Source organism: Pezoporus wallicus, unplaced genomic scaffold (genome assembly GCF_028554395.1).
Source record: "Pezoporus wallicus isolate ANWC-B61680 ecotype Strahan unplaced genomic scaffold, APGP_CSIRO_Pwel_v1 contig_8824, whole genome shotgun sequence".
In the NCBI taxonomy this organism is placed as follows: Eukaryota; Metazoa; Chordata; class Aves; order Psittaciformes; family Psittacidae; genus Pezoporus; species Pezoporus wallicus.
The window spans coordinates 819,606-889,026 of NW_026642442.1; the positions used below are offsets into that span (position 1 = coordinate 819,606).

Sequence of the window (69,421 nt, forward strand, 5' to 3'; positions counted from 1 at the left end):
GCTGGAGGAGCTTTAAGGTCCCTTCCAAACCATTCTATGACTCTATGGCCCTACTCCTATAAAGCTTTCCCTGTGCCCACCTGGAGCCCTTTCCTCCTCTCCTGCCCCACAGCAATTGCTTCACCTCAGTTCCTCCCCAGGGTGGGTTTAGCAATCACCCCTTCTCCCTTTGTAACCCCAGCACAGCTCTGCCAAAGCCATGTTCTACCTTTGCCCACTGCCAGGGGCCAAAGTGTGGGGCTGAGCCGTGGGGCACAGCTGGGCCCCACTACCCCCTGCCAGCTCCTGGACAAGAGGCTTTACGGCCGTGTAACCCTAAGGAGCACAGTGCCACGGCGTGCGGTACCCCGAAGGGTCTCTGCTCCGCACCCCAACCGCTTTGGGGACCCGAAGAGTGAGGTTATTTTGCCCTCCCTGCGCCCCACGGCACCTTTCCCTCCTGCGGACGGCAGGCAGGAGCAGAGCTGGAGGAAAACAAGCCGTGAGTCAGCGCGGGGCAGCGGAGGAGAGCACCGGGCTGCACAAAGGGTGCCTTGTTCCCCCCCGCAAGCAGCCTGGCAGCGCATCCCCTCCCTCCCCGGCGATGGAAACCCAAGCCCCGCGCCCTCCTTTGCCAGCCGTGGCTGCCTCCCGGCTCCCCGTTGTACACAATGAGCTCAGGGTGGGAGACACCTCGAGTTCCACACGTCCCTCCCGAGCTCTCCGTGCCCTTGCATGGGGAAGGGGCGGCCGGCTCCTGGTTATTCAGTAACCTGTTGCTCCGGCTGCCAGCTCCACCTCTCGCTGCCTGCACATCCCTCCCCTCCTCTGCTCTGCCAGGAAGCCTCTGTCACCTGCTCGCAGACAGGCTGCGAGCGGCGCCGGCACCCAAAGGGCAGCGGGGAGGCGGCAGCGAGGGGACCCGCACCAGGCTGGGGCACCGGGTGGGCTCTGCGCTCCATCGCTGGCCCTTGCGCTCGCAGGCAAAGCCCCCGGGCAGGAGGCAAAGGGAGTTGGGCTGCTGGAGAATGGCAGCAGGATTGGAGTAGGAAGTCACGGATAACTGCGGGAGAGGACACACGGGAGCAGAGGGGGGGGACACGAGCGGCTTCTCAGCACCGGTGAGTCCCTCCCTGCACACCCGAAACCTTCGCATCCCCCCTGCCCAACGGCCCTCTGCTTCCCAAGCGCGGTGGGCGCAGCTGCGGAGGGAGCGTGGCCGGAGGGGCTGTGCTTGGGATGTGTCCCGGGGGGGGGGGTATGGGGGAAAAGTGGGAAAACGGCGTTTTCCAGCGCTCTTGTGTGGGGTTGTTCCCGTTCCTGCGCTTCCCAGCGGGACGGCCCCGGGAGGTGGCATTGTCCCGGCACCGAGCAGCAGCTTTCGCTCTGCTGAGGTCTGGAGAGGGCAGCTGGGAGCTGCTGCTTGTCTGCAAACCTCGGGGGTTCCTCCTCGGGGACGTGCGTGGAGGGGAGGAATTCGGCCATTCCCGGTGGGCACCGCCGGAGCTGCTGCGCTGGGTGCGTGTCCTCGCCATCACCGCGTTCCCAACCGGGGCTCGGAGCTGCCCCGTTCCCTCGGCTCTGCCGGCCCGTGAGCCGTGGGCTGCATTCAGGGGCTGGAGCGCAGCTTTCCCTGTCCCCTTTCCCTTAGTTGCCTGGAAAATGCCAGAGCAAACTCCACCGGGACAAGGCTCAGGGACGACTCATTTCCCTGACGTTACGTTTAAAGGCTGGGAATAATTGTGAGACAACACAGTAGTAAAATCCAGCGATTGCCCTGTTGTAATTAGGGCAACAGGGAGTAACGCTTGAGTTGCTGGGCTGCTCCCAAACGCTGCACGGAGCGAGGGCTGGGACAGGGATCAGATCCCTCGGCGGCTGCTTTGGTGGGATCTGCTCCTGAAAGGGCTCTCCTGGAGCTCGAGGGTGACACTCAGCAGCCCGGCTGCCTGAAGCCCAGACCCACTTTCACCTCGGGAGCACGTTCCTGGCTCCGTTTAGTGCAGTGATGAAGCTTTCAGGTGGTTCGGAGCAAAAATGAGCCCTTCATGCCCAGGAAGGGCAGGCAAGGAGCTGAATCAGGGAGTCCCACCACAGGACTATAAGGAGGGGCTCGGGATCCACTGCAGGAATACCTGGGAGTGGAAAGGTTATTGTTTTGTGCTGTTTAAAAGCAAGGCTTAAACTGGTGATTGAGGTGATACCAAGAGTTTGATCCTTGCTGTGGTCGGGCCTGGCTCCTACCTGGTGCTGGTTCCACTGCTGAAGCTGGGCTGGTTGAGCCCCCCAGATGATCGGAGCAGGATGCACTCTGCAGGGCAGGGGGGGTTTGTCATACAGTGATAGAGCTTGGAGGGACCTGGGGGTGCTTTGGGGCACCGGAGAACAAGCTGAGTGCTGGCATCATTGAGCTGGATGCTGGTGAAGGTGAAGTCCCCGTTTGCTTGGTGTCGTGAAGCAGCTTTACAAGACAAGCTTTGGTTTCTGCCCCTCTGCCGGTGCCTGTCAAGATCAGGGTGGGCAAAGGCAGCCTGGGGGCCGCACAGCAGGAGGAGGAAACGTCCTCTGGCACGATCTCTGTGCCACAGACAGACAGAGACAGACTCTGGCCTCCAGTGCCCAGCTTGGTTGACTGCAGACAAGCTCCCATCAGTTGGAGTGGCAAAACCCAGCCCCAAGGCTGCTGAAATAGGTCCTGAGCATCGCTTCTGGGGCTCCGTCTGCTCGACTCCCATGGGTGCAGCACTCGACCTGCACGAACCAGCTTGGGCAGCAGCTGGTTTGCAGGTGGATCAGAGAGAGAAGACGACACTGTCTGCTGTAACATGAACAGCAGGCACCATTTTGTTGGGCTGTCCCGCTGTGGCTTCAGCCAAGGGCATAAAGAGCCAGGGAACGGTTGTGCAGGATGAACCCAGGCTCTGCTCTGCTGGAGACCCTGTTTGGAGGACCAAATCTGCCAGAGGCTGGTTAGGATCCAACCCTTGATGGGCTGGCTTTGTGCTGGAAAACTGAGTGCTTCTCATAGGGTCATGGATAACTCAGGTTAGAAGAGAGATTCCAAAGAGACCTGGGTGTGCAGAAGGTCTCAGGAGGTTTCAGTCCTTGTGGTAGGCAAAGGAAGGAGTGAAACAGGGTGAATATATGCATCGGCTTGTGTGGGCTTGAGAAACATCCATATGAAATAAGTCCGGGTGCAAAGCCTGAGTGCGTGGGGAGCCTCGGAGGGCTGGATCCACGGCCGGCTGCTGCTTTGGTGCTGTGTCTCTGTCACACTCCCTGCTTGCTTCCCTCTTCCATGCCGTGGTCTCCCTGGAAGTGCCAGGTCAGGGCAGTTGGTGGGTTCGGTGGTTTTCTCCTTGGCCTCACGTCTGCTTTACATTGCAGCAGTCAGCAGTGCTTCTCCTCACCCTAAGGCAGATGGTGGTGCATCACCTTCAGCCTGAGCTTGATGTGATGAGCAGTAAAACGATCGCCATCCAAAGCCACTCCAGCCTTGTGAGCCCTCCCAGAAGTGCCAGGGGATGTCCACAGACTTCCCAGAATGGCAGAGATAGTTTCCTGCACTGCAATAAAGCTTTATCAGCAGCAACGTATGTGCCCGGAACAGCAGCATTCCTGCAGCACTGGGCAGATCTAGGTGCACATGACTGTCAGCACGGCCTCCTGACCCTCCCTGCTTTGGCCAAGGTTCAGCAGGTACCCAGAACACTCACCTGCCTGCCCACGAGCTGCTGCAGCCTCCCACTGCAAGGGAGGGCACGGGTGGTACCTTCAGAATCCTCCCTGCTCATCCCACTGCGTTACAGGAGAGCCCTTGCGCCATCAGGAGCGGTGCCTGAGTGACGCAGGAGATGGCATCCAAGGAGACCCAAGATCAGTTTGGCTCCTGGATCTCCCCTTGCCACCAGACCACAGCTTCTCATGGCAGGGCCACAGCAGAGGAGAGCATTAAGGGGTGTCACGAAGGAGAGAGGCTGTGAACAGCAGCTCCGCCTGCTCGTGGTGGGTTTGAAGTGGAAAGCTCAGGAAGAAAGGATGCTCTCACCCATGCCTAAAGTATTTAGCTCCTCTGGATCAAATCACTGTCAAGAGGGAGTCAAAGGGGATCCCAGAGGGAGCCAACCCCATGCATTGGTGTTCTGCTCCCATTTGAACAAGGGGAAAGTTTGTCCTTCCCCAGTGCAGCCAGATGCTTCCTTCCTCCTGGCTGGGGATGGTGCCGCCTGCAAACCCGACGCTCGCGATGCCAGAGGGTAACCAAAAAGCCCTGGTGCTTTTACTTCCTGATAATCCAGATAAATCAGGAGGAACTGCACGGAAGGAGGGAGGGGAGGGTGTGGAGCCGAGTGCTGGACCGGTTTGGAGCTCTTCTCCCATTCACCTGCACTGCAGTTCCCCCGGAGAGCTGAGCCCTTGCTCCCATTCCCCAAGTGCTCCCAAGGGCGTTACTGCAACGTGCTCACTGCCACTGAGGGAAAAGCCCAGAAGCTTCCCAGCCCATGGGAAGGGGAAGCCTGGAGGTGGCTGTTCCTGCAGACACAGATGACTCAGGGGGACCTAGAGAGGAGGGTCACAAATCAACCCCACTCGCAAGCAGAGTCATGGGATTCCAGGCTGCTTTGGGTTGGAAGGGACCTTAAAGCTCCTCCAGTCCCAACCCCTGGCACAGGCAGGGACCCCTTCCACTGGAGCAGCTTGCTCCAAGCCCCTGTGTCCAACCTGGCCTTGAACACTGCCAGGGATGGGGCAGCCACACCACAAAGGTTTCCCTTACCCTATTGAGACGTCTCCTGAGCCAGAAATCCTCATCTCGGGGGCCACATCCAGACCATGGTTGGTTGATCGCCCGCTGAGGCTTAGCCCACCTCTTCCCTTCTCCTTTACCCACTCCCTGAAAGGCTCCCACAGCTTCTCCCAGGCATTCCAGCTGGGATGGAGGAGCTGAGCACCAGGACCCAGGAAGGGACAGCCAATGGGATTTTGGAACAGCCCTAGCTCTTGTGATGGGCAGATAAGGCACAACTGAGCCCTCAGCTCTCACAGGCCTCCAACCCAGCTTTGCCCCAGGTGAAGGCAGCTCTTTTAATGGCTGCTGGAGCAGCAGCACTCCACAGGTGGTGGGTTGGGGTCTTTCAACACCTGCTTGGAAAGGGCCAGCAAATGCTTTCCTTCTTTTGGTTTCCAGCTGTGTTCTGGCCCCCAGAAGCATTTTAGGAGGTGAACTTGAGTTTTGTGCTTCTTTTTTCTTCTTTTTTTCCACTCTCTGTCTTATCAGTCTCAACCTGGCCTGATTTATATCCTCCAGAGGTAAAGTGCAGCCCATGTGAGGGGCAATAAAGCAAAGTTCAGGCACCCAGCAGTAATGCCCAGCACTGCAGAGCAGTTCAGAAAGTGAAACTAAGCCCAAGCGAGCAGGCACAGTCCTGATGCTCAGCATCACCCTCCCAGAGCACCGACACGTACCCGGCCTCTTCCTGCAGGTGACCAGAAGTGGGAGCTGAGCTGCTTCCAGCCTCTTTACGTGTTAGAGGTGTTGGCTGCCAGGAGAACCAGAGCTGCCACCAGCAAGTGCAAAGCAAACCCCAAACCCTGACCCACCTCATGGCTGTGGACAGCACAAATGGGTTGTTCTATTCTGCCTCGTTGCCACCAACAGGACTGCTTTGGGGTCACTCATCCCACCACTGTGGCAGGAGATGGGTGGCAATGAGGAGGGTGCTGCCCTTGTTGCTCATAGGTGGCAACAGAGGGTTGGAGCTTAGACTGTGGCTTATGGACACAAAGCCCTCCAAGCGTGGTTTGAGGCCGTCAGTGGGAACTGCATGGAGGAAGAAGCTTTTGCTGCAGATAAACACAGAGGTCCCCATTTGCCTGAGCCTCAGACACTCCTCCACCAGTGAATTCTCTTGCAAAAACACTGGGGAGAGAAGAGAGGAAAGTAATTGCACCCACACCATCCCCTCATAAATCACAGGCTAGAGCCTGCTCTCATGCCTGACACCGCTGCCTCTTAATGACAGCTGTGCTCAGCAGAGCCAGGCTTTGTGCGGCAGGCAGCTCTCATTGAACCTCCCTGCTCCCTAGGAAGACATGCATGTTTTCCCCTGGGGAGGAAGGGGATGGACTCGTGTGTGGCCATTCCCCTGGGTTAATCTCAAACACTTTCACACAGGGAGGCACTCTGGCTTGTTTTCAGTACCTGATGCTCCTGGTGTTGTTTCTAGGTTGGGATATGGGGGCTCTGAAAACTCCTTGAAGAAGGAAAACCATGTATCCAGGTTTACTGGTCAGGTGTGGATGGTGCTTGTCTGCTCTAAGGTTGGGTAGCAAGAAATGGCTCCTCAGTTGATGTACATGACCACAGTGATACTGCAGATTGTTCCTTGCTGAGACTGCAGCCCTTAATATCTGTGTCCCAGGCTGCACCCAAGCAAATCCTCTGATTGGAATTAGATAGACTTCAAGAGGCTTGATCCATGCCCACATCCACATGAAAAGAGGGGCAGGTCCCTCAGGCTGGCAGGGGAAGGAGCCCTGTGGCACCAGGCACCTGCAGGCCAGCATCTCTAGATGATCTGCAGATGGGCTTGGTGCATTGCTGACTCACCTCCACCTTCCCACCACCTGAGAACACCTAAGCTGCAGGAGGCATCTGAGCTATGGGAATGGCAGTTTGCCCCACTGATGTCAAAGGGCTGATTCCCAAGCAGTGTGAGTCAGCATTCTCCAGCTGGGCCTGCTGAGTTGCAGTAGCTGAGAACCCAAGTCCAGCAGCCAGCACACACTCACTCCAATGAAGGCAGAGTAGGCTGTGAATAACATGGGGAAAACCATCAAATCCCAGAGGGGTTTGGGGGGGAAGGGACCTTAAAGCTCCTCCAGCTCCAACCCCTGCCGCGGGCAGGGACCCCTTCCACTGGAGCAGCTTGCTCCAAGCCCCTGTGTCCAACCTGGCCTTGAGCACTGCCAGGGATGGGGCAGCCACAGCTTCTCTGGGCACCCTGTGCCAGCGCCTCAGCACCCTCACAGGGGAGAGCTTCAGCCTCACATCTAACCTGAACTTCCCCTGTTCCAGTTTGAACCCATTCCCCCTTGTCCCATCACTACAGAAGGGACAGGCTGCGAGAGTCACCATGGCATGGCCAGCTCTCAGGGTGAACTGTAGATCCACGACTGTCCGCTTGGATGCTGTGAGTTGCTCCTCCTTGAAAACGAAGTGGATGAAGCTTCACCAGCTGAAAAAGTGACTGCCACAAGAGCTGCAGCTCAGTGGGACGAGCTGCTGCACTCAGCTGGGCAGGAGCAGGTTGAGCAGGATCAATGGAGAGCAGAGGTACCAGAGCTGGGCTGGCTGCTGGGCTCTGGCAGAATGGGCAGGTAACACCCTAGGTGTGGTCAGGCCACTGCCTCAGCAATCCCCTTGACATGGAAGCACCCTCTTCCCTCTGCTCCCAGCTTGGAAAGGAAGAAGGAAGGTCCCTCACGTATGTGACTGAAGTTATGGAACATCCAACACTCCAGCTTGGGAGGGAGACAGTTGAGGTGCTGCTCTCCTCGAGATCTGGGATACAGCCCGTGCTGTGGAGACAGTGAACAGGGAGCAGTTCATGACTAACGGAGCTGGGGGCATCCCATGATCCTGGCAGCTGGCAAGTGCCCCGTGGGCAACAAAAGCTCCTAAATCCCACTGCTGGAGGCTGGGAAACACTGCTGAGAGCTTCCCGTGAGCCTGCCCTGTTCTCCTCCTCTCCTGTGTGTGCTCCCACAGCACACTGAGCGCTGGCAGAGGGGATGGAGCACCCCACATCCAGGCAGTTCTGGAGCGCCGTGTTTCTGGCTCCTCGGAGCCCGGAGGGAGGATGAAGGGAGGAGAGGAGCTCCCGCCCCGGTGCCTGTCAGTGGAAGGAGGCGTGGTGCAAGTCTCATCGCAGCCTTGCAAGCGAGGGCTGAGGGAGGCTGGAAGAAAGAAGCCGCTCAAAGCCCGCCGGCCACCGGCACATGCAGGCGAGCCCAGGCGGGCCCCTCAACGTCTGCTCCATCCCTGGCACAAGCCCAGAGGCGCTCCTGCTCCCTGCTGCTGCTGCCAAGACCTTGCGAGCGAAGGGGAGAAGGTGAGGAGCATCTGAAGCAGTGCAGGAGAGTGGGAGAGCTCTGGGCTGTCAGCACCCCACAGCCCCTGGCGCCCTCCCTAGAGCTCGGTGGGTGATGCCAGCTCCAACACCGTTCGTCCTTGATAAGGCAAGTGCATGGCGCTGCCAGGTCACTGCTTGTAGGGGCCACGCTCTGCTCCAGCACCACACAGTGACAGACACACGTCTGACTCCTGTCCCAGGACCTGGTTGGCTCAGGACATGCAGCTCAGCAGTGCCCCCACTCCAGCCAACAGCAGGTACCGAGGGATCCCTTGGGATCACTCCTGGTTTCTCCCAGCCCAGGTCTGCTGCAGCGCCCGATCGTGCTCCTTCCTCCTGGCCCTTGCAGGAGATCAGGGGGAGTTTGTGCCAAGACGGTTAAAACATTCCTGCAGTGTAAGATTAGAAAGTGCCATTTCAAGCCTTTAGATAAAGCCAGCCTCCCACATCCTTCTATTCTACATGGAACAAAGAGCAAAGGGAACATTCCTCTTTTGGGTTTGCAATGACTCCTCATGGGACTCTCACCGTGGAACTGGCCGTTCACGGTGCAGAACCCGCTGGCATCATCCACAGGGGCTGGTGGCTTCCCTGAAAGCCCAGACACCAGAGATCAGCCCAGACTGGAGCTGAGCAGGCTGCACAAGCCCAGGGTTTAGTGCTCACACGCACGGGGAGGCTCCACAGCCAGCAGCGATGCTGCTTGAGCCATTTCCAGCTCTCACACTCCTGGGATGCTCCTTCCTTGTGCTGGGAGTCGCATTCTGGAGCTGATCTGGCTGGCAAATAAAGCAGTGAGTTCAGAAGTGTCCCTGTGGGAGAATGGGGATCCAACCCCATCAGTTCCTGCTCTGGGTTGGAGTGATCCTGCTGGCGGTGGCTGGGGACAGCAGGAGGCTGGAAGTGCTGAAGCTGCTCCTGGAGCCAACACTGACTTCTCACAGTGGCTAGGAGAGAATCAGGACCATTTGCTCATCCTCAGCCCCGGTTTCAGAGTGAAAATCAAGTGGGAATGTGGAAGCAGGAGGGAGGAACTGCCAGGATAAGGTTGCTGTATCCAGCAGCATCCCTAAGGGTTAATACAAGGAATGTCTCTAGCAGTTTGCTGACTGAAGGCTCCAAATGCTATGTGCAAGGACATCAAGAGGAGCTGTTTAAAGGTGTAGGCAATGCCTGAGCCCATGTGGATCAGCAGCACTTGTGGCCCTGCCCATAGGAATGCCAGGCACTGACTGCAGCTCTTCCCATTGCTTCTTCCAGCACCACGTAGCACATCCCAAGTGTATTCCTCTTGCTGAGGCTGTAAATGTCTCTGGTGGGAGCAGAGCCCTAAGGATGGGCTGAAGGAGGCCCAGGAGGCCTCTGTCAGCCCAATGAGCTCACATCCCAACTCTGATGGGCAGTTTGTGTCTCAGGAAAGGAGCACGGCTCCTGCACAGGGATTTGGGGAATAGCACCAGGTTCTCCTCCCCTCACTGCTGCCTGTCACTGTCCCTCTTGTCCTGGGCACCCAAAGCCAGAGCAGGGCTATCCCCGGCTGCGCAGGAAAGGCTGGTTAAACATTTCCCAACAAACCATGGTTTGTATCGGCAACAAGCATCGTGGTTCCGATGGGAGACGCTGTGGGAACCCAGGAATGTCAGCATGCTGCAGGCAGAACAAACAGAAAAGTGACAGCAAACACCCGCTTGGATGAAGTCCCATTTCTGCCTCTCAGAGGTGGCTGGGAACTGATAAATCACCGTTTTCCATATGGAATTGTATCTATCGGCATGTGCAGAGGGGCTGGTAAAGCATAGCTCAGAGCAGACATTCTGGGGACTGAAGAGGCCTGGAGCCAGGCTGAGAGAGCTGGGCTGGGGCAGCCTGGACAAGAGAAGGCTCCTGAAGGGGAGACCTGAGAGCAGCTCCAGTGCCTGAAGGGGCTGCAGGAAACCTGGAGAGGGGCTTGGGACAAGGGATGTAGGGACAGGCCAAGGGGAATGGCTTGAACCTGCCCGAGGGGAGACTGAGATGAGCTCTTAGGCAGAAGCTCTTCCCTGGGAGGGTGCTGAGGCGCTGGCACAGGGTGCCCAGAGAAGCTGTGGCTGCCCCATCCCTGGCAGTGCTCAAGGCCAGGTTGGACACAGGGGCTTGGAGCAAGCTGCTCCAGTGGAAGGGGTTGGGCTTGGAGCTGGAGGAGCTTTCAGGTCCCTTCCAACCCAAACTGTTGTGAAACCCCAGCAGAAAGAAGACAGCTGGATGATGTTACCACTAAAAGCACCCAGGTGCTGCTGCCTGGACTCTTTGTGCCCATTCCCCCCCTCAGCAGCTCTCCTGAGCCATGTGAATGATCCATCCCCGTGGATTCCAGCCCAGACATCTGTTTCTATTACAAGTGCCAGGCTCTTTGTGCTCCCACTCCACCTCTCAGCCATGTACCTGCATCTCAGGGCAGCCTGGGATGAGAGAGGGGCTGAGGAACCCAAGAGCAGCCGCTCCGCAATACCTTGCTCCCTCTGTGCAAGCCAAAGGAAGATGCGCCATGAGAGCCCTGAGTGCACGGTGAGGGGCTCAATGCACCCTCCAAGAAACCCTCCAGCAGCTGGCCTGGACCCTGCCCCGTCTCCAGAGTCCTGCAGTCACCATCGGAGCTCCCATGTGCCAGGGTGCAGGGCGAAGGAATTGTTAGCCAGGAGCCAAAAATACACCGGCAGGAAGCGAGGAGGAAGCAGGGAACGGGGTGGGGAAGGGCTGGCAGCCGCTGCTGCTGGGATTAGCCCAGGAAGGCTGGGGAAGCCTTCGGCATCAAATGGGATGTGAATCAAGGGATGAATCTCCTCCCTCGAGTCTTTGTCCCACCCGCCCTGAGCGAGTTTTACAGCGGGAAGTGAGAGTTCCCCATGCATTCCCTTCCCCAAGCCCCACCTGCTGTGGGCAGCTGTGTGGAAAGGGAGGAGGGAGCAGAGCGGAGTAGCTACTCACTGGTGCAGGCAGAGGGAGATGGGCTGCAGCCCTCTCCCTCGCTTTGGGGTAGATATGGCTTTACCTACCTATACAGGGGAGTGAGTAGCTCTTGGTTGAGGTTTAACAGTCATCTAACCCCCGAGACCTCAGGGTGACCATGCTGGAGACAGGCTGGAGCTAAACATGGTCCCAAAACAGCTCTCAGCCTAATAACAGGCACTTCTCTGATGGAGAAAAGCTCTTGGCACACTCAGTGCCCTGCTACATGCCTGAACTGCTGCCAAGGGAGTGAATCAATGCTTTAGGGAGTAACCAAAAATGCCCTTCCTTTAGGAGGAGGTGGTGGAAACATCCCATCCATCTCAGCATCTCTGTCTTGCTCATGAACCGGGCAGCATGGGGGAGTCCACTGGCAAGCAAAACTCCTTCTGACCTTCCCGAGGTAAGGGACCAGCACCCAGTTGTCATTCCCTAAAGGATTCCAGCCCTGTTTGGGCTGGCACCAGCCAGGCAAGTGATGCTCAGGTTTAAGTACCAAGATCCTCCTGGGATTAAAGGCTGTTGCTGGGAAGTAATGTGGAAAAGGCCAGGTTGGACAGGGCTTGGAGCAGCCTGCTGTAGTGGAAGGCATCCCTGCCCATGGCAGGGGGTTGGACCTGGATGATCTTATGGTCCTTTCCAATCCAAGCCATTCTGGGATTCTAAAATCATAGAACCATAGAATGATTTGGGTTGGAAAGGACCTTAAGATCATCCAGTTCCAACCCCCTGCCATGGGCAGGGACACCTCACACTAAACCATGGCACCCAAGGCTCTGTCCAACCTGGCCTTGAACACTGCCAGGGATGGAGCATTCACAACCTCCCTGGGCAACCCATTCCAGTGCCTCAGCACCCTCACAGGAAAGAATTTCCTCCTTAGATCCAATCTAAACTTCCCCTGTTTCAGTTTGAACCCGTTACCCCTTGTCCTGTCACTGCAGTCCCTAATGAAGAGTCCCTCCCCAGCATCCCTATAGCCCCCCTTCAGACACTGGAAGCTGCTCTGAGGTCTCCCCGCAGCCTGAGTCATGCTGCCAAATTAATCTGTCAGACTTCATGTACAAGCAGTACCACAGTGGGGGTGCTGAGGCCAGCTGAGGGGTGCACAGCAGGGACATGAGGTGGGCTCACAGTGAACCTGCACACTAAAACATCGGTTAATGACCAGTGAAGCACTTGAGCTCAAAGGAGCTGTGACTCCTCTGTCACTGACCTCTATGGCCACAGCTGGCAAGAGGTGACCGGTGGCCACCAGGGACTAACAAGGACCACCAGGGTATGGTGTCAGTGTAGCCCTGGCCGCTGATGGATGGACCAGAGCACTTTAAACCTTCTGGGAGAAGCAGCTTTGCTATGGGTGCTTTGCATGCACACCCCACCACCTTTCCAGGCACGGATGGGACAGCCCTGAGCAGCTCAGGGGCTTGCCTTGAAGTCCCACCACAGGGAAGACCAGGCAGAGCCTTCACATCACTGTGTGAAGCAGCAGGGACCCAGCAGGGACACCAGCATCTTCTCCATCCCCAGCCAGCCGCTCATCCTGCTCGGGCTGAGTCTCCCAACTGTTTCACAACAAGCCAGGAAAAGCCATAAGAGAAATGAGAGATCCCCTTGAGAGGTGCATGTGAGGAACAGCAGACACTAGCAGAGGGCTTTGGTTCCTGCCTGGACGCAGGGGTGATGCAGTGCCCTGCTTCAGGCTGGGCTGGAGCAGCACAGGGCAGTGCCCCGGGCCGTTATCCATCCCCTGCTCTGGAATATGACACATGCACACATGCAGAGTCACTCCCTGGTTTTACTGGCCTCAATGTCTCAGCCCTGAATTTTACACAGAGAAAACAAAAAGTCAGTGTCAAATCCCTCCCCCCTTTATAAAATCCCAGCTCTGACTCCCTTGCTGTGGTGATCCCGAGCCCACGGTCCAGCTCGAGGCCAGGAAAAGGGGATCATTTTGGGAGGGGAGGTGTTGAATAAGGACATAGAGAAACCTTCAGCCCTGCAACCACCAGTGCATTGCCTCAGCAAACCCTCTGGATGCCAGGCAAGCTGCAGCTATGGGTGCTGCCAGCCCTGGCACAGGATGGCTGCAGCCCTCCAGCCTTCCCCTTGTGTCCTTCTCCCCATGGCTCCCATCCACCAGTGACAGGACGAGGGCACAGGCTTTGCTCACAGGAGGTGTGGGCACAAATAGCAACAGGACACAGGAAAAGCACCTCGAATCCTGTGCTCAGCTCTGGGCCCCTCACTACAAGAGAGACCTTGAGGTGCTGGAGCAGGGCCAGAGAAGGGAACGGAGCTGGAGCAGGGCCTGGAGCCCAAGTGTGATGGGGAAGGGCTGAGGGAGCTGGGGGGTTCAGTGTGGAGAAGAGAAGGCTCAGGGGGGACCTGATGGCTGCCTCCAAGTGCCTGAGAGGAGGATGGAGCCAGGAGGGGCTGGGCTCTGCTCCCAAGGAACAAGGGATGGGACAAGAGGAAACGGCCTCAAGCTGCACCAGGGCAGGTTTAGATGGAGCTGAGGAACAATTCCTGCCCCAGAGGGTGCTCAGGCATTGGAACAGGCTGCCCAGGGCAGGGCTGCAGGCACCGGCCCTGGGGGTGCTTAGAGGATGTGTGGATGTGGCTCTTGGAGACATGGGTTAATGGTGGCCTTGGCAGTGCTGGGGTAAGGGTTGGACTGGAAGAGCTTGAAGGGCTTTCCCAACCTGGTTGATTCTGTGATTCCATGACTCTACGATTCTTTTCCCAGGCAGCCTTGGGAACACGTCATGGCTTTTCTTCCTGAGGAGCACGAGTGACTCACGTTACGCTTTCTCCCAGAACAGTTTTGGAACTGGGGCTCTTTTAGTTCACCCCATTTAACAGGCTTTTCTACAAGGCACATTCACCCACCTCCTTCCACCCTTCCAACAGCACCCAGGAGTATTTGGCAGGCTCTCTCTGGGCCTGTCCTAAACTGCAGCCCAAGTGCAAGTAATGCTCAGCCCCCCTGGCAAGAGATGGGCTCAGCAGCCACACAGCAAGCCCAGACCTGCGCCGTGGCTTTCCTCCACCCGGCTCCCGCAGGAGCCCTCCGAGAGAGAGGAAAAGGCTAAATCCAGGGGCTGTGACTCAGCACAGGGACTCTGCAAACGCCCCCTTCACTTGCAGAGGGGTAGTGGAGGCAGCTGCCAGGTTTTGTCCAAGATCCTGGAGATTGGGGCCTATTTATGCGTTTCCCCTGGGTATTTATAGAGCCAGGCGCTGTCTGGACTTGCTTTTGGTTGTGTTTCTTGAAGGGAGGATTTTCCCTCCTGGCAGGAATAGCAAAGCTCCTCGCTGGGTTCAGCCAGGAGCAGAACCTTCCTCTCCCCAGCCTGAGAGCCTCCAGCCCTGGCCTCCTCACCTGGACCTGAGCTAAGGTGTGTTTGCACCTCACCTCCGGGCTGGAAAGAGCCACATGCAGTGTGTGGGTACCCGTGGGCTGGGGGCACTTCCCGGTGCTGTCTGCAGGTGGTTGTTGAATGCTGGTTAACGTGGGCACTTCTGCTCCGTGGTGTCAGTTTGGGTTCCTGAGCCACTGGTTCAGCCCCTGGGAGCCAGCAGAGCCCTCAGATCCAGGGGCACTCAGCAGGGCTCAAGCCAGACCTGGTGGGTGGCTGGACAAGGGTGTGGATGTTCCCTTCTTGCTGTTAGGAAGCCGATCTCTGCATTCCCATTGGCAAGGGGGTGGAACTGGGGCATCTTGAGGTCCTTTCCAACCTAAAGCAGGAAATACTCTAAGCCCACATCACTGTTCCTGAGGAGGAAGGTGAACAAGGCGCAGGGTGATCCTCAGTGTTGGATCTAGATCTTACCCTGATGCTCTGCAGTGTGTGGGCACAACACACAAGAAGTGGCAGTGGGGGGTCCATCAGAGCTGGTAGAGGGGTGGCTGGAGATCTGAGCTGCCGCAGCCTGAAAGAGCAGCTGCTGCTTCTGCCATGGAGGGTGAAGAGCTCTTGGTTCCCTGCTCAGGCCTGTGCCGACCTGTTGGGCTGTATTTATTCAGGTGCTTGTCTCCTGGAGAATCTCCACAATGTGAAACATCCATGGACAGAGCAGGGAGTGTTTCTTCCACACACTGAGCAGGTTGTACCCAACGCCCATGGCTGGAGCTGCTGTAACAGGGTACATGCCATGCATGCCCTGAGATGACACACGTGCTCACCAGCACCTCTTCCATAGGGCTTGTGTCTTCACAACGTGACCTGGGTGATCTTGGGTGCCTTTGTCACTGTAAGATAAGTGGAAGGGTGCCATGGGATGGAGGGAGGGAGGGAGAATGCTGCAAGGGCTGGAGCAGCTCTGCTCTGGAGCCAGGCTGAGAGAGCTGGGCTGGGGCAGCCTGGACAAGAGAAGGCTCCTGAAGGGGAGACCTGAGAGCAGCTCCAGTGCCTGAAGGGGCTGCAGGAAACCTGGAGAGGGGCTTGGGACAAGGGCCTGTAGGGACAGGCCAAGGGGAATGGCTTGAACCTGCCCGAGGGGAGACTGAGCTGAGCTCTGAGGCAGAAGCTCTTCCCTGGGAGGGTGCTGAGGCGCTGGCACAGGGTGCCCAGAGAAGCTGTGGCTGCCCCATCCCTGGCAGTGCTCAAGGCCAGGTTGGACACAGGGGCTTGGAGCAAGCTGCTCCAGTGGAAGGGGTCCCTGCCCGCGGCAGGGGTTGGAGCTGGAGGAGCTTTAAGGTCCCTTCCAACACAAACCACTCTGGAATTCTGTGATGTGTTTGACCGTCTGCTCCTTTGCTCTGGATTTGGGTTTCCCCTTGTGCTTTCTGACTAATCCACACATGAGTTTCTTTCAGAGGGCATATTCTAGGCAGAGGCCCTCCCAAGGAGGTCTGAACTTCATTTGGTGAGCCCCAACAGGCACCCTTACTGGCAGGTTCAGAAGGGTGGTTTCATCACTAGGAGGCTGGACCAGGGCACGGGAGACCCAGCCAAGTTCTCTGGTCCAACCCAGGATCCATCTCACAGGCACTTGTAGAGATCTAAACTGTACTGTGTGGACTGAAACCTCTCGCTGCCACAGGGGAAGCACTGAGCACACATTCCAGTGCCCCAGCACCACCCCAGAGCTGGTTTGGGAGTGGGTTAATGTGGGATTGGAGCTCTGCCTACCTGCCAGCTCCCCTCCACAAGGGCAGGACGGGTCATGGGAGCCCGCAGGATGCTCTTGGGGCCGGTCTGGAGCGTGGGCAGCGCAGGACACATCACGGTGCGTGTGCTCCCGTTGCTCCTGTGTGGGTGCAGACTTCTCCTTGCAGGACAGGCTATCAGAGAGCTTTCACCACTGTGATGCTCCCTCGTGAAAGCACTCAGCCCCCTGACAGACAGCGCTTTGTTGTCCTGGGAAGTTAACAGATAACATCGTGTGGTCCTGGCTAATGTTTCCAACCATCGCTTCATGTTACGTGCTTTGGCTTTGGCTGCTCCAGCACTTCTGCCTGACCCATCCAGTGGCACGAGCTGCATGCACAGGCACAGCACCCTCATACCTGCCCTGCCCCAGGCAGGACCCCCAGGAACAGTTCCCATCACATCTGGTTCACCAGAATCTACGTGGTGCAGACTCCCATCGCTGCGTCCTCGAGCACCTCAAGGCACTGCAGAATGAGGCCGATTCCCACCAAAAACCTTTGGGTTGACCTGACAGGGCATAAGGGACCGCTGTGCGTGTTGGCATCACTCCATGGGGTCCAACCTGGCCCCCAGCACAAAAGGGATGTGGAGCTGTTGGAGCGAGGCCAGAGGTATCCATGGGGATGCTGTGAGGGCTGGAGCAGCTCTGCTCTGGAGCCAGGCTGAGAGAGCTGGGCTAGGGCAGCCTGGACAAGAGAAGGCTCCTGAAGGGGAGACCTGAGAGCAGCTCCAGTGCCTAAAGGGGCTGCAGGAAACCTGGAGAGGGGCTTGGGACAAGGGCCTGTAGGGACAGGCCAAGGGGAATGGCTTGAACCTGCCCGAGGGGAGACTGAGCTGAGCTCTTAGGCAGAAGCTCTTCCCTGGGAGGGTGCTGAGGCGCTGGCACAGGGTGCCCAGAGAAGCTGTGGCTGCCCCATCCCTGGCAGTGCTCAAGGGCAGGATCTTTAAGGTCCCTTCCAACCCAGAGCACTCTGTGAGTCTGTGTTTCTAGGGACCTGCTCAGGAAACACTTCAGGCTACAGGCACCAAACCTTATTTGACACCTTCCTGTGACACGTGGGTTACCCCATCTCTGTCACTGCCATGGCTCCAGGTGGGAAAGCCTACTTTAGCCCTAGTGTTTGTGGGCAGTCTGGAAGTCCTGTCACGCTTGGCAGATGACAGTGGGGTGACGGATGGAAACAAGGACAAGCTCTGTTAGGAATGGGTTAGAGCACACTAGTTAAAACTTACTGTTCCTCCTAGGTAGCAGCTTAGGGGGGGTTGCATGTATTTCTACTGTTGTTCCATCAAAAGCTGTTGTTTGACAGGCAGTTCCCTGCTGCTACAATCATACTTTTCATACTAACACTACCTGGTTGCCGTCTTAAAGGTCCTCTTAGACCCATGATGAAGAACACCCACAGACACTAGATGCTGCTCTCATTAACAGTGATGATAACAACCGCCCTAAAAGACACCGGTAGCTCCCATTTTCCTGTTGCCCACTCAAGCCTTTTCCATGTGCTATAAGAACAAAAAGGAACGACCCCAGCAGACAAGGGAGAAGTGCACATCATAAAAACAACATGGGACAACAGCAGCCATCAGCCCAAAGGCAGAGCTCTCCTTCCTTCCCCTCCCATTGAGCTTCTCCACCCTTGCAAGCTCGTGGCTCCCTCTTCAAAGAGACTTCACGCAAGCCCAAACAATGCATGGCCCGCTTCCATTTGCTATAAAAGCCCACAAAGGTAGCCCAGACAACAATGCCAGGCTCCTGCCACGGCTCTGGGTGTCTCCAGGAGGATATTTGACCTCCCAGGATAAGGCCAGCCGGAAAACCAGGGAGTGAGACTTCCGTGGCTTTAAAGCACAACAGGGCTTCACCCACCTCCATGTCCTTCAGCAGGGATTTGTGCTGCCCTCCCGCACGTCAGAGCTGGCCTGGGACAGTCACAGTGCCAGGCTTTAGCCCCCTTTCCTCTGAAGTCCCCAGCAAAAGCATAATGCTGTCCCCAGGGCCAGGATGTGAGCCTGGCTTAGCTGCTGGATCCCATTAAACACCACGCTCACGAGCAAGGCTTAGGTGACCCACGAAGAAACTGCCCTGCACCACCAGAGAGTCTTGAACTGGCTTTGATGGGGCGGAGGGAAAGGCAGCCCCTGCACAGCCTCACATCAACCAGCACAATTCACTTCTCACCTCCCTTCCTGCGCTGCTGGGGAAGGAGCAGAAGCAGCCGCACCCTGCAGGGAGACAGGAGGGAGATCAGGAACCCTCTAATGTGGGAAGTGTGAGGCACAGCTCAGTGGCAGCAAGGAGAGGATGTGTTCAGAGGCTGCAGGCTGACAGAGCTCTTAGGGGTGCCCCACAGGGAGCAGCAGCCACCCGGGCCCAGCCTCATCTCATCTCATCTCATCTCATCTCATCTCATCTCATCTCATCTCATCTCATCTCATCTCATCTCATCTCATCTCATCTCATCTCTCAAGTCTGATCTTTGGTTCTGGCCACAAGGACTCTCAGCCCTTTCTTCATCACCATAGAACGGTTTGGGTCAGGAGACACTCAAAGCTCACAGCTGAACCAGGAACCTCTTGTCCAGGCTGCCCCAGCCCAGCTCTCTCAGCCTGGCTCCAGAGTAGAGCTGCTCCAGCCCTCACAGCATCCTCATGGCCTCCTCTGGCCTCCCTCTTGTGCTGATGCCCCAGAGCTGGATCAGGGCTGCAGGGGGGTTCTCCCCAGAGCGCAGCAGAGGGGCAGGATCACCCCTTCCCTTTCCTCATCTTAAGTCCCGTTGTCTCTTAGTTTAACAAAACCATTGCAAAGTCAGAGCCGTGTCCCCTGGCCCCAAGCTTCCAGCTGGGATTCAATTAATAACAATCAAAGTGAATGAAAAGCTGTGGTGTGAGGCTCTGTCCCGGTTTAACTTGGCCAGCATCACAGCACACCCTCATCTCCATCACTGAAAGCTGAACACAGCCCTGGCCCTCAATGCAGCAGCTGAGGGTAGGCAAAGGTTAAATAGTGAAACCAGCAGGAATAAATAGGATGGAGCCCAGCAGGGAAGGACCTGCTGCCCTTGGCACCACACTCAATGCTCCCAGCTCCATGCAGGCACCCTGGAAGGGAAGATAGGCTTCCAGTGGTGCTGGGTGACAGGAGAGGGGACACTGGGGTTCCCTGTGCTCTAAGTGCCAAGAAGGACCAGGGGCACTTGATGGGGCATGGCAGAAGGAGCAGTTTAGAAGCAGCCCCTGACTGCAAGGTCAGTGGTGTTAATGCTGGGCCCAGCAGAAGACTTTTGGGGCACTGGGGACCACATAAGAGCCTTCTACTCTCTGTGTATGGTGGATGTTCCTCCAGCAGCACATTAACAGGGTCCAGTGGCCTTTCCACTAGCTGAGGTACACAGCAGCTTATCCTGCCTTCCTCTTGGGAGCCCGGCTTATCCCCTCAGTGCTTCCTTATCAGCTATGGAGAGAGAAAGAAGTGGCTCATTTTATGGCCAGTCCCGCTTCACCCTGCAGCTGAGCACCAACTCCTGCCACTGGCACAGGGGCTGCTCCTTTGGCAGCCAACAGGCTTTGAGCAGGGATCCTCTAAAAGCAGGAGGAGATGCCAACACTGTCTTTTGGACAGAGCTCCTGAAGGAGCAGTAACAACCAGGGTGACCTGGGCTGCATCCCGGGTTCCTTCTGTTGTGCCATGCTTGGTGCCACCTACGTGCTGGCATCACCTGGATTTCAGTCCGTTAAGGACACAGCCCTGGGGCAGTAAGTGAAAGGGAGCCAGGAATGTTCCATTAACAGGCAGAAACATTCCCAGGTAAGATCCTGAGCCGTGGCACGGAGGCGATTGGATGGGGCATGGTAAACAGACCGGGGCTGGGTTTATGAGAGCCCAGCTCCCTTCTCCAGGTATCTTATGCTAATGCCCACGGAGATCTGGGAGATAGGAAGGGGAGGAGGAGTGTAAAAGGAAACCAGCAGACAGCTATTAACAGAGGGAAAATTCACAGGTAGCCAGGCTTGGGCCCAGGGACGGGTTTCATTACACTGCCGGGGCTGGCGGAACACCAAGTTTCTGCCCTACCGTGTGTCTGAGTCTGTGTCTGTGTGCACACAGACTTTGGTATCAACCACGAGATGGAAAGGGGAGATTTGAACGTAGGAGCTGCAAAACCCATGTCAGGGCAATTGCTAACAGCATCCCAGTGCTGTCACAGGAGGGTTTGTGTGACACGAAGGAGGGTGGAAGCCCCAAACCGCCCTTCTCTGGGGAGTGTGGCTGTGCAGAGCTGTTAGCAGGGTGCAACACGCACGAGCCGTGTGCTTCACCTGGGTCTCCACAAAGCACAGCCCTCTGAGCAACACCTTTGTTCAGAGCAGAGAAACCCGGAGCCTGCCCTCACCTCGGGGTGAAACACGCAGCAGAACACCCCAAATGAGTGCTTCCAACGGGAGGAATAGGAGCGGATGGATGGGTAAGGAAGCCAGGGCAGCTCTGCTGACAGTCCAACAGGCCCTGCCCAAATCAGCCTCCAGAGAGGAAATCCCAGGTGCCAGGGATGGCTCCAAAGTATTCCCTGGGGATTTCACATGCTTCAGCCTAAACTCAGTCAGGAAAACCCCACGGGCAAGCACGTTCAAGGGTGCCCTCGCAGGGAATCCCACTCAAGACACTGATTTCCTCCTTCAGGCCAGCAGCGAGTGTTTTAAAGCCACACCTTTGGATTCTGACCACCTTATGGTGAGCAGGGTCTGACCCCAGCCCATGGCAGGAGCCTCCTGAGCTCCACAAAGAGGATAAAAATACCTGAAGACATAGTCTTGGCTTTGCTTCAGCTCCTGCACGGGGGCAGAGGTGAATGTCTTGGATGCTAACACAAAGAGTCCTGAGGTTTGGTTATACCTCTATACCTTGTTTGCCCTTTACCTTTTTCCCTCCCCTTGAAGCTGTGCTCTCCAAGCAGTGCTTGCATCTCTCTCAGATCTCCTCTCATGGTATTTGTCATCCTCATCTGAAAGAGAAGGGAAATAACCTGCCTGTTTCTCATCAGCATTCAGCCATCCCAGTGAACTCCTCTCCATCCTCACGTGCCAGTGGGGCAGCATCCACAGTTATCTCACTATTCCCTGTATGGCAATGCCCTGGGAAGGATGCTTCAGCTGGTCTAGAGCTTGAAATTGCCATGTAACAGAAGATAATGGCACTGCAGGCATGAAAAGGGACTCAGGACACTTAACAGCACACGGCCACAGGGATCTGTGTGTGTGTTAATGGTCTCTGACAGCCCATGAAGGCAAAAGCCACATCTACCCACCCATCCATCCCTGCTGGACTGCAGGCCGGGCTGCTTCACTAGGAAAAGACATGCTGGAATACCACAGAGCTGGGATGTGCCTGGAAGGGATGGGCAACAGGGGAGAGTGGGCATTAGGGTTGGGAAAGGCATCCTGGTCAGAGCTGTGAGAGGTGTCCGAGCCACAGGGCAGAGCAAGGAGGCCCCATGGTGCTCTCTTCACTGGTTGGAGAGCCCGGATGAAGGTGGAAAGGGCAGCACACACACGGATACATCACCTGATGGTGTTTTCTAACACTAACCCTGTCTCTTCTGCTTCTGCTGCAGTTGCCTGTCCTGTGAAGCGACATGAGTCTCAAGGGATCCCTCAGCAGCAACCCTGGCTCTTCAAAGTAAGGATCTCCATGGTGGGCTTCCTCCATGCTGGCACCTCTCCTCCTTCCTACCAAAGAGGGGGATGCTCCCAGTGGTCCCACTGCTCCCCAGGTCCCTGCTGCCTGTTTCACCCTTCCTGGGCACCTCACAAGCTGTGCCCATAGCCAGAATCACTGCCTCTTGTGTCCTGCATGCTGGTTATGGCGCATTAGGTGGAGAGAAGAGAGGGACACCAGGAACCTCTCCACCTGCAGCTTGGGCACTTCAGCAGCTTCCCAGTGGAGCCAGTACCCCCAGCTCTCCCTCCTTCCTGCATGCTCCTGGCCTCTGGAGAGCAGGGTGCAGGTGTGTGAGCACCATGAACCACTGCCTGCCCTCAGAGGGACACTGGGACAGCACAGAGAGTGCCCCTGGCCAGCCACTGGCTCACTGCACCAGGCAGGACAGTGCCTGAAACCCTGAGGTCCTGCTCTGATCCTCCCCTGCCAAGCCTGAGCTGCAGAAAACACTGTTCCTTCCTGGCTGGGCACTGCCGGGCACAGCACAGGCATAGCGGGGTGGCCCTACTGGGAATGTAACCCATGCTTGGAGACCTGACACCCCAAACCTCAAGTGTTTGCACACAGTTATGGCTTTAACCTGCCCGAGGGGAGGCTGAGATGAGCTCTGAGGCAGAAGCTCTTCCCTGGGAGGGTGCTGAGGCGCTGGCACAGGGTGCCCAGAGAAGCTGTGGCTGCCCCATCCCTGGCAGTGCTCAAGGCCAGGTTGGACACAGGGGCTTGGAGCAAGCTGCTCCAGTGGAAGGGGTCCCTGCCCGTGGCAGGGATTGGAATGGATGAGCTTTAAGGTCCCTTCCAACCCAAACCATTCCATGGTTCTGTGAATTAGCCCTTCCACATTTTTATATTGGGCACGTTCTGTGTTTGAGCCCTGCCTTCAAGGAGCACATTTCAGAAGAGTCCAGTAACAAGGGATCTTAATCTTGGTCCTTACACAAGGTTCAGGTAGGCTCAGGTACCGTGTGGAGGGGTCTCCATTTACCTGCCCTGCTCCCTCTAAGAACCCTGCTTACCACACACTGGGAGCCCCTGTCCCTAAAACAGCCCCTCCAGCAGCAATGTCCTTCCAGGGGACACTGTGTGAAGGTAACTCCAGAGAGGACAGGCCCTGATGTGCTCCTCTATCTCCTGTTTCCAGCTGCTGGGTTCAGTGACGTGCCCGTGGTGTGGGCATCAGCTGGGGTTGCAGAGGGAGCTGCTGGCACAGGCAGCCAAGCAAAGGCTTTGCCTGCTAATTTGGAGTCATGGAATGGTTGTGTTGGAAGGGACCTTAAAGCTCCTCCAGCTCCAACCCCAACACCTTCCACTGGAGCAGCTTGCTCCAAGCCCCTGTGTCCAACCTGCCCTTGAGCACTTACTGTCATACCATGTGTGACAGACGTGATGAGGGTAGGGCTGATCCCATTCATGCCAGCAGCAGTGCTGACAGTGCTGTGAGCTGCAGTGGGAGAGGAGAGGTTAACAAGACCCAGGAGCTGATGGTTCCTTTGTACCTTTGTCTTTTACAGTGGCAGCATGGGCAGAGCAGACGGAGCCTCCAAGCTGAGTGCAAAGGACCTGTATGGTAAGTTGTGTCCATAAACTCATCTAAGGCTTCAGTTGGAGCAAGCTGCTCTAGTGGAAGGTGTCCCTGCCCATGGCAAGGGGCTGGGACTGGGTGAGCTTTAAGCTCCCTTCCAACCCAAAGCAGGCTGGGATTCTATGGCAAAAGCACCTGTGAGGATCTGGATGTGGCTGTTGGGGTGTTTTAGGCTGGAATTCAATCAGAGCCATGTGATTCCAGCCCTGCATACACCACAAGGCTGGGTAGCCACCTCCTGTGCTGGGGCCAGCTGTGATGCTGTGAGGGCAAGCTGTGCAGATCATTGCTTCCCCTCACCCAGACCCTTTGCAGTGTGTTCCTGAGATACCCTGATAAAGGCCTAACAGAAGAGAGACTGTCCCCAGCAGGTTAATGATTATCCTCCTGTAACTACTCAGTGAACCATGACAACTCCAGTGCCCTTTGGCACTCCGGAGGCAGAGGGATTGGAAGGATGGTGCTTGGGCAGAGCCTGGTAGCAGTGTGTGTATTAAGCACCCCAGCTCCAGAGCAGCCAGGGAGGCACTGGGTGAAGAGCTGCAAAGAACATGGTGTCACTACCAGGTAGTCCTGAGCTTTGTGGGTCCCTTAATGCACCCCAAGTGAAGACTTGGCCTGGGGAGTGGGCAGAGCAAGGAGAAAGTTGTCACCTCCCTCAGTCACCGCCTGCATAAGAAGATGGGGGGGGAACACCTTTTGGGGTCTCTGAGCCTCCAAGCTGTCCCACCTCAGAGCTCTCAATGGGCCTGGTTGATGGCTTCAATGGGTACAAACCATGTGCCCGTGCCCCTCACTGCAGAGCTGATATTTGATGAGACATCTCCCTTTACAGCCCCCAGGTGAGGGTGGTGTGTCCCTGGGGAGTGCCTTTGGTGCTGAAGGGTCAGTGTGGAGCGGGCTGGGGCAGTGTCCCACAGTGACTTACAGTGCGTGGGGACAGGCTGGTGGCAAGGTGGAGGCTGTGCTTAAGTCACTGATAACTCTGACTAGCTGCAAAGCAGTGAAACAAGGGAATAAAGGCAGAACAGAAACCTGCTGGTACTGCCTGAGGCCCTTTGGGGCCTGCATGATGGTCCAGTGCCAAGTGGGTGTTTGATCTGTGTCAGTCACTTGCCTGGAGCCCAAAGGGCACAGGATGAGCCCAGAAAGAAGCAACAGGAGATGTGGAAGTGCTTGGGTGCTGCCCCACTCTGCACACGGCTCCTCCTACCTCTAATGGCATCATTCCTTTTGCTGGGCACCAAAAGCTCCTGCAGACCTGATCCGGGCAGAAAGATCCCTGTGAGGTGAACAGAGCCCTACAGACACATGTAGAAATGAATGAGAAGCACAGCCCAGAAGCAGGTTGGCTCCCAGGGGCAAAGGCAGCCCATGATTTGGAGCTGTCAGGGTCTCAGGGTGGGATCTAATGGTCAGCACAAGCAAGGACCAAGCCACAGGACCTCCTGCACCACCCAAGCCAGTGAAGGGAAAGGCTGAAACTGCCTTTAAAACAAACAGTTGCTCAAATAAGCCATTTTCAGTACTGGGCTACAGGTTTTACAGGGCTTTTTTACCCATAGACACACCCCAAAAGCAAATTTTACCAGGGATGGGACCAAATTCCAGCAAAGCAGTCCTCAAGAGGAGTAACTCAGCTGCCCATTAGTTCCCTGCAGCAGCCTGAGGCCAGCAGTGATTTCGGTTAGATATAAGGCCCAAACCAGTCTGGGATGCTCTGATTTACTGTACACAGCAGTTGGCTGGCTCAGCCCAGCACCACAGGAGCACATCCTGTGCATCCTCGGGGCTTTTCCTTGGCAGGACTTTAAACGGACCCTCTGTTTCAAGATGCTGTCAAAGGACACTTGGCATGTGTTAAACCAGCATTTACACACCTGGGTCCCCTTGGCACTCACATCTTCCCTCCCCCAGCATCCGTTTCTGCTCTGAGCTGGCACATTTGGGGATGGAGAGCAGGCCAGAACTGAAATTCCAGGGAGAATTACGTTTCACAGTGAAAACAAATCACATTATGCTGAGCTGGCCTTGATTCTGGGGTCACAATGCTGCCAAGGGACAACCTGGGGCTTACCCCACTGATATTCCCATTTTCCTCCAGTGTCATCAGATGGCACCCTCAGCCTGCGCACACTGCCAGGCCTGCAAGGAAGTGAGCAGAGCGATTCCCAGGTTCACACAGACAAGTACTGCATTGGAAGCTCCCTGGATAACATACACAATGCTCCAATGCACACAGAGGGCTAAATACTACTTCTATGGGAGCGAGGTCTTGGGTTGAGGTTTTGGCCTGGGGAAGAGAAGGCTCCTGAAGGGGAGGCCTTAGAGCAGCTCCAGTGCCTAAAGGGGCTGCAGGAAAGCTGGAGAGGGGCTTGGGACAAGGGATGCAGGGACAGGCCAAGGGGAATGGCTTGAACCTGCCAGAGGGGAGACTGAGCTGAGCTCTTAGGCAGAAGCTCTTCCCTGGGAGGGTGCTGAGGCACTGGCACAGGGTGCCCAGAGAAGCTGTGGCTGCCCCATCCCTGGCAGTGCTCAAGGGCAGGTTGGACACAGGGGCTTGGAGCAAGCTGCTCTAGTGGAAGGTGTTGCGGTTGGAATGGGATGAGCTTTAAGCTCCCTTCATCCCAAACCATTCCATGATTCCATAGTATCTTCCCCTGCCAGAGCTGATACCCCTTTAGGTGCTCAGCTGTTCCCAGTGGAGTTTCCTGGCTGTCACACGTCCTTTCCTCCTGCCTTAACAAAGCAGCATCCCATTTGCTCAGCTCCCCATTCTGGAAGAGTCTGCACAGAGCACTCCCCAGCCCTGCTGGGGAATGGCTGGGACTATCAAATTGCCACCTTACTCAATGCACAGCCACCAGCTGAATTAATGTTAATGCATACCATAAATAAATCAAGCTACTTCTCCACTTACTGGCATCTGTTCTGCACCCAGATGAAAGCCCATGGAGAGGGGGGAAACCAGGAGGGCTCTGGAAGAAGCTAAGGAAAGGCTTGAAGGAAGCGTTTCTGCTTCCCATGGCAGGCTTCTGCCACCCCTGTAGGTGACACCTAAGCATGGTGCCACGGTTGATCAGACAGTACTGCCTCTGGTGATGGACTGTGCAGTGTAACCATGAGCGGAGGGCAGTTTGGGGCTGACAGGAGGTTTCTCATAGGGCTGTAGGATGGAAACGGCTCTGCAGCAGCATTCAGAGCATCCCATTCCTGTTTGGCTGCTGCTGTCCCTGTGGTGCTCAGCTGCTTCCCAGCACCCCTGGCCAACTCCTTGGGTGTCTTTGCCTCTCACTTCAAGCGCTGGGGCACAGAAGTGCCTGGCAGATCCAAAACCAGGGCCACAGAATGGAGCAGGGGGACATGGAGGGGCACTGCAGAGCTGGGCCCCAGGGATCCAGCCAGCTGGCTCCAGCCTGCCCACCCCATCCTCAGTACACTCAGTTGTGGGAAAGACTGAAACCCGTCAGGATGCAGGGCTGGAAGAGGGATTCTGGAGCACGAGCAGCAGTGCTGACCAGCCCACGAGGCACTATCGCTTCACACTGCACCTCCATGTAACCCAAGCCAGGCCCTGGTGCTGTAACAGGACACGGGGCACCAACACAAAGAGAAAAGCCGTTCCTGCTGCCCAGCGTGGTCCTGGGGAGCTGCAGGGGCAGGGACTGCACTGGTGCAGCACCCATGGGCTGCCAGGTGCTAGGCAGAGGCCACTGGCCCTGGCTGGGCAGAACACGCTGACAGAGGAGTAAATTATGTTTAAGCTCGTGGGGGTCTTTCACAGACCTCCCCTGTCTCCAAACAGGGCCTTCAGCCTCCAGGTACAAGGGCACGTGTCCAAGGTGGGGTCCCTGCTGTGAGGCACCCCTCACAGGCTTGGGCCACCTCAAGAATCACCCCAAAAGCAGACAGGAACATTGACTCAACACAGTGTAGCTTTCCCTAGAGCTGCATTTGCTAGTGATGGCTCAGCCTGAGGACCAACAGAAGGGGCATCAGTTACTCCTAGTTATCGCCTGCCCAAACCCTGAACTTGGTCACTATCCCAGCTGGAACCCCCAGGGCAGTTCCCAGTGGGGGCACTGAGGTGCTGCTCCTTCCCCACAGCCCTCTGGCAGAGGGTTTGTGCATGGATTTAACCCCCACTGGCACTGCCTGCAACACACAACCCCAGCAGGATGGTGCCTGGAAACTGAGCTTCCTACAGCTGCCTGGCTGCGTAGGAGAGCACCGTGCCCGTGCCCAGTCCCAAGGGGATGTGGGCAGCATCCGAACGGTGTCACTGACAACCGTGTCCCTCAGACCCAGGTGGATCCCCTGGGTCTGTTAGCAGAAGCTGGAAAGCACTGCCCTCATGGAGGTGATTCCCGAGGTTCCAAGCACGGTGCAAGGCTGGTGTTTGGCCTTAGGTACATCTGACTCAGGAGATACCAGGCCTCTAGCGCTATCATCCCACAGGAGACCCAGCAAAGCCCAAGACTCCTTGCCATGGAGAGGAGGAAACGCTTCCCTTGGGCTGCCCTGCACATTCCCTTTGGGGAATGACAGGGGACTGAGGGACCCGGTGCTGATGGCAGCAGCACCAACCTAACAGCGATTTCCTAGGTCCTGTATGTATTGTGCTTCCCAAGGGACCTGCCCTGCTTGCCCAAGACTTCCAGAGCACTGGATGGGGGAGATGGACACACAGCTCCGTGTCTCCATCCACCTCCATGGCCATGGCCAGCACACTTTCCCCCTGGGCATGGCTTTCCTCTTTGCCAGGACAGGCTGAAAGCTGCTCAGAGCAGGGAGCATCCCTGGATGCTCTTTCCCAGTACAGTGGGACGGTAACAGGGAGAGAAGAGCTCTGGCAGTAGATGGGTCAGAGGCAGTGCAGCGTCCCAGTGCTGCTTCCCCAGTCCACCCCAGGCACTGCAGTGCCTGCCCCATCTCCTCCCCTGCCAGGCCTGAATAACTCCCTTGTCCTCCCCCGCTGCTCCCTTGGTGCCATTTCAGCTTCTCTCTTCACATCCCCTTTCCCACCTGAGATTCCAGGTTCAGATTTCCCCGGCTCCTCTCTGACACTGCCTTGTGGTGACCCTTTCATTCAGAACCTCAGACACTTAAAACTCCAACTGGAAACAGGGCTGGAAGATAAACAGGAAAGCAGCATTCCTGCTGGCTCCTGTGGATCAAACCCCGTGGTGGTTAAGACAGGGTGGGCTGAGAGATGCGAGTACAGGCCCTATGGATGTGACTGTGTGGGGTACAGCTGTGGGACCATACAGCCCCCATGCAGAAGGCACTTGTGTGGGGTAAAGAGGCTGAATGGGGTGGGTGCTCCCAGCACACTCTGCTTTCCCCAGACTGCCTGTGGATTACCGTGGGGTTTCTTCTGCTCTTTTTGCATTGTATGAGTTGTCCAAGAGGGCAGAACAGGGTCAGGATTGCTGTGACCCCGGGTTCCTGGTGCCTGGGGGGAGATTGGAGCCCTTCTTTCCTGCTGCTGGCAGGGGGGATGCCTGTGGTGTTACATAGGGGTATGGGTTAGAAGGGACCTTAAAGGTTTGGGTTAGAAGGGACCTGGTTTGGGTTAGAAGGGACCTTAAAGATCACCCAGTTCCAACCCCAACCCCTTCCACTGGAGCAGCTTGCTCCAAGCCCCTGTGTCCAACCTGGCCTTGAGCACTGCCAGGGATGGGGCAGCCACAGCTTCTCTGGGCACCCTGTGCCAGCGCCTCAGCACCCTCCCAGGGAAGAGCTTCTGCCTAAGAGCTCAGCTCAGTCTCCCCTCTGGCAGGTTCAAGCCATTCCCCTTGGCCTGTCCCTACAGGCCCTTGGCTAAAGCCCCTCTCCAGGTTTCTATGCATGGGGCAGCACTGCTCATGGCTGGCACGTTACTTTGGTCTGGAAACTCTTGGAGTGAATGAAATGGCTCTCACTGAGCTTGGGCCAGCCCAGGGCATGAATGGGGTGTGGGAGCAGGGAGCTGCTCTGTTGATAACGTGTCAGCAGCTGCTGGAAGGTGTCAGGAGGCCGAATTCCTCCTCGGCACACACAACATCTCCCCCAGCTCAGCCCAAGCGCTCACATTCCTGCTTTATTAGCTGAAGACACAGCCCACTCGAGCAGAGCAAATAAACCTGACCCACCTCCTGGGTTGTGCAGGGATGGAGCTCAGCAAGAAACACTGCGTGCACTGTGCAGGAACACTCTGGCTGCTGGGCAGGACCCAGGGCTGCTCCCTGGACAGAATCAGGGCATTGAGATGCTGCAGGGAAGCTCAGCAGTGAAGGTGCTCCCTTTTCCCCTCTACAACCAGCAATCCCTGCATGGAGCAACTGCTCAGGGTTGTTACCCACAGGACCACCTTTTCTCCCACCCTTGATACCACTGGGATCCTCTGCCCCTCTCTGCACTACTCCCCATCCCTAGATGCTGCAACCACGTATTCCAGCTCTAAGCTGGGCCCAGCAGGCAGAGTTATCCCGATCTCCATGCCCACAACCCACCAGGCTGAAGGGAGTGTTCACAGCCACATCCTAACTCCCTGCAGAAAAGGGTGTTGCATGGAAATGGGGAGGGAACTTGGCACAAAGGATGTGGTTTGGTTTCCTGGACCAAGCTGATAACCCCGTCCCTCCAGGATGTGCATCGATCCTGCCTCTTTTCCTCGCTTACTACTCCCTTTCATACCTTCCACTCCTTACAAAGCCAAACAGGACGCTCCCTTCCAGCCCAGATTTCAGCTTCCTCGCTGGGATTTCAGCCCAGCACCAGTTTGAGCCCTTGGGTAAAATCCACCTCCTCCTGCCACAGCTTTCCCCATTTCCTCAGTGGCCACTGGGGAACATCCTTGCCACAGCACTGGTTAGCCACAAGGTACTGGTGATAGAAAACATCCTGGCTCTGCAGTTCTCCCCACATCTCCGGGTAGGAGGCACAACTAAAGCAAACTGGCTCAGAAGGGACTGACCAACTGAAGCGAGTTCAGTTACAGAGCCTGTTATAGGGTTTTGTCCCCTGAAAGGAGGATTTTAGGGCTCATTGGGCTAAAGCCTTACAGGCAAGAGATGAATTTACCAGTGTGCATAGAATGATAGAAATGCTTAGGCTGGAAAAGACCTGTAAGATCACCAAATGAAACCATTCCCCAGCACCCATGTCCTCAAGTGCCACATCTACACAGCTTTTAAACATCCCCAAGGACATTTCAGTGCCTCCCTACCCTCAAGCATGTTCCACATCTCATCTCCATCCATACTCATTCAGAGCTTTCAGGATCACCCATACCATTCCTAGAGCAATGTCTGGGCTCAGCAATGGCACAGCTGAGATTCACCCATGGCTGCTCTTTGGGCCACAGCAGTGGATCACATCAGCCACCTTCCTCCAGACAAGATCCCTGTGCTAAGAGGTTTATTCTCCTGCCAGACACCAAAAGCAAGGGACAAAGCTGTGCTGTTTTCCCACCTCTTGGCAGAGAGAAAGGGAAGAGTACAGTGATGGTCACCACGGGCTCATGCCAGCAGCTTTTACCACCTGCAGATGGTTGCTGTACCAGTGCCACAGCCCTGGAGCTCTCCTTGCCCTTTGCAGCCCAGCCCCTGTATATCCAAAGAGTCCCCTCACTGCTGCAGCTCCTGAAGGTCACAGAAGAGAAGTCAGTTAAACAGAGCTTAGACACCAACCTGCCCCTTTAACAGCAGCTTCCATCTAACTTGGGGGAAACCATCGCTAGATTCCTCTAATGCTTATTTATCACATGGGGCTTATGCAGATTCTCTGCCTCCCAGGGCAGGGGTGGGTTGGATGACACCCCTGCAAGACACTGTAGAACTGCAGTGTCCCCGTGGGAGAGGTGTCAGATGAACCAGGAGGAAATGAGCTCCTGCTGCCAACGTGCCAGCCTTCATACATACACAATCATACAGGCAGAGAGGGGCCAGGGCTCTGAGAAGGGCACCCAGAGACAACCAAGGACAAGTGACCTGACTCCTGCAGCCTCTCGTGGCCAAGGGAGTTCACCTCTGTAAGGTGAAGGATCCCCCTCTTAGAGCCAAACAGCCACAGATCTCCCCACAGCATCGTTCTGTGTGGGGTGTATTTGGATCAGCGCAGCACAACCAGAGCCAGGTCCAAGCTAAGGCAAGTAACAGTGACTCCAGGGAAAGCTCTGCAATGTTTCAGCACATTGCTTTGGAGGAAGTAAACCAGAAAGTCCCTCTTTATTTAAAGCACACACACTTCTTGGATAGATGGGGCCTAAGACTGTGCCTGGAGAGGGGCTTGGGACCAGGGCCTGTAGGGACAGGCCAAGGGGAATGGCTTGAACCTGCCCGAGGGGAGACTGAGCTGAGCTCTTAGGCAGAAGCTCTTCCCTGTGAGGGTGCTGAGGCGCTGGCACAGGGTGCCCAGAGAAGCTGTGGCTGCCCCATCCCTGGCAGTGCTCAAGGCCAGGTTGGACACAGGGGCTTGGAGCAAGCTGCTCCAGTGGAAGGGGTCCCTGCCTGTGGCAGGGGTTGGAGCTGGAGGAGCTTTAAGCTCCCTTCCAACACAAACCAGGCTGGGATTCTGTGCTTTTGTGATCTGCAGCCTGGATCTTTAATCCTTCCTGGGTTTAACTCAAACCTGAGCACTGGGAAGGGAGATTCCAGTGTTCCAGCATCCTGCTGTCCCCGGAAAGCCTGGCTCTTCTCAGGCCCTGTGGTTGTATTTGTGGATGCCAGGAGGAAACACAAAAATAGCAGTTTCCAGGGTGTGGGGGGCAGGTAGGAGCCAAGGACACAGGAGGGACCTCAGAAGAAAGAGCAAGCAGACATCTTAAAGCAAGGGACAGGAAAGAGACTGCAGCAACAGCTCCTTTCTCACCGTGGGCAGCCCCGAGGCAAAATAAAGGCACTTTTGTTCTAGTTCTGCCCCTCTTGGAGGTAATGCAGACATTCCCCTGGGAGAATCAGCAGAGGGAGGGAACCTCTGCATTTCATCCCTGTGCTGGCACTGCTTCTGTCTGGAAAAGGCTAAAAAGGGCTTAAAGGGGCCTTTGCCCCCTGAACCAGCTCACCCCAGCGCAGGGATGGCTCTGGGCCGTGCAGCACTCCGAGGTTTCAACAGGTCCCCAAGATTCCCAAGGGCTTCTCCAGGCATATTCCCACAGGGACACAGTGAGCTCATCCCTCCCCATGACATATCCAGCTTCTTGAGCTTGGAGGATGGGGCAGAGGCATCAGAGGGACCCCACAGAGCCTGTAACAACCAGCCAGAGCCCTGACCACTGCTACAGCCCCATGGGCTGCTCTGCCAGAAACCAGCTTCCCTCTGGGAACAGCATCCCCCTGGAAATCCTTTCTTTCCTCAAGGAATACCAACTCCTGGCACAGCTCTGCACAGAGGAAGTCCCTAAGGAAGGGTCCTTTCAGTGCTGCAGACTTTTCCCTGTCCCAATGTAAATCCCCTTTGTTTCCAGACCAACCACTTCAGCCTTTTCCACTCCCTTTTAAGGGGGGGATGGGATGTCTCCGAGTCCAAGTGTGCCTCCGTCCCACACAGCAGCAGTGTTCTCATTTCCAGTAGTGTCATCTATTTACACCAGAAATGCTGGGTGAGGAAATTGAGGTTATGGAGACAAAGAATCAGTGTCTCACCTGTGCCAGGAATCCCTGTGGGATGTGTGGCCTGTTCCAGACCTTGCCCCACATTTCAAGTAGGGCAGACTGCAATTAAACCCCCAGCACACAGAACATGCCATTGACCCTTTGGTGCTAGCCTAAGGTGGGAAGTGGCCATGCTGGGATATGAAGTAGTTTACTCAAGGTCGCTCTGAAGCTAAGGGCTGAGCAGGGAGCTCTGCTGTGGGTGTCTGAGGTCTTTCCTTCTGAACTGTTCTTGCTTCACCTCCAAGTCGGTGCTGGTGGTGTCAAAGGGAAACCTGGCACCTCCACTAACACCTCTGTGAGCATAGAAGCCCAGCCTGGTTTGGGATGAAGGGAGCTTAAAACTCCTCCAGCTCCAACCCCTGCCACGGGCAGGGACCCCTTCCACTGGAGCAGCTTGCTCCAAGCCCCTGTGTCCAACCTGGCCTTGAGCACTGCCAGGGATGGGGCAGCCACAGCTTCTCTGGGCACCCTGTGCCAGCGCCTCAGCACCCTCCCAGGGAAGAGCTTCTGCCTTAGCTCTAACCTGATAACCGATAACCTGATAAACCTTCCCCTGAGTTTGAACCCATCAGCCCTTGTCCCATCACTCCCATCCCTGATGAAGAGCTCCTCTCCAGCACCCCTGTACCCCCGTTCAGACACTGGAAGCTGCTCTGAGGCCTCCATACATGTCCATCAACAAATCACTTCTGTTGGCCAGCAGCAGCCACTTCAGGGCTGCCAGGATCAGGCAGAGGCAGAGCTCAAGCTGTGTTTGCAGTCACAGGGATACAGGGTACAAAGCACTCAGGTGTCCTGCCAAGCTGGTGGCACAGCTCAGGCTCAAAGTGTTGGACAAGGGTTTACAAGCTTTGAAGTCAGCTTGAAACCAGCTTCTCTCAACCCCTGCCAAACTCTGAATGAAAGCAGCCCCTCTGTTTTCATGCTGGTTGTCTTTGTGTGTTCAGTGTGCTCCTGTGGCCATAGAGGGGTTTAGTACCATTGCTCAGCCCTGGGACTGTGGAGCAGCACCAAGAGGAGCTTAAATTAAAAAGCTCTTCTCTGCTGGCCAAAGGGAATGGTGCAACTCCCAAGCTAAATCCCATGGAAAGCTTGTTCTGGAGAGACACCTGCTGGCAATGTCCATAGGGCTGAGCTGGACGCCACTCATCCTGCCTCCCTGGAAGCCAAGAAGGAATAAAAGCATGACAGAGATGCAAAGGGAATCCAGAGGGAATGTTCATGCTACCAAGGTGGAACCCAAAGGCAAAGCAGGCTGCAAACCTGCACGTGTCCCAAGCCCCAGGCCCAACTCCAGCAGCACTTTGCAGCCCCAAACCAGGGCAGGTCACAGGAGCAAGAGCACCCAGTAAACTTAACAAGAGAACATGAGAAAGACCCACACTGCAACGTACCTGAGAGGGCTGAGCTTGGGCAGCCATAACCAGTCTCTAAGCAGCCTCCCCACCAGCCTCTGCTTCTGGGACAGCCAAAGAACCCCCACAGCACCACGGGGTCTGAGCTCAGCGTGAACCAGGAGCATTCCAGGGCCTGGCTGGGCTCATAGGAAATCCCCTCACGTTCTAGGCAGGAGAAACCTGGGCAGGAAGCTGCATGTTCCATGCAGGAGCACACACACTTGTGAGGAAGGAGTGTACAGGAATCACTCGCAGGTATCCTGGCAAGCAGTGCTGAGGAGGCACGTGCCTGTGTTAAGTGTCTGGGGAAGCAGCAGATCCAGCTTCTCCTTCCTTTGCCCAGGATCTGCTGGCAGGAGGTTTAAGTAGGAGCTATTCAGGCGAGAAGTGAATACAAGAACATCCTCAGGACTAAGCTAAAGCTCCAGACTGGTTGCTTTGGGGTTTGTTTTCTGCTCATCACAGAATTTCCTCCTTGCCAGCACTCTGCTGCTTGCAAGGCTTACAAGAGGACATGCATCCAAGGTGGCAAATTACCCCCACCAGCCAACACTTGGGCTTCTTCTTCATCACTATGACCAGCTTCAGGAACCTCCATCCTTCCTGACCCTGACCTTCATTTCTGTCCTATCCCTGCAGTGCACTGACCCCTCCGCTGTCTCCATGCAGCCGTGTGTGTGGGAGGGGAAAGGGATGGACAGGATGCATGGTCTGAACTGGTGCTGGGGCAGCTGCTGGAGGTGGCGTCTGCTTGCAGGAGTCTCGGTGGTTCCTGGTAGCTTTGGAGGTGTAAAGGACAGCAGAAAGCAACCCCACGGCTTGGGAGCAACCAGGGATTGTGCTGTGTTGGGGTGAAGTGGTCAGAGACTGGGTTTTGCTGGGATACAGCCAGAAGAGAAGGAAAAGGCCATCAGGGCAGCAGTGCTTCACACGATCAGCTGCGTTGGAAAAGCCCTTTAAGCTCATCCAGCCCAGCACTGCCAAGGCCACCACTGCCCCATGGCACTGAGGCCTCGTCTCCACGGTGTGTGAACACTTGCAGGGCCGGTGCCTGCAGCCCTGCCCTGGGCAGCCCCAGTCACTGCTCGTGTTGCAATGAAGCTTTCCCTTCTGTGGGTGCCCTCTTCCCCTCTGTTCCCCTCTGCTGGGCCTCTCCCCATGCAGAGCCCAAGGCAGGTAAGGGCACCACTCCCCCTTCCCTTTCCCTGAGCGCATTCCAGCTCCTCTCCCTGACCTGGGAGTCCCCCCCAGTCCCTCCCACAGCAGCCACGATAAGATACACTTGCAAAGAGCCTGATAAGAGACAAGCAACACAAAAGCCCCATTCCCTTCCACTCCCCCTTTGTCCCTGCTCCTGTCACCCACTCTTCCTTCTTTGGTGGCCAGGGTGCAGGAGAACCTGCAGGCTCCTAAGGGAGCCCACGTTGCTCAATCCTCAGGGATGGGGCTGGGTGGATTCTCTGTCTGCAGAGCAATTTGTGCCTCATCACAGCCAGGGGCAAAGGCAGCACTGAGGGAGACCATGTCTGGCCATAGTGGGCACTGAAGCCACTTCATGGAGGGGGGGGGAACAAATGGTGTAGTAACTTCAGTGGTACAACAGGAGCAGCAGCAGATAGGAAATAGTCACTTCGACTTTACACAGGGGACAGGGGAGGGAAAAGCAAGACACCAGCAGTGGTAAAGGCAGAACTGCCACCCGAGCTCCATCCCTTCCCCAGAAGGGAAAGGATTTGCACAGAGGCAAACTAGGAAGGAATTCCTTGCAGAGGCAGGGCTTTGTCCTGCTGGACACACTAAAAGGAAGCAAACCACCTTCCAGAGGGCAGCAAAAGGAGATGTCAAACAACCCATGGTGGCCCCAGCACCTTCAGTAGGCTGATGTCCTCATCCAAGGGGTGACCAGAGCCCTGGCTGCCTGTGGCCTGTCCAGTGGTCACTGCTCCAGCAGACCCTGCTCCTTATCCAGACTCCTTCCCACCTGCAGCCTCTCGCAGGGCTCTCCTTGATCCTCACTTCATTGCACTGCCTGTGCTTCAGAAGAGACGTATCTTCACTCACCTGGGCCTTGTGGGTCCTGCACCCCTTCACCCAAAGATCCTTTCCTTAATAAGTTTGGAAAGAAAGCAAATGAATTCCTATAGGATACTTCTGGGTGCCAGAGAGAAGCCCCTGGCCCCCAGAAGGCGTTACAGAGCTTTGAAGTAAACTACAACTAAAGGAAGATTAATACATTAATACAGAACACATCGGCTGTGTTCTGAAAGCCCCTTGGTTGTGAGTGTGGCCACAGAGGAGAGGGTGTTGTAAGTCAGGCTTTAAGAAGGGTGCAGATGTATAGAACTGCCACTGCATTAGGTAAGCCGAGCAGGGATCAGAGGTGGTGAGGAAGATGTTTGAGATCACTCTGGGCTGGGATGGTTACTCCTCTGCTATTCCAGCCAAGTATTTAGGAGGAATCCCTGGCCAAGCACCAATGAAGGAGGTGGCAGAGGAAATTCTTACAGGATTCTCTTCAATGACCTCACAAAATTCCAAGCAGTTGCCTCCCAGTTGCTCCTTACTGCCACCTTCCAGTAAGAAATGCAGGAAGTGAAGGAACATCTCTTGCCTCATACAAACATTGTACAAGGAACTCAGGCTCCGGCTGCCCTTGATCCCTATCTCCAAGTACTGTGCCTCGCCAGGAAACACCAGAAAGCAAACTAAAACATCACAGCAGTGTAGAAGGTTCCTGTTGGAGAACGATTCAAGGGCTGTATAGAATCATAGCATCACGGAGTGGTTTGGGATGAAGGACAGCAGGATGCTGGAACACTGGAATCTCCCTTCCCAGTGCTCAGGTTTGAGTTAAACGCAGGAAGGATTAAAGATCCAGGCTGCAGATCACAAAAGCACAGAATCCCAGCCTGGTTTGGGCTGGAAGGGACCTGAAAGCTCCTCCAGCTCCAACCCCTGCCACGGGCAGGGACCCCTTCCACTGGAGCAGCTTGCTCCAAGCCCCTGTGTCCAACCTGGCCTTGAACACTGCCAGGGATGGGGCAGCCACAGCTTCTCTGGGCACCCTGTGCCAGCGCCTCAGCACCTTCACGGGGAAGAACTTCAGCCTTATCTCCAACCTAAATCTCCCCTGTGATGATCTCCAGAGGTCCCTTCTAACCCCAATGATGCTGGGATTCTCTGTCCCCTACACACCGACATGTCAATCCCTGTTACAAAAGTTAAAATCATGACTGTCCCTTACTATTCCCAATACCCCCACTGAAGCTGGAAGCTCAGAGATGATGGGAATAACTGTAGCACCCCACTGAAGCCTTCTTTTCTTCTTCTTGTTGCAGAACAAAGAAAAAAATACTCCAACTCCAACATCATCATGCACGAGACATCACAGTACCACGTACAGGTGAGTATGCAACGAACCCCTATGGGCTGCGAGGCCAGTGGCAGTGATAGGTGCTGGTAACACAAACTGTTTCATTGGTCCTACACCTTCATTAGGCCAAAGAGGAGTTGGGAGGCTTCTTAGAATGAGGAAGAGTCGCTCTTTAAGGTCCCTTTGCAACCCAAACCATTCTGTGATTCACACCCTGAAAGGCAAACAGCGAAGCTGCTTGAAACCTCATGTTTCTTTTCCACTGTTCCTGGTCCTAGAGGAACACTTATCTCCCAGGCTTCCCCCCAAGCTGGGTTCACACACAGTTTCCAGCTCCTGGCCTGTAGGACACACTTTCAGACTTGGCCATCTGTGGTAGCTTTCCTTCCTTGAGGGAATTACCAGCATGGTCCTGCCAGCCTGGACCTGGGGCTGAGGCCACGCAAGTCCTCTCCACATACACTGAAGCTGGGGTCATCCAGGCTTCTCGTATGATTCTTTTGAGCACAAAAGGGTAGGAAAGGAAAGAGCACCCACAGGAATTTCTGCACAACAGACTCCTCTCATAAAGGACTATGAGAGCAGCACAAGCCTTGAGACAATTCCTAAGACTGACCCCACTCCTTCCTATGAATCAGAGGGTTCAGGCTGGATGGGATCCTCTCCTTTCTCTCCTCTCATATATTGCCTGCTCTAAAATCAACACCAGCTCTCCTGCATCTCATTTCCCTGCTGCTCTCCAGAGTTCCAGTACAGAATGGCAGTATTTGGAAGTCCAAGCAAAGAGTCTCTGCTACAGTCCAGATCCTCCCAAGGCTACAAAGAGCCATGGCACAGCTCTGAATCACCCCCAAACCCTGGAACAAAGCTGGGTTGAAGCTTTGGTGGCTTCTCCCATGACACAGGTCACCCCAGGCCATATAACTGCCCCTCCCTGGGGTCTCACATCAGACACTGCTTTGGGGATGGGGAGAGAAACAGGGACCACTCACTGCTGCTGCACATCCAGTGGGTGACCTGAACCGAAGCTAGGAACTCACTGGTTTGACCCCTTTCCCTTGCTGGGCTCCATCTAGGACCAAGGTTTGTGGACACAGATCAGCAACTCCAGCCTCTTGCTATGAGGTGTGGCATGAGCATGGGAAGTCAGTGCCTGAGGAACCTGCTGTAGAGCCATTGCTGCTCAGTCGTTCAGCCAGACACTGTCACTGCAGCCTGCAGATGGGGAACCACTGATGGGAAGGGAGGGCAGGAATGATGAGTACAACATGTGAAGTTCATTTCATTACACATGGACCTCTTTTGTGCTTTCAATGTGAAAATGGCCCATGAACCCATCATTTATCACAGCTTCCCTGTCTGAATAATCAAGATGCAGCAAATGGAAGTGTGTGGTAACTGAGGGATGAGAATGGAGGAAAAAAGGCGTTAAAAGGACGAGGGAATTCTGCACAAGGAAACGGGAAATGGAGCTGCTCTTGTCCTCCTTCCCCTCCCTCTCTTCATCTGATGAGCAGTGGGAGCTGCCATCCCTCATCACCCTGTGCTTCAAACCCCCCGTGATCAGCACAGACAGGTTAAACGCAGGGCTCCCTCACTTGCCCATACAACAGAGCCCCCATGGACTATCACCTTTCAGCTCCCCCCCAGCTACTGTGTCCTCTCAAGTAACCCAAAACCATTCAACCACAACGGGAACTCAGCCAAATGCAGCTCCCAGTGTCACAGGCAACCAGTCAAAGACAAGGAGCCAGCCTGAATGTCCCAGGCCTGGCAATTCCTGTAATGGAATACGCCAGTGCTGACCACCATGGGATGGAGGTGCCCATCTGAAGCCAGCTGGACCATTCCCACTGCAAACTGGGCAAGGGGAGAAAGAAAAACATAGGATCATATAGGAGCATGAGCAGCAGGTGATCCTGCCCCTCTGCTCTGCTCTCGTGAGATCCCATTTGCAGCACTGGGTGCAGATCTGGTGTCCTCAACATAAGAGGGACATGGAACTGTTGGAGCAAGGCCAGAGGAGACCACAAGGATGCTCAGGGGCTGGAGCATCTCCCATATGGAGACAGGCTGAGAACATTGGGGCTGTTCAGCCTGGGAAAGAGAAGCTGTGTGGAGAGCTCAGAGCAGCTTCCAGTATCTGAAGGGGGTTACAAGGATGCTAGAGAGGGCTCTTCATCAGACACTGGAGGGACAGGCCAAGGGGAATGGCTTTAACCTGCCCCATCCCTGGCAGTGTTCAAGGCCAGGTTGGACACAGGGGCTTGGAGCAAGCTGCTCCAGTGGAAGGGGTCCCTGCCTGTGGCAGGAGGCTGGGACTGGATGAGCTTTAAGGTCCCTTCCATCATAAACCATTCTATGATTCTATATTTAGTAGCCCTCTCTTCTCTGGTTTGAAGACCCCAGTCCAGCAGAGAGCTTAAGTCCATGGTTAGACATGAAGGAGCCAGTTCAGTTGCTTACAATGAAATACAGACATGAAGAAACACTCACTTGGAGAGAGGCCCTGGCCCTGCCGCCATCCCCACAGGCCCTCGTGGAAGCAGAGCAGGTACTTTAACTGACACGTACATGAATTCTTCATGAATCATGCCACATGCCACCCACTTTGAGTCCTTACCCTGAACTTTGACTGAGGCAAACAGGATTTCAGTGGCAGCAACGAGATAGGGAGAAAAGTTTTACAAGAGGCATTTTACACCCTTTGAAGTCCTCTGTAAGTTGAATAGTGGATGCAATCATTGCCCCTTCTGACAAGAGCCACTATAGCTGAAGATCCATGTGGATGAAAAGGGAGGTTAAGGGGATAAGTCAAAGATTCTCATTCCACCAGTATTTGAAGGAAATGGAAAAGAGGAAATACTCCGAGTTACTCAAGTAGCTTTCGCCTGCATAAAGCCTAACAGTAAACCCCAAAGGAATTTATGTAGCCTGTAAACCTGCCTTTAAGATAATAGACGAGATAAGAATGGCTGTCACCAGGTATAAACCAATTCCCTGCACTGCTCAGAAAGCAGAGGGTTTGTCGCCTCTGCACAGATAGTGTTGACTTTGTGAATACCTTCCCATGCACTGTTTTACCATCACACTAACACACCTGAGCATGTTTCTCAGGCCTGATTGCATGGCTAATCTCAGCCTTCAGCTCACACACCTGCCAGGAGTGTTATTTGGCCAGTGCCTCACCCAGTACCTTTGCTTTATGAACACAGGATTGGGTTTTAACGCTCTGCAGTGTTTATCCTCTATCTCTGCTCTTTCCAGTCCTTGGGAATTGGTTACCACCGTTCCTATCCACCCAATTCCCACCATCACATGAACCATCACGTTTAAGGAGCCCTTTCTGCCTGTCATGGTTACCAGGGCTTGAAACCTGAGCCTTTCCCTCTGCATCCACCTTGTCTGGAGCCAACTGCAACCGATTATCTTCCCTTCCCCTGCTGTCACCATGGCCCGGCTGTGCCCTGTGTCACACAGGGACCACTGCAGAGTCAGAGAGACTTCCAGCTTCCCTTGCCTCAGGTTCCCTCTGCTGGCAGATGGGCCTTCCCCCCATGCACAGAGAGCAGCATGCCCTGCGCTGGCTGCTCATCAGAGGGGAGGGAAATAAACAGCCTGGATTTCTGGGGTGGCCTTCACGCACCACTGGGATGCCACACGCTTCCTTCTGCAGCTGCCTCCCTGCCCAGCATTCCCCTCACGTGGAATGCAGCTGCTTTTAGCTTGGCAAGTGGAGCTTAACTCCCATATTGAAGCTTCCAAGTCAGCGTGAGACAAGCCAGGAACTAATTCCTGTGTATAAGGCACCCCGCACTGCTGGATGGGGGCCAGAGGTGCTGAAGGGACATACAGGGAGATAAATATGGGTGGTGAAACTCATGGTGCTGCGTTACAACACCCAGATCTTTCACCACTGTGGCCAGGTGCTAACCACCAAAACATACACATTCTGCTGCAACTCTCTCCTCCCTGTGCGCCAGGGAGCAGACAAAGAGGAGTTCAAGCCTTTAGAGATGGTTTCACGTTGATTCACACACACTACCAAGTGTTTTGACGTGTTTTTCCCTCCTTCCCCCCCCCCCCCCGACTCCAGCACTTGGCCACCTTCATCATGGACAAGAGCGAGTCCATCGTGACGGTGGATGATGCCATCCGGAAACTCATCCTGCTCAACTCCAAAGAGAAGATCTGGACACAGGAGATGCTGCTGCAAGTGAATGACAAGTCCATCCGGCTCCTGGACTGCGAGTCACAGGTACCAGAGCTCCTCACAGAACAACATGTGGGGTACAGCCCATTCCCTCCCCATCCTGCCTGGGAGGGACATTTGCAAGGAGCCCAAATGAGGGTGAATCCCTACTGGAATCCGCTCCTGAGTGAACAGGGGCTGGCTCCAATTCAAAGGGCAGGCAGGTGTGAGGTGGTTTACTCACAGCTCCAGAGTGCAGAGAGTCCACATGCAAGACACCGTCAGGCTTTCTGTGGGAGTGATGCACTGGCAGGTCCAGAGGGACCCTCATAAGGCATAAGCAGAGAGGGAAGGACAAAATACTACTTGTATTAAAACAACACACAGGATTACCTGCCCAAGAGCAGTGCCCTGTTTTGACAGGCAATACACATACACCTGCGTAGGACACCTAATCCAAAGGGAAAGAGCATCCAGATGATGGATGCCCTGATTTGAGCAATGAGAAACTAAAGAATCTAAGCTCAAGGTCATCCAAGGACACAGTGGGAGGGTGCACCCCTCACACAAAGCATCTCTCCTCCCAGTGCACTGCTGGGATGCATGATGACTGTACTGGTGCAGGCAGAGCGCAGCAGTAAGATGATGGTGAGCAGCAAAACTAAAGTTCTCGAAGTCTCAGACTGGGCCCCATATGGAGAACTTGGAGAACAAGAGCTCACCTCTGCCATCCACCTCTCTCCTATTGCACAGTCCCAAGCCACTGGCCCTCTGCACTCCTTCACATGTATCTCTGAAGAGCCCAACAAGCCACAGTGGAGAAGCACAAGCTCTGCCAGGTCTCCCTCCTCAAACAGGAACCCTAGGAGCTCACACATGGGACCATTCCCCATCAGTTCAGTGCCTCCCCATTGCCTGACCCCTTCCTCTTCCTCTTGCAGGAGGAGCTGGAGGACTTTCCCCTGCCCACGGTCCAGCACTGCCAGACGGTGCTGAACCAGATGCGTTACTCCTCCATCCTCCTCCTGGTGTGCCAGGATTCCGAGCAGCACAAACCTGACATCCACTTCTTCAACTGCGACGAGGTGGAGGTGAGCAGAGCCCCCACTGCTGGGGTGAAACAGAGAACAAACTGTGCTCTTCCTCCTGCACCCACTTAAAGCCTTCAAACCCTTCCAAAGCAAAGCCCCTAAACCATCCCTGTTTTGTCTTTGAGGCGGAGATGGTGCACGAGGACATTGAAAGTGCCCTGGCAGACCACAAGCATGGGAAGAAGATACGGCCACAGACACTCAAGTGAGTACTGTGGGATATTTCAACCTGGCAGATCAAGCGGTTTCCAAGTTTTCCTGACTTTGACAAGAACTCAAGGAAGTTCCTTCCTATTCTTCTTAGGCAGAAGCTCTTCCCTGGGAGGGTGCTGAGGCGCTGGCACAGGGTGCCCAGAGAAGCTGTGGCTGCCCCATCCCTGGCAGTGCTCAAGGCCAGGTTGGACACAGGGGCTTGGAGCAAGCTGCTCCAGTGGAAGGGGTCCCTGCCCGTGGCAGGGGTTGGAGCTGGAGGAGCTTTAGGGTCCCATCACAAACCAGGCTGGGGTTCTGTGATACAACTGGGATTAAACAAGCCCATTTTCAGAAGCCTCAGAGCCAGGAGGAGCACTGACAGGGTGGTTCTGTGTTCCCTTTGCAGAGCAAACCAGGAGAAGATCAGGCAGAGGCAATCCATCCTCCCACCACCACAAGGGCCGGCTCCTATCCCGATCCAGCACGACGTGCGAGGCTCAGCGATGAACAGGAACCGGGTGGCACCCCCTTCCCAGCACGATCCAGGTACTGGGAGCACTCGGCAAGTGGTGGGATTCCCAACCCTCCCGAAATGGCCTGTGGTCACCCTGTCCTGCTGGAGCACAGGGAAGCCCGGTGGGGTTTCACTGTGTTACAACAGACACATACCAGAGGCACAACATGTTGCTTCTCTGCTGTGCTTTATAAATGCCTAAAAAAATCAGCAAACACTGGTACTCACTAGGCTCACAGGAGGCATCTTCTGCTCGACCACAGCTCAATAAATCAAAGCTCCTTTAAATTCCCTGTAACAACGGTACTTGGGATACTGAAATTCCCAAAATAGCTGAAAGCCCCTTGGAAAACTGAGCCATCAAGTTTGGACCAGGCACCAGTGATCTTAAAAAGGCCTAATCAGAAAGGCAAATTCCTGCCTCTGCTGACTTGGCAGGAGCCAAGATTTCACTCTCAAATAAAGCAGTGTGTATGAATCTCAGTGTGGAACTGCAGATCTGGACTCATCTCCAGCATGTGCTGATCTAAATCTTATTCCAAAAGCATCCTGACTTCAGCCTCTTGGAGCTGGCTTGATAAAACCTCTATTTCCCTTCCAAGAAAGAAGTCTTTGATAAAAGTTTAGACTGATTAAATGGTGAGCAAACTGTAACCTCTCATCACTGCCCACTGCACCACCTTCTCTTAGGATCAGTTTCTAGGTCTAAGGAGCACACATAACCAGGATACCATATAAAACTCCAGACACCAGCTAAGGAAAGGAATCACTCATTAGGACAGGATCTGAAGCCAAGCACATGCTCAGGCCTCCCAAACAGCCTATTGCAGGGCCAGTTTTGTATAATGAACATAACATAGAGCTGCCCCATCCCTGGCAGTGTTCAAGGCCAGGTTGGACAGAGCTTGGAGCAAGCTGCTCTAGGGGAAGGTATCCCTGGCCAGGGCAGGGATTGGAACTGGATGAGCTTTAAGGTCCTTTCCAACCCAAACCATTCGGATTCTGTTATTGCTTCTCCTTTGAAACACACCTTATTGCTTCCCCTACACCACTTGTCAAAACTGTTCACCTCATCTGAAAGATGACATACAGTTTTATGTGGTCCTTTGCCAGAACTGCCTCCCCACGTCTCCCACTCCATATCCCACTGTCCCAACACCTCCTGCCCCGGCCCTTTCAAACCCTGTTATACTGAGCTGACACATTCGTGTCACAAGAGGCTGCCCCTGTATTTAATGGAGCCCATTTTCAAACTCGGAGTAAATCCATTTTCTCTCCCTGCCTTCTCTGCAGACTATGAGCGACGAGGCTCCGGCGGCCACGACCACGAGGAGTCCCGAGCCATCCTAGCACAGAAGATTGAGAAGGAAACGGTGGGTAACAAGAAGGGCAAGTGGTCAGCAGGGAGAAGAGAGGAGGGAAGCAAAGGGCTCTTCCACGAACAGATACTTAATGCATAGTCATTGCCAAACTGCCATCTACTGTGCATGAAGATAAGGTGACCAAAGGCAAAGCTCCATCACTGGCTCGGTTACAGTTCCCTTTGACCCGAGGCAGCTCTGCTGATTTCAGCTCTGCTCCTCCCCAGCCCACAGCCTGGTCTTGGGGTTGTTTTCCAGCCATCCATTAGCAGGGGTCACTTGTCACATTGATAAGCACAGCACGAGGCACAGCTTTGTGTTTGGGAAGTGATGAATTCAGCTTAATTCCATGCCTGGATTCCCTGCTCCCGCGCATTCCTGCGGGAAGTGAGGCAGGAGCAGGGCAGCACACTCAGGGATTCACTTTGCTTTGTTGCATTTGTGTCCTCACAGCAAATCCTGAACTGCACTCTGGATGACATTGAGGTGTTTGTCGCCAGGCTTCAGAAGGCTGCAGAGGCATTCAGGCAGCTCAACCAGAGGAAGAAAGGGAAGAAGAACAAGAAGAAAGGGCCAGCAGGTACATGCAGCAGCTGGGAGAAACAGTGAGCACAGGGGCATGGATGAACAGCCTGGCAGTGTTCAAGGCCAGGTTGGACACAGCGGCTTGGAGCAAGCTGCTCTAGTGGAAGGGGTCCCTGCCCATGGCAGGGGGCTGGAACTGGAGGAGCTTTAAGGTCTCACAGAGCACACAGAGACTGGGGAAGCCTCCAGCACACAGAAATACTTCTCACTTTCCCTGAACCCTTGACTTACAGGAGTTCTTGTCTCAGCACCCATTACTGCCATGTCTTCTGCATGCCAGCAAGGTGAATCCTTCCTGAACAGGGATGCTCTAATGACAGTGTCCTGTCTCCCTTCTCATGCAGAGGGTGTGCTGACTCTTCGAGCAAGACCCCCAAGTGAGGCAGAGTTCATCGACTGCTTCCAGAAAACCAAACTGGCTTTTAACCTCTTGGTAAGACACAGAAGGTGTTTTCATCCCATGCAGTGACAGGGCTTTCCCCCATAGATCAGGTAACAAGCATTTAGAGTGAAAATTGAACTAAAAACGCTATGAAGGGACAAAGGTGTGAATTCCAGACCCTTCAGAATCCAGAACACACCTTGTGCAGGGTTCTGAGGCCAAGTTGTGAAACTGAAACTAGAAACATAACGTCCAGGATGGGACTGAGCAGGCCTGGATCCCTTCACAGACACAGCCCTGCCTCAAAGCATTTGGGAAGCTGTGAGTGTTCAAGGCCAGGCTGGACACAGGGGCTTGGAGCAAGCTGCTCTAGTGGAAGGGGTCCCTGCCCATGGTAGGGAGTTGGGACTGGATGAGCTTTAAGCTCCTTTCAAGCCAAACCAGGACTGGGGTTCTATAAAATAGCTCCAAAAGGACTGATTTTAACACAGTAGGTACCTCACCCCTTCCAAGCTTTAGCACTCTTACAACTAAAACAGGATGATTCCCACTCCTCACTCACTCTTCTGCCCTGCTTTCAGGTGCACTGTTTGAAGTTCCTTTACTTCTCAGGCTGTTATTGACTATAGCAAACAGCAGCAATCCCTCCACGTGACAGAAAAGAGAAGGCAAAAGCAGGTTGGAGTTAATCTGGGTTTCCTTCCCCTTTCCAGGCCAAGCTGAGGAAGCACATCCAGAACCCCAGCGCCTCAGAGCTGGTGCACTTCCTATTTGGGCCACTGGAACTGGTAAACCTCATTCATTGGTTTCACTGGGGACTTGCTTTGTATGGACAATTCCTGCCCCAGAGGGTGCTCAGGCATTGGAACAGGCTGCCCAGAGCAGTGCTGGAGTCACTGGCCCTGCAAGTGCTCACACACCGTGGAGACGAGGCCTCAATGCCGTGGGTTAGTGGCTTCCTTGGCAGTGCTGGGAACGGTTGGACCCGATGAGCTTAAAGGGCTTTTCCAACCTGGTTGATTCTCTGATTCCCAAGACAACTGAGCTGATCTAGGGATCAGCTGCTGCCAAGGACTCAGGCCACCCCTCAGCATGAAGACTTGTCCTCTGGCTTTCATTTTATACCTTGGGGAACATAGGAACTATCTACTATTTGCTTAAAGTCAAGCACTCAGTGCAGTGTGAGGACAACAAGGGGACGCTGAGGGAATGCAGTGTCTCTTTCAGGTGACAGCAAACCAGTAACTTAGCCCATCTGTGTTGTGAAACCTCCCCCTTACAGATGAAGGCAAAGAGGAGAAGTCTAGTGTGAATTAGCCTGGTCCTTTGGAGCGGGCAGACACAGAGACTTCAAAGCATCAGAGCCACTCATTCTTGTGTCTGAGATTCCTGTTCCTGTGTGTGTGTGTCCTGCTTTGCTATATTGAACGTTTCCTACCAAACCTCTCCTGTTTGTGTGATCCAGATCGTCAGCAGCTGTGGGGGCCCCGACCTCGCCAGGTCTGTCGTCAGCCCACTTCTTTCCAAAGACGCCACAGATTTCCTCCGAGGACACCTCACACCAAAGGAGATAAACCTCTGGGACTCCCTGGGGGAGACATGGACCAGATCCAGGTGAGGACAGAGCTGCTGCCCCACCAGGGTCCCCAGGAGAAAGGCAGGGGTAGTGCTTGACGTTACAGCCATGCCAAGGGGTCGGGGATGCCCCGATGCCGCCAGTGCTCCTCCCTGAGGTGCTTTTGGAGACATGGATCTCACCAGCTATTCCCTGCTTCGTGTCCTAGAGCCGAATGGCCGCGGGAAGCGAACATTCCCACCTACATCCCCAAATTCCGCAACGGCTGGGAACCACCCGTGGATATCTTCCGTGGAGCTCCCTGGGAAATAGACATCGGACACTTGCAAGAGGAGGTTGGTCTCATGCCCCATGGTCGTCTTCCCTTCTCTCTGCCTCCCCCTTTGTCAGAGCGAGAGGGAGGGAATGACAAATAGGTGAGGCACTGGAATGGGCTGCCCAGGGAAGCTGTGAATGCCCCATCCCTGGTGGTTTTCAAGGCCAGGGCCTTGGGTGCCATGGTTTAGTGGGAGGTGTCCGTGCCCATGGCAGGGGGGTTGGAACTGGATGAGCTTAAGGTCCTTTCCAACCCTATTCTATGATTCTATAGCTGGGATCTGGTTACTCCAGTTAAATAAGAAAGAAATAAGGCCAGAAAAGGGCAGCAATGATCAGCTTCTCCTCCTGATGACAGAAAATAAGATACTACACCATAGTATCGCCCAATACCTAAAGAGGACCTACACTATATCCAGAGAGGGGCTTTGGACCAGGGCCTGTAGGGACAGGCCAAGGGGAATGGCCCAAGGGGAGACTGAGCTGAGCTCTTAGGCAGAAGCTCTTCCCTGGGAGGGTGCTGAGGCGCTGGCACAGGGTGCCCAGAGAAGCTGTGGCTGCCCCATCCCTGGCAGTGTTCAAGGCCAGGTTGGACACAGGGGCTTGGAGCAAGCTGCTCCAGTGGCAGGGGTTGGAACTGGGTGAGCTTGAAGGTCCTTTCCAACTCAACCCATTCTAGGATTCTATGTTAACTGAGCCCCACACATACAAGTTTGCCTGAAGAACATTTCTTTGGTGTTCACCTCATCATGACCACAAGCTTGCAGGCCACGATTCATCTATTGCTCTCCTTTTCTCTGATACATCTTTCCCCTCTCTGGTAACACTGGCTCCATTTTTGCCTTCCCAGCTCTCATCAGCCAATGGATATCCTTACCGGAACTCCTCTCTCAAGCGTGGCCAGAGCACTGAGCAGAGCCAGGCTGTGGATGCCTTCAAGCAGAATGTAACTCAGCATGTAAACAGGTACTGTACCAGCACCACCCAGCTCCCACCTGCAACCTCATAAACACACGCCACAACCTATCCCAGCACCAGGATGCTTTGGCTGTGGTGGGTAAAACCCTGCCATTATTAATGCAGGCTTGATAACCAGATCAGGGAACTCAAAGGTTGTGTGTGACCCAGTTAATCAGCAGTAGGCCTACTGGTGGGAAATGAATTACATGTGATTTCCAGCACAAGAGGTGAAGATAGACCTCAGTCAATCAGTAGGTCTTGTTTCATAGCATCAGTCCAAAGTGATATTAAGGATCATGTGCTAAAGACACTGTCCTTCTGTTCTCCATGCCTTAAGAGGAGTTAGCATCCATTCATCCAACCATCCCAAAGCCACAACAGCTTGCAGAGAAGGAACCTGCTCATAGGAAGAATCTGTACTAAGGCACATGAGAGCTTTCCAACGTTCAGAAGTGCAGCCTGACCTGCATGGAAAACATTTCAGCTGAGGAAGCACCACTTTGGTTCTCTGGAGGCAGCAGCTCCTTCTTTTGCTTTGAGACACAGCCAAAGGGAAGCTGAATGAAGCATGAGTGTTTCCAGTCTCGCCCACCTCTCCATCAGGAGACTGGCAGGATGCTGGTTTCAGACAACTCTTTTTAATGGGATAAAGCCAGAAAATGGGTAAAACCCCTTCTGCTTTCTTCAGGAGTCTTGGGAAGTTCAGTTCCCAACCCAGAACCAACCAGGCCACCCCTTTGCCTCAAGCCTTTTCCCAGTGAAAACACTCTTCCTTTATAATCTAAGCAAATACTCTGCCCTACTGCCAGTTTTCCATTACCAGTTACTCAGTGGTATAAAATCTGCATAAAACCAAAGCTTTTGGTTCAGAGCTTTAAGGGTTTCACTTATTTACATGAGCTCAAGCCCTTGAGATTTCACAAGATCCGAGTTTCAACCAACTCTTCCCAAACTGAATCCTTTACCATACTCCACTGCACAGTGATTTGACATGAAGTTATCAGCTTCAGCTCCTCAAAGACTGGCAGGGCAGACCCAGCAAAGCCCTCAGCCATGAGCTTTCCTATAGCCAGCCCTAAACTAGGAGAAAACCTTCAAGCCAGACTGGTTTTCGTGGGTTTATGTCTAATCCAAAAGATTTATAAGCTCAACTACTACAAACTGGCAGCAAAATACCTTAAATTCAACTATCTCAGCAAAATAACTTCTTCTCATTCACCCCATCAAAAGTCCTGGTGGGATCATAAAACAGTAAGGACACAGCATTGAGTAGGGAAAGAATGATAAGAAATTCTCCTCTCCAATTCCATGTTTCTCAGGGAGGTTATGGAAAATAAAGAGAACTTAGTTTACATGAGAACATCACCTGCCAGAGGGGAGGCTGAGATGAGCTCTTAGGCAGAAGCTCTTCCCTGGGAGGGTGCTGAGGCGCTGGCACAGGGTGCCCAGAGAAGCTGTGGCTGCCCCATCCCTGGCAGTGCTCAAGGGCAGGTTGGACACAGGGGCTTGGAGCAAGCTGCTCCAGTGGAAGGGGTCCCTGCCTGTGGTAGGGGTTGGAGCTGGAGGAGCTTTAAGGTCCCTTCCAACCCAAACGGCTCTGTGGCTTTATGATTTAAGCCTGTCTTTAGTGTTAGTCTCAGCACTATAAATAGTAGTTTGAGTCCCAAATACGACTTACCAAGGTGACCATCTCCCTGAGACACCACCCAGTCTAACTACATTGTGGGCTTGTGGAGGAGTAGATGAGGATCTCTCCTGGGGTAGGTGGTGTAGCTTTCTACCTGCTTTCCAGACTGACACACCAAGAGCTCCTTATGGATAGCATTTAAGGAAGAAACCATCAAAGTGAAAGGCACTGAAGCAGATGCTACAGTTGAGAACGTGCTTTGACTCCTCCTTCAGCCCAGAGCAAACCTCAGCCAGGTGTGTCCAGATGTTTGCCACAATCACAGCTGGGAGAGACACATTTCCTGCTCTACTCATGCTTCTTTCAGAGTGAACTGAGGTAGTTTGCCAACCCAGAGCCCCTGTATTACCAATAATAGCCATGCATCAGTACATAATACCTGTTTACACCAGGGATTTTAGCTGCAGTGTCATGAAAGCCCCAAGCAACATTACAACCATCAGCAAAGGTAACTTGTGCAAAAATCCAGGTGCCTGCAAAGTACACAGTAGCTTCAAAGTCCTCATAACTCACCCCTGGAATCCTACAGCAGATGGAATTCCAGTTTCCCCCTCCCCACCTTCAGGGTAAGGCCCCCACTCCCATTCCTGACTGATGGATTCAGCCTGCCTGAAAAGCTGCTCCTCCACTGCAGACTCACACCTTATGTATTGCACACGGCTGTAACCAGACCAAGAGCTGTTCCAAATCAAACTACAGCAATGTTTTCAACCTTATTTACACCACCAAAAGCCACCTAATGAAGACAGTAAAATGAACTGGAAGCATGATGGGCTTGCTTTTCACAGTCAGGTTTTATGGGTCCCTCAGAAACAGTCCAGAGTTTCCACAGCTCATGGATTTAAAATCACTGACCCCAGAAAACCACCAGGTTAAACCCCACAGCACTGCCTCCATTGAGTTACACATAACACAAACCAGAGGAGAATCCACGGGGAGCACAGCACCCAGGGGCCTCCTGCAGCAGGTGGTGACTATGCAGACTGCAAGCCAAAAGCAGAAAGCTCCATAGAAGGGGCATTAAAATAGCTCCTCCCTGCTCCTTACACAAGGCAAGGGAGATTTTCCACACTGCAAACCTTTCTGGGATTATAAAGCTGAAGAAGGAAAAGGTGAGATCTGCAATTTTTCCTAAACCAGGCAAAGCCCATGGGGATAAAAGAAACCAGTTCAGTTTGGCTCAAAGGGAACCTTTCATTCCACTTTTCCACCAGTTTTTCCAGTCCCCCATATTTATTTTGTCTCTCCCCACATGAAAAGCCAGGTCAGTGTTGAAAGCCACATATGCTTGTGTCAGGAATTCCCAAGCAGCATATTCAGACACATTCCTCTTCCCCACCCCAGAATGAATCTTAGAATGGAAACATTCAAACTCACTTTTCCTCGGAAGCTGCAGATTCTGTGTCAGTAGCTCAGTGGTGCCTGATGAAAACCACAGATTTCCAGTCAGTTCTGCCTGTATTTATTCCCAACACTACTTCCCCCAGCACTGGGTCTTGTTTCTCCCCTCTCTGGCATACGGAGCAGTTGTTTCCACTTAGGATGGGAGAGTTTCCCACTTGACTGCGCTCAGGAGGTGCAATCAGAACATGTTGTTTGTGTTTTCCCAGTCTCCCCAGTCCTTGGGAGGCAGCAGCAGACAGGAGAAGGCTTTTCTTCCACCCTGAAAGCAGCAGCCTCATAGTTCCCTTTAATAAGGCCACTAACCAACAGCCCTACAGCTTCTTGTGTGTTTGTTCCCAAACATGGGATGTTTCACTAAAACAAGGGAGGAAAATCATCCTCAGGATAGAGGAGAAAGGGGCATTGCCCCCTTCTAACACAAGCACAGCTGACACTACCTGCCCTGCACAATCATCACTCCACCAGTGCACCACTGCTGCAGGGATCAGGTGGCTGTGCATTCAACCTCCATGTTTTCCCTCCTGCAGGAATTTTGAGGCACAGGGAATGGCTCCACCAAAGAGATATGCCAAAATCCGCTACGATTTCACCGCACGAAATGCCAACGAACTCTCAGTGCTGAAGGATGAAATCCTGGAGGTATGCCAATGGGCTGAGGAGAACTGTGCCCTCATCCCCTTGCCGGGAACAGGGACACACCTCGAGATCCTGGCAGGTCCCAGCTCGTGTTTCCTTGGTGTTTCTGAGCAGTAACGTGAAGTTTGGCCAGGTCTAAGCTTTACCTCTGAGCTGGAGCAGGCTGGCTGAGCACTGGGTCATTGCTAAGCTGTGAAACACGTCAGTCACAGGAGGAAGGAAAACAAGTCACTGTAGTATGATCCTCACCCACCTTCTGGTTCATTATTACCACTCTGCCCTCCCCCAGGAATTCTTTTCTATGAAAACATCCTTTTTCATAACCTTTCTCTTATCCCAACGCTGCTGGCAGCTGGAGAATGTAGGGGGTGACTTGGTCTACACACCAACTGTACCATCTCTGACTTGAGACAAAGACTTCTATTCAAACCTCTGTTCAAAAAATGGATAGAATGAGGAACTGCCAGCAAAGCTCGTCCGTTCTGAGAAGGTTACTTGATAAAATACATTAAAAATCATCCTGGAGCCAGGCTGAGAGAGCTGGGCTGGGGCAGCCTGGACAAGAGAAGGCTCCTGAAGGGGAGACCTGAGAGCAGCTCCAGTGCCTAAAGGGGCTGCAGGGAACCGGGAGAGGGGCTTGGGACAAGGGCCTGGAGGGCCAGGCCAAGGGGAATGGCTTGAACCTGCCCGAGGGGAGACTGAGCTGAGCTCTTAGGTAGAAGCTCTTCCCTGGGAGGGTGCTGAGGCGCTGGCACAGGGTGCCCAGAGAAGCTGTGGCTGCCCCATCCCTGGCAGTGCTCAAGGCCAGGTTGGACACAGGGGCTTGGAGCAAGCTGCTCCAGTGGCAGGTGTTGGAGTTGGAACTGGGTGAGCTTCCAACCCAAACCAGGCTGGGATTCTATGAACAATGAGTTCTTGAGCCCCCCAGTCCCTTTCCCCCCACCCCAGCGATGCTCTCCTGTTCATCATCAGGGTAAGTTCTGATGCTTTTCAGGAAAGGCTTCAATCCTGAACTACACGAGTGCAATACCCATTTGCCAGCTCCTGGCCTCAGTGATGTTACTCTGCCAGCTTCACGTTAGTGTCCTTTATTCCCACTTTGTGCCTTTTCTGTACGCAGGAATGTGATGTCCTCACTAACCAGTTTACTCTTCCCCCTCTCCCAGGTGTTGGAGGACAACAAGCAGTGGTGGAAGCTGCTCAACCGGAGCGGGCAGGCTGGATACGTCCCTTACAACATCCTGGATGTGGTGAAACTGGACGAGCTTGAACAGGTCTGTGCTCAGGTGGTGTTTAACTGGTACCCAGCTGCACACCACAACCAGCCTCTGAGATAACCTTGTAATTAGACCTCCCTGGAGTTCTTAGGATGCTGTGCACAGGTTGGGATGAACCCTCACACGCAGATGAACCAGAATGCTGGAGATTCCTGAGTCTCCTGTGATAAAGCTCTCACATTTTGCCACCATTGCCTCCCCAAAATCAGGGCTTTCCTTCCCACCCATGCAGCAGCCTCATGCTTTCCTCCTGCTCCCAGATGTTAAGCACTGGCAGGCAGGGTCATGGGACAGGGGAGGGCTGAGCCCTGTGCTACAGAAGCAGCCTGCTATAAAGGATGACCCTGAAGGAAAGGGACAACCACCCCAACCTAGCACCATGGCTTGCACCCCAACAGGAGATGTCTCACACTGAAGTGTCATCAAACAGCTGCTGGATACAGGGGCTTCTGAGAGTTCCACCTTTGGCCAGTGCCTTCCTCCCAAACCCATGTCCTTCTCAGTCTATGGTTTACCCCCTCCCCTGCTGTAAGAAGCCTGCTGCTCTCGGGGCTGGGCTGTGAACATGATGAAAGACCATAAACAGCCATAAAGGCTAATTTTGCCATGAAAATGCTGAAAATTTTATTGGGAGTTGAATTAAAGACAGACAATTCCCTCATCCAGCTCAGTTCAGCAGCAGGAACAAGTTACTGGAGTGGAGGCAGATGGAAATACCATCTGTATGAGTATTAAGTGAATATTGCTCTCAAGCACCTTGCATTGCAAAAATGAGCTGGAGAGCTCAAAATGCCCTAAGGAAACATGGAATTGCTTCCCCTCTTTGGTATTTCCCAGCTTGGCCAAAGCATAAGGTGCAGCAGCAGGCCTGTGGGTAAAAGCTCTGTTAGTTCAACCAAAGTGTCAAGAAACTCTTTCCAGACTGCTCCAGGCACTTGGCAGTGGTGTCTCTTCACATCAGTCACCAGAGCAGTGATGCTTTAGCTTCACATGGGCTTTCTGCTTGGTTTCATATGAAAATCCTTTGCTTCCCATGCTCTCCATCCCCAAGGAAGCCCTGTGAGCAGCGATTTCTGCACAGCAAAAAGGCCGAAGGGCCGAGTTGCACGTGTGAGCATAGCCATCTACAGCACAGTAAGCCAGCAGAGAATAGCGTGACAAGTGTGACACGTTTCCTGGGGGTGCAGATGCCTTCTCACAGCCTTTGGGTTCTGTGAGACCCCAGAAATGAACTTCTTTCATGCAGCTCCACCTGAGTCCCAGCAGCCTCAGCTGAGCAGCACAAGGAGAGCACAGTGATTTATCCCTCTATTTGTTGTTGTGGGTGGGATGCAAAAAGTTCAAGAAAATGAAAAATGGCCATAAAAGAGCTTACACATCCTTTTTTTCCCCCTTGTTATCACCCAGTCCAACCAGAGGTACAAAGGAGACCTGAGCCCCAGAGGATATGGACCATCCAGCCCAACTCACAAGCTGCCTGCCAGCTACGCTGGGGATAAATGGGGAAGTGAAATGTTATCCCGTAACTCTCCCCAGGACGCCAAAGAACGTATGTAACAGCTTCAGGCTGAAACGGGGGGGTTAGGGTGGATCTAAGGCAGAAGCTCTTCCCTGTGAGGGTGCTGAGGCGCTGGCACAGGGTGCCCAGAGAAGCTGTGGCTGCCCCATCCCTGGCAGTGTTCAAGGCCAGGTTGGACACAGGGGCTTGGAGCAAGCTGCTCCAGTGGAAGGGGTCCCTGCCCGTGGCAGGGGTTGGAATGGGATGAGCATCAAGATAAACCAGTCTGGGATTCTGTGTGTCCCTCCCCACGCTCCCAGCATCAGGCACCTTCCACATGTCACACAGCAGCCTCAGGCAGCCAGAGAACGTGGCACTGTGGCTTTGCATTTTGGGGCTTAGTTGAAAAGTCTCTGTGAGCACATGCTTTTGGTTTTGCTCACTCTCAGTCCCAGTGGTTTTCTTTCTTTCTTTGCTTTTACCATAGTCTGGTCACTATTTTTGGTCACTGTGAATGTGTAACCAGACCTACCCAAGTGTGTTCCCTCTCAAAAGGCTCTGCACAAGGAGTGCCTGCAGCTTTTAGTGATAAGCATTAGGCCAGCAGTGGTTTTGGAGGAGATTCCAGGTTGTACAACAGCCAACAGAGCAGCCCTGAGGCCTCACAGGCCCTCAGGCAGCCTGGGACAAGCACCTTAACTCTCCTTCCAGCTTGGCCTTCCTCCTGCTAGGGAGAGTTGACTTTCCTACCAGTGTGGCTGAACAAACACACACATAGAATCATAGAATAGGGTTGGAAAGGACCTTAAGATCATCCAGGTCATCCCTTTCTCTGGATTCCTTTGCTCCTGTCACACGTAGCACCCGCCTGGCCTGTTCCTTCATGTGGTCCCTCTGAACCCCTGGCAGCAGCTCTGCCACGTCCCACATTCACATCACTCCCTACACCCATAGCAAGCTGTTTCCACAAGGCCACAATCAGGATTCATTCCTTGTTCAGCTGCTGTGGACTCCTCTAAGTCAAAGCCATTCTGGGATGATGGAAAGCCCCACAACACGAGCATCACAGACACGTGCCTATTAATAACACCGAGTTATTCTCCACAGTCTTTAGGAGTTCCATGGAAAAAGTGACACTGCCTGAGCGTGCTGCTCACTCCCAGCTCATGCTTCCTGCTGCTTCTATTTAGCTGTCCAGCAAAAGCTGGAGCTCTGAGGAATGGAATCAGTGAATTCCTTATTACAAGTAGCAGAAGACTGAAAAGTAGAAGGAGCAGGGCTCAAACCCAGCATCCAAATTGTAGGTACTCACAGAGTTGGCCTTCCACATCAGGCAACAGCGAAGGGCAACAGGAAGAAAATATATGGCTACCAAGGGGCAGGAAAAATGGGAACCTTGTTCCCAGAACCAGGCTGTGGGGCCTCATTGACCTCTGCTGTCTCATGGGGCTCTTCCCCCTCCTGCTGCTAAGTTTGCAGGGCAGTTTCCGTATTTCAATAGCCTGAAGGGAACAAAGTAACTCACAAAGAGGAAGATGACAAACTAAAGCAAAACCACAACAGCAACACCGGGCAGCAGGGAATGGGACCCTCTCCCTTATCACCACTTCACAGCACCAGCAGGAGCAAAGACACCATCAGATCAGGTTTTCACCCTTGAGCAAACTTGTGCTGGTTGGTGTGGTGGGTTTATGTCTTTTGAATGAGGTGAAGAACAGGAGAAGTTAGCAACAGGAGAAACAAGGTCAGCCCCAATATAAATCTGTATATATATAAAATATACAATTATATATACAAAAGATACAATTTATATACGTATAAAATCTACAAGAAACCTGGAGAGGGGCTTTGGCCAAGGGCCTGGAGGGACAGGCCAAGGGGAATGGCTTGAACCTGCCCGAGGGGAGACTGAGCTGAGCTCTTAGGCAGAAGCTCTTCCCTGGGAGGGGGCTGAGGCGCTGGCACAGGGTGCCCAGAGAAGCTGTGGCTGCCCCATCCCTGGCAGTGTTCAAGGCCAGGTTGGACACAGGGGCTTGGAGCAAGCTGCTCCAGTGGAAGGGGTCCCTGCCCATGGCAGGGGTTGGAGCTGGAGGAGCTTTAAGCTCCCTTCCAACCCAAACCACTCCGGGATTCTATGAAAACAGGTGAAAATATGGGTCTTTCCCAGCACCCAGGACAGACACCAGTCACAAAACCAAAATGAATGTGTTCTTATCAAAGCATCTTCCTATTATGCTGCTAAATACAACACCCAGCAAGTGCTTTTGACCAAGAACTCTCTAGGCAGGTTGGTTGGTGGTAGAGTTCTTTTGGCTAAAAGCAAATGCCTCTGCAGATGCGAGCTCTCCTCTTGCACACCAGAGCAATCTCCACTTAGTTACGTGCTCACTAAAGACAGCTCAGAGTATGTTTGTGTGTACCTGGACAGAGAATACACCTTCCTCTAGAAATTACACAGTGATATTGATGCTGGTTAACAGCAGAACCAGGGATTTCATGTCTCCCAGGAGCAGCAGTGCTTGTTCCAAGACTCTCCAATCACCATGATGGATGTAGCTGAAGCAATGAGGCCAAAATCTCTGACAGTTGCCCTGCAAGAAAGCCTTCAGCAGCTTTTTAGGCTCAGTGATCACTGTGTGAACAATGAGCACTCGGCTGTTATTTGGTGGTTCCTCCTCTCCATCACTCGGGAGAAGAACTGCAGAAATCTAAGTCTCTCCCAAAGAGAAAGTGAGGTTCCAAAAGCTGAAGGAAGTGGAGAGCTTTGGTTTGGGAGGAAAGGGCAGATTCCCACAGGATGCTCCCTGTGGAGGCCTGCCAGCCTCCAAAGCTGTAGTGGGCTCCTTTACACATTTGCTCCTGCTGGGAATTCGAAGGTCAGAATGTCATTGCTCCACCTATTGCTCTAACAAAGCACTTAAGCCTGTTCTTTACAGCTAAAATACGAAAGTAAGCATTTTCCTTTGGTGCATCTAGAGAGTTAATAAAAATGCTGAGCCACGTTCTGTCCTTCCTCACAGTCTCTCCACAAACACACTGATTTCATAGGATTTCTGACTGAACGCTTGATTTCCTTCCCTTACTCTCTACCTGGTGCCTTGTTTCCCCAGAACTGATTCATCAAATGGATGAGCTGAACGATGAGCTGCTAAAGAAGATCACAAACAACAAAATCCAGCCTCCTCATCGGAATTTCAAGGTGGAAAAGCCGCAGCAGGTTTTTGTGCCCCTCACCTTCGAGTCCAGCACTGAAGAAGTCAAAGCTTGGCTGGAGGCAAAGTCATTCAGCAAAGAGTAAGATCCGGTTTACTGCCCTACGAAATGCTGGTCCTTCATGTAGAAAGGAGTGGGGGAGGCAGCTTGCAATGTTTCAGCTGGATTAGAAGTCATTTATATTTACTTACAGAGTCTCTGTTGCAAATTAGATTTCAAGCGTATTAAATCCAGGCTATATTTAATCTATCATATCCAATTCAGAGCACAAACTTACTCCCTTTCTTCCTTCTACACTATCAAGTAAACCTTGCCTTGCAATGCAACAAAAGACCTAACGTGCAGCTAAATGAAGGAACGGTCTTGCTTATTCCCACAGCTCACAGCCCAGCACAGCACAACATCCTGCCACTGGTCCTTGTCTGGTCCCCGTTACCCAGTTCAGAGTGTTGAGCTTAGAGAGAAAGAACTGGTGAAGTAACTCAGCACGTGGCCTGAAGTGCCAGTTCCAGGTGACTGCCTGTCCCTGGAGAAGCTGCTCTAGTGGGAAGTGTCCCTGCCCATGGCAGGGGGGGTGGAACTGGATGAGCTTTAAGGTCCCTTCCAACCCAAACCACTCTGTGATTCTAAGCTGTCCTAGAGAGGAAGAGCCAGCCCCTCCTCAGCCACCGGCACAGGACCAGAAAGCTGTGCATGGTCAAGGGTTAGGAGCTACAACCCACGCTCTGCACAGGGAGCCAAGAGGAGCTCCAGGATTGCTCCCCAACCATGCTGTGGCTGGAGTGAAATCACTGCAATGCCCGTGGGCTGGGTACACAGTGGGTGTGCCAGGGTGACATGTGGCTTCACCCACTCTTCATAGCTTGATGTCCTGTCATCCCTGCCAAGAGCTTGGGTTACCCAACAGCTGCCACCCTGGCACAGCCCCAGTGCCTCGTGTGTGATAAACTTCTGGTGTAGGAGCTGCACATCACCTGCTCCAAGCCCTTTGATCTCTGACTCCTCACCTTTGGCAGGAGGCCATGTGTAACACAACCACCATCTCACTTTGTGTCCTTCCAGGACAGTGGAACACCTTGGGATCCTCACTGGAGCCCAGCTCTTCTCCCTCAACAGGGAGGAGCTGAAGAAGGTGTGTGGTGATGAGGGCAACAGAGTCTACAGTAAAATCACCGTGGAGAAAAACCAGCTGGAGGTAAGCAGCTTTTGGGACACTTCCTGCCTGAATGGGTGCCTGTACCAGCAGTGGCAGGCACCCCACTGAGCACACATCTCATGAAACACAACTTAAAAACCCCCCAGAACCACACAACCAATAAATGCTGATAAGTTTTGTAAGCAAAAGGGGCCACATCACCCTCTTTCCACTAATGAACCTGCCCCTCTCACTGGTATCACTCACCCCTTGGAAAACAGCTCTACTCTTCCAGCATTTAAATACTATAACTACAGCCTGAAGTTCAATTCAACCTTCCTGTTCTGTTTCCATTCCAGAAGAGCAGAGGGGAGTCCGAGCTGCAGGAGATCATGAAGCGCCGCCAGGAAAGGATTGATTCTGCTAATTAAACTCTCTCTGCTTTAGTTGAGCTCTTAGTCCTAGTAGTGCAGGAAAAGGGAACGGCAGCAACGACCCCTGCTCCAGGTGAGGGACAGCAGTGCTGCGCTTAGTGTGCGACTGTCATCAAAGTGACACTTTCATGAACACTGGTGAGAAGGGTAGACAGTAAGACCATGTTCCATTGGGAAAGGTGGTTTAATATTGCATGGAGTATTTTTTTTTTATATAACTATATATTTTATACTGAAATTTTATGTGCATGCAACAGAGCAGAAGAGAATTCACACAAGTGGCTGAATGTCGGACAGTGGCTGGATTTGAGCTAGAAACACCCCTCAAAGCTTTCCTCATAGGGCTGCCCCTGCTCTAACCCCCCCTTGCTGGCATGGCTTGGGAAGAGCATGGCACATGCAGGGAATGAGCCAGCCTGAATGTGGTGTCTGGACCATAGAAATAAGTCTTTTCCCCCTCACTTTGCATTTCCTTCTCCATGGCCCTGCAGAGACTCTGTGAGAACTCGCTGTCCTCTTTCTGTGCCCCCATACCCCCTCTTGGATTAATTGCAGCAATCAGGATCTAAGACTGGCTGCTTCCTTCCTGCACCAGTTAGTACTGTCTTCAAACAGTGGCAATGGGCTTTCATTACACAATGAGCAGGATCCAAGTGATTTGAATCTGCAAATAGGTGAGCTAAGGCCCAGCAGTAGGAAGACATTAGAATTTCTTCCTAACGTCTCATCTAAACCTTCCCTCTCCATTTTCAAAGCCATTCCCCCTTGTCCTGTTCCTTCAGGCCCTTGTAAAAAGTCCCTCCCCAGGGCCTGTAGGGACAGGCCAAGGGGAATGGCTTGAACCTGCCCGAGGGGAGACTGAGATGAGCTCTTAGGCAGAAGCTCTTCCCTGGGAGGGTGCTGAGGCGCTGGCACAGGGTGCCCAGAGAAGCTGTGGCTGCCCCATCCCTGGCAGTGCTCAAGGCCAGGTTGGACACAGGGGCTTGGAGCAAGCTGCTCCAGTGGAAGGGGTCCCTGCCCAGGGCAGGGGTTGGAGCTGGATGAGCTTTAAGCTCCCTTCCAACCCAAACCATTCTATGATGAGGCAGCCTTGCAGCCCATCACCTTGGCACTGATCCTGTGCCACAGAGCTGCAGCACTGCCAAAGCCAGGCCTGAGACAAGCTGAAGAGAAGCCCCTGCTATTTGCTCCCAACCTCGTCCCCACCTTCACGTTTTCATTGCCAAGAGCAATCTGAAATGCTTCCTAAATAACTTAAGAAACAAAAGCACACTGGGAAAGGGTTTTAATACACAGTAAATGGCCACAAGAAAAAAAAACAAATTAATTTAACAGAGGCTGTTGCTCTTCACGTCCTGTTTTTCTTAATAACTATGTGCAGATGCACATTTATTTAGTGAAGTACCCCCCAATTCTTACAATCCAAAACAGGCATAAGGAAAACATCCCTTTCCATAGAGACAAAATTAAGGGATTATGCACCAGTAATTTAATCAAAGCTTTAAAAGCTCAAACAAGCACCTATCAGATTTCCTGCCCACAGCAAGTTTGGCACAGACTGCATTGAGATCTGGAATTTACTTCCAAACCGACTTGCAGCAAAGCAAACACATCTACAGGAGCTGCTCACAGACCATGAACACTTTGTCTTCTCCTTCATTCACATCCCTTAACTTTGGCTGAATGGGAAGTCAGGTCCAGACTCCACAAAGATGCACGTGTGCTTTCCTTCACCTGCTGTCAGTGGTCCCAGCTCCTTTAAAGCCTAAGCACATGCCTCAGCCTTTGCACATTTAACAGGAAAAGCCATGCTGCTGTGAAGCAGGGACTGGGGAACATGTGTCTCAGTCTGAGAACACTGATGCACCTCTCCGTTTTGGGTTTGTTCTTCCAAAAAGTGTATCTTTTCCTCATCTTGAAACAGGACATGGTTAGCACCAGCAGGAGGAGGGTGCAGGCAGGGAACTCACAGGGGAGGAGCATGGCTTAGTCACTGCTTCCCTGCAGCAGCTGGAATTGGCAACGGGCACTCACCTTGTCAGGGAGGGATGAAGAGGCCAATCCTCCTGAGCAGCCCTGGCTCTGGGTTCGGGGGGAGATGGGAAGCAGGTGTTGAAGCACAGGAGGCTGAATCTCTTCTAAAATGGAAACAAAACCAAATGGTGAGGTAAGGGAACACAGCACCCTTCTGGGCCTTGGGTATAAAGGAAGGGAAATCACACAGAATTAGAGCTACTTGGGATGCTGATAGAGGTGGAAAGCTGGGAGCCACGGGGGCATTTCATAACATAAATGTATCAGTAGACTTTATGCAGAAGTCACTTTTAAAATCTCCATATGACTGAGCTGTGCATCTGTTATATTTGTACTGCCTGCAGATAAAGCTATAATGTACTGTACATTAATGTAATTGAACAAAGGATAAAATGATATAACCATGCACTGTATAAGATTTATTAAAATAGCTAAGTTATACTTATAACTCTGGCTCTGTGTCTTTCTCTGGAGAACAGAAGGCTGCATGGAGACCTCAGAGCAGCCTTCCAGTGTCTGAAGGGGGGCTATAGGGATGCTGGGGAGGGACTCTTCATTAGGGACTGCAGTGACAGGACAAGGGGTAACAGGTTCAAACTGAAACAGGGGAAGTTTAGATTGGATCTAAGGAGGAAATTCTTTCCTGTGAGGGTGCTGAGGCACTGGAATGGGTTGCCCAGGGAGGTTGTGAATGCTCCATCCCTGGCAGTGTTCAAGGCCAGGTTGGACAGAGCCTTGGGTGCCATGGTTTAGTGTGAGGTGTCCCTGCCCATGGCAGGGGGGTTGGAACTGGATGATGTTAAGGTCCTTTCCAACCCTAACTGTTATATGATTCTATAAAACACAAAAGCAGTTCTTAAGGACTGGTTTTTCACAGAACCCAGTCTGATTTGTGTTGGAAGGGACCTTAAAGCTCCTCCAGCTCCAACCCCTGCCACGGGCAGCGACCCCTTCCACTAGAGCAGCTTGCTCCAAGCCCCTGTGTCCAACCTGGCCTTGAACGCTGCCAGGGATGGGGCAGCCACAGCTTCTCTGGGCACCCTGTGCCAGCGCCTCAGCACCCTCCCAGGGAAGAGCTTCTGCCTGAGAGCTCATCTCAGTCTCCCCTCTGGCAGGTTAATGTCACTGTGAGTGAGATACACAATGGAGTACCCGAAACTGCTTCCTTTTGTTCCTGGGGGAATGCCATTCAAAAGGAAGGGTGTTAGGGCCTTGATAACCATTCCTGTCTGAATCCAGGGGCAGGTGAAAATCCCACCTGTGGTACCAATCAAGTGCTGGGAGAGCTCCGGCTGAACCCAAAACATCCCCTCCTCACTCATCATCCTGAAGGGGAGATTCCTCACAGCTCTAGAACATGCAGTTGAGCCAACACACGCAGACAGCGCCCAAGGCTACATTCTGCACTGGCAAGCTGAAAATGGGCAATGCCAGCTAACGCAGGGCCGAGAACAAAGCAAAGGGAAGGGATGTACAAAGGAGCCTCTCTTATCCCTTGGCAAAGGACTCTGGAGGCAACGAGAACACGTTTCCTAGCCAGTGACAGGATCCAAACAGGACTCAAACCCAACGCCTTGTTCCCATTATCCTCCCTTTGGGTAGAACAAAGCACCAGAAGACTGTACAAAAGCATATTCCTGTGTATCAGGAAGGGAAATTACCATGGCAGCTTCCCCAGCTGAAAACAATACAAGCCAAAACGAGGGGAACAGCGTGATCCGAGGAGCTCCTGTTTAAAGGCCAACTGGCACTGTGCAACATCCCCGTTTGGAATCACGATCCCGTTACCCGCGTTGCCTCCCCTCGAACGAAGCTTAGGTGGATCAACAGCGCTGTGTGCCCGCGGGTGCATGCCCCGCCGCGTTAGGGGCTCTCCACCCGGCAGAGCAGGCTGGGGCCCTGGCTCACGAGCGAGGGAGGAAACGCACCGCTGAGCTCCAGCAGCCGGTTAGCGCAGGCGAGCCTCTCCTCACGGCTGCTAAACGGCGGCCAACGCCTCAGGACCGTCCCGCCGCCATCTTGTGTGGCGGCGGAGCCCTGCAGCGGAGCGGCCCCAATGGTAACTGGTGTGTGAGGGCGGTCTAAGGGGCTCGCCCGCGGGTGAGGAGGCCCCAGGGGGGCTCGCAGGGGCAGGAGGGCCCCTCGGGGCGGGCAGCAGCGCCGGGCACCGGCCGCCCTCCCGGCGCGGGGGGCAATGGCGAGCGGGGGCAGCCGCATCCCCGTCACCAAGGTGACCACCGGCCCTCACGTCCCCTCCGGGCTCCTCGCAGACGGCGCGGCCCGCGGATCATGTCGGTGTCCCCCGTGAAGCGGCAGAAGATGGAGTCGGTGCTGGACCAGCTCAAGCACCACACCACGGTGGTGGCGGACACCGGGGATTTCAACGGTGAGAGGCGGCGAGGGCTATGGCGGGAGGGGGGGGGGTGTCACTGCTTTCCACCCTCCCCGTGGAGGGTGGGCGCGCCCGGACCAAGGGCCGAGGGGGAGCGAACCACGCTGGGGCGGGGGGGGTCCGGCGTTGCGAAGGGCGCCGTTACCTAAACGCGGGGCGGAGGGGGGGGGCAAGGCTCGGTTTTAGATCATTTTAATTCCACATCACGGAGAATTCCCGGGACTTGGGGAATCCCTCCCCTGGGAACGGCCTGGATCCTGCCGTGCCCCCCCCCCCCCCCCCCGCCATGGATGAACCATCACGGGCTCCTACCGGTGAGGTCAGGATTAGGAGCACACAGGGTGCTGAGCATGTGTTCAGGCGCTGATCCTGCCGCCGGGTCACGCACGGCTGGTGCTTGCTTGTGCTACGGAGGAACTGGCACTCCCGTGTGCCGGTCTGACCGGAGAGAACCACGGTACCACAACGGGATTGGAGCACGGATGCAGCTTCATGAACCATCGGGAGAGCTGGAAGCACTGCAGGATAACTTCAGCCTTCAGAGGTTTGCTTTGGAGTGGCAACAAACCTGGCTGGAGCCCAGCAAATTCATGGAGTCATGGAATGGTTTGGGTTGGAAGGGATCTTAAAGCTCCTCCAGCTCCAACCCCAACACCTTCCACTGGAGCAGCTTGCTCCAAGCCCCTGTGTCCAGCTTGGCCTTGAACACTGCCAGGGATGGGGCATGGATTTCAAACCTGCTTACCCCAACTGTGAAAACATCCTTGGGATAGCCAAGGGGGTGTTTGTCTTCAGGGACTGAAGACTCCTTGAAGCAGTTTTACACTTGATCCCTGCCTGCCTGCTGTGGGTCTTCCGGATGGTCCAGACAAGGCTTCAGTCAGCATCTGACTCCCTGGACCATCCCAATATGCACATGGACTTCAGGTCAATCCCTGATGGCACAACTCTTGCTCACCCGGTTCCTGGTGGTGGGGAGAAGCAGGAACTCCTGGTGACAGGCTTCACGAGGCCACTGTGCCTGTTGCCAGACACCCACAAGACCCTTCAGATGCTGCAATGCTGGAAAGAAGTAACCAACAGCTAACATACACTTCTCTAAAACTGTGCTTGCGCTCCAGGACTGACTTTTGTTGGCATCCTGCTTTATTTTAAGCCATATCCATGTGAATTAAAGCGTGTTTTGAAGGACCTGTTCGTACAGAATGGACTAGCTCCAGGATCACAATCATTGCCCAGGAGGGAACTATGGAAAAACAATACTTTTATGACTCAAAACATGAGGTTGCACTCTCAAACCTGGGGTTTCACCTAAAATCCCTGAGGAAAATGAGCCAGTTATGAACATCCTGTTGGGTTTTGATGTTTAGCTCTGCTAACCAGGGAGCTCGGGAGCAGGAATCACTGGAGGGCCCTGCAGAGGCTCCCTCTCTGCCCTGGTTGCTGAGTCAGGCTCTGCATGCCAGGCAAGCCTGGCTGGGATGAGGGCCATGCATCGAGGTCACAGCCTGCTGCTGCAAACAGTGCGTGTCCCCTCAAAGAGGTGTAAGCCCAGGGCTTAAGGGAAACCAAAGGGTGAAATAACTTCTGTACAGAAGGGAGTACATGGGAAGTACAAGAATGGATGCTAAGAAATGGTCTGCAATTCTTTGAAAGCTTCAGGAGCACTAAGAAAAGCGTTGGAGCCTGGCTGGTGAGGAGTTCTGGTGCAAGCAGTTGTAGACAACCAAAAGCCCAACTGCTCAGAGGGAAGATGCCCTTGTCTTCACCTCCCCACTGTGATGCCTGGAACTTGGCTGTGCTGCTGAATACAGTGTGGATTGATGGAAGTTGAAAATGAGTACCACTTCTCATCTGTCTTTTCTATGAGTTCATCTCTTGTAGGCAGTAGTGAGTTAACTGCTGTACCTCACTGTTGTAGCTCCATTATCTTCATGGCCTTTGTGGCACAAGCTTTCAGGCAGCAGCATTTAAACATCACCCTGCACTCACCTGCTCCATCATGAACACTACAACCCTACAGCCACGAGGGTTTGTGTTCACACACACTGGAGCAAACAAAACCCTTTGAATTGCTCAGCCCTGCTCCTGGTTCTAAACAGGCTCTTTTTATTTCTCTAGCAATTGATGAGTACAAGCCCCTGGATGCCACCACAAACCCCTCTCTGATCCTAGCTGCTGCTCAGATGCCAGCTTACCAGGAACTGGTGGATGATGCTGTTGCCTATGGGAAGAAGCTTGGCGGGTAACTAAAGGGGTTTTTATCTCCATAGATGCCTAAGACACCTTATTTATACAAATAGTCTTTAGTACAAGCAGTGTACTGGGGTTTTCCCCTCATGGGTGTATCATCTCCTGCCCCAGAAAGCCTTAATCCTTAAAGAGAGAACTTCCTGTGCTCATTTTGGATGTGCTTTGAAGCACCAGTTCACACGTGGCCTTCTAGTGCTGCTCAGGGAAACACGCTGGAGTTGACAGCATTATAGGAGACAGTGTCCAAAGGTAACAGTGCTGGTGGTGCAGGGAGGGTGGCACTTAAACATGGAGCAGAGAAGTGGCTGTTTGAACTCTGGAGCTTAATGTTAAATGGGCTGTGAAATTAGCTCTTCAGATCCATGGCAAGGCGTGAATGCACGTTTTCTCCTCCTCCCCCTCATCGAAATGCTTTTGCTCTCTGTGCTTTCCAGGTCAGAAGAGGAGCAGATCAAAAATGCTTGTGACAAACTTTTTGTGCTCTTTGGAGCTGAAATACTGAAGCGGATACCTGGGCGTGTGTCCACAGAGGTGGATGCAAGGTTGGCTCTTTTCCCTCTGGGTTACCCTGGAGATTTGTACAGGCAGAAAGAGACATGATGTGAATTGGAGAGAGGTGTTCTTGACTAGAGAGCTCCCTGTTTGAGATCAGCAAGAGTTTATGTTGTTAATGTTTAGTTAGAACACGGATTTCCTGCTTGATTCTGTGACAAAACTGTATGAGAACAAGAAATGCTGAGTCTGGATTTCTGTCATCTTCCCTTGCTCCTTAAGCAGGGGAAGCCTCATGCTTCTAGTACACCTATTCTCTTCTTGTGATGTCTTCTTAGTTGACCAAGAGATCCGTTTGCACAGTTTCTTTCAAGACTCACATAGGGTTTACCTGTTAACTTCTCACTGCCAAGTCACTTCTATGCTCAGCTCCTGCATTCATTGGGGAAAACTGGAGGAAATCTATAACTTTCTCAAGGAAAACCATCTGGAGCTGTGGATCCTCTGAGTCAAGGAGCAGTGGTGCTGTCAAACACCTACTTGATGGGCTCAGGAAGCACCTCTGAGAACAGAAACACACTACTGGCATATAACTAATAAAAGAAGACAATGTTTTTCAGTGGGGTTTGGGGGGAGAGCATTTAAAAGTCAATTTTAAGCAGTCCTGCTCTTGTTCCAAAGGTTGTCCTTTGATAAGGAAGGAATGATTCAAAGGGCCAGGCGCCTCATTGACCTTTATAAGGAAGCAGGAATTGGTAAAGATCGGATTCTCATCAAGCTCTCTTCAACGTGGGAAGGAATCCAGGCTGGCAAGTAAGTACTGTACCTGGTGAGCTGACTCATTGCATGCTTCTGCCTGCTCACAGCCACCTGCCAAACACTTTCCATGCTTAAACTAAGGAGATGTTTTGAAAGCATTGCACCAGGAAGCCTGTCACTAGGGTGCAGTGAGCAAGGAAGGTTCCGTGCTGCAGCTTTGTGTTGAAAGAGGAAAAGTTTGCTCATACAAGAGCCAGGCCACAAGTAAGAGTTTCCTGAAATGTCACGCTGAGGAATCTGCATTTGCTTCAAGGAACAGCAGTAATAAATCACATCCTGGCAGCAGAAAACACGTGCTGTTAGTTTAAACCTTTAAAGCTTCTCAACTGAGCAACATTCCTAATGTAACTCAAGAAATTCAATAGTTTAACCTACTATTTAGTAAAACAGACATTCAGCAGGTGATCACATTGCTGGTTTAACCCTCTGTCTGCAGGGTCCTGGAAGCAGAGTATGGGATTCACTGCAACATGACCTTGCTGTTCTCCTTTGCTCAGGCAGTTGCCTGTGCTGAAGCTGGAGTTACTCTGATCTCCCCATTCGTAGGACGTATCCTGGACTGGTATGTTGCAAATGGAGACAAGAAAAGCTATGAACCTTCAGAGGATCCAGGTGAGCTTTTAACCTATCATTAAACATACAAGAGCTACTCATCAAGGTGCAGTTGATTCAGAAGTCCCCTTGTGAAAACACCTTGGGTTTGAGCATGTTATAGATAATTGGTTGTACATCACAAACTGGTTTGGGTTGGAAGGGAGCTTAAAGCTCCTCCAGCTCCAACCCCTGCCACAGGCAGGGACCCCTTCCACTGGAGCAGCTTGCTCCAAGCCCCTGTGGCCAACCTGCCCTTGAACACTGCCAGGGATGGGGCAGCCACAGCTTCTCTGGGCACCCTGTGCCAGCGCCTCAGCACCCTCCCAGGGAAGAGCTTCTGCCTAAGAGCTCATCTCAGTCTCCCCTCAGGCAGGTTCAAGCCATTCCCCTTGGCCTGTCCCTACATCCCTTGTCCCAAGCC

At 53.7% G+C, this 69,421-nt stretch overlaps 2 protein-coding genes and 1 long non-coding RNA gene across 3 annotated transcripts in view; 2 read left to right on the forward strand and 1 right to left on the reverse strand.

Moving 5' to 3' along the window:
* Nucleotides 1-1,081: 1,081 nt before the first annotated feature.
* Nucleotides 1,082-60,620, forward strand: EPS8L2 (EPS8 like 2). Its single transcript, XM_057430610.1, has 21 exons — nt 1,082-1,100; nt 21,871-21,935; nt 23,486-23,541; nt 37,930-37,994; nt 42,061-42,222; nt 43,098-43,247; nt 43,373-43,452; nt 43,846-43,985; nt 45,247-45,326; nt 45,768-45,894; nt 46,244-46,332; nt 46,995-47,069; nt 47,747-47,895; nt 48,066-48,192; nt 49,023-49,138; nt 52,751-52,862; nt 54,026-54,133; nt 55,544-55,685; nt 58,745-58,928; nt 59,910-60,042; nt 60,342-60,620. Exons 2-21 carry the CDS (start codon nt 21,892-21,894, stop codon nt 60,411-60,413), a joined length of 2,211 nt encoding a protein of 736 aa, XP_057286593.1. The 5' UTR covers nt 1,082-1,100; nt 21,871-21,891; the 3' UTR covers nt 60,414-60,620.
* Nucleotides 60,621-64,729: 4,109 nt separating this feature from the next.
* TALDO1 (transaldolase 1) overlaps nt 64,730-69,421 on the forward strand; it is a 7,737-nt gene continuing 3,045 nt past the window's right edge. The window contains exons 1-5 of the mRNA XM_057430615.1: nt 64,730-64,836; nt 66,964-67,087; nt 67,530-67,637; nt 68,269-68,400; nt 68,843-69,018. Coding sequence (XP_057286598.1) covers nt 64,740-64,836; nt 66,964-67,087; nt 67,530-67,637; nt 68,269-68,400; nt 68,843-69,018 — 637 coding nt within the window. The 5' untranslated portion in view covers nt 64,730-64,739. The remainder of the gene's footprint in view (nt 64,837-66,963; nt 67,088-67,529; nt 67,638-68,268; nt 68,401-68,842; nt 69,019-69,421) is intronic.
* LOC130610597 (uncharacterized) overlaps nt 68,840-69,421 on the reverse strand; it is a 3,407-nt gene continuing 2,825 nt past the window's right edge. Inside the window, exon 2 of the long non-coding RNA XR_008975077.1 lies at nt 68,840-69,400. This is a non-coding gene — a long non-coding RNA (uncharacterized LOC130610597). The remainder of the gene's footprint in view (nt 69,401-69,421) is intronic.

Bases quoted from the DNA above. Each gene is read 5' to 3' on its own strand.
- EPS8L2 (XM_057430610.1), top strand. From the start codon at position 21,892: ATGAGTCTCAAGGGATCCCTCAGCAGCAACCCTGGCTCTTCAAA. The intron at 21,936-23,485 runs GTAAGGATCTCC...TGTCTTTTACAG, and splicing joins AGCAACCCTGGCTCTTCAAA to TGGCAGCATGGGCAGAGCAG. The intron at 55,686-58,744 runs GTATGTAACAGC...TTGTTTCCCCAG, and splicing joins TCCCCAGGACGCCAAAGAAC to AACTGATTCATCAAATGGAT.